A 52,354-nucleotide genomic window follows, 5' to 3' on the forward strand; every position below is an offset into this window, starting at 1 on the left:
CTGGTTTACATAGACATGGAATCAGATGAATGCCGACATAAAGTCTGAACATGAACCTGGTTTACATAGACATGGAATCAGATGAATGCCTACATAAAGTCTGAACATGAACCTGGTTTACATAGACATGGAATCAGATGAATGCCGACATAAAGTCTGAACATGAACCTGGTTTACATAGACATGGAATCAGATGAATGCCGACATAAAGTCTGAACATGAACCTGGTTTACATAGACATGGAATCAGATGAATGCCGACATAAAGTCTGAACATGAACTAGGTTTACATAGACATGGAATCAGATGAATGCCGACATAAAGTCTGAACATGAACTAGGTTTACATAGACATGGAATCAGATGAATGCCTACATAAAGTCTGAACATGAACTAGGTTTACATAGACATGGAATCAGATGAATGCCTACATAAAGTCTGAACATGAACTAGGTTTACATAGACATGGAATCAGATGAATGCCGACATAAAGTCTGAACATGAACCTGGTTTACATAGACATGGAATCAGATGAATGCCGACATAAAGTCTGAACATGAACCTGGTTTACATAGACATGGAATCAGATGAATGCCGACGTAAAGTCTGAACATGAACCTGGTTTACATAGACATGGAATCAGATGAATGCCGACATAAAGTCTGAACATGAACCTGGTTTACATAGACATGGAATCAGATGAATGCCGACGTAAAGTCTGAACATGAACCTGGTTTACATAGACATGGAATCAGATGAATGCCGACATAAAGTCTGAACATGAACCTGGTTTACATAGACATGGAATCAGATGAATTCCGACATAAAGTCTGAACATGAACCTGGTTTACATAGACATGGAATCAGATGAATTCCGACATAAAGTCTGAACATGAACCTGGTTTACATAGACATGGAATCAGATGAATTCCGACATAAAGTCTGAACATGAACCTGGTTTACATAGACATGGAATCAGATGAATTCCGACATAAAGTCTGAACATGAACTAGGTTTACATAGACATGGAATCAGATGAATGCCTACATAAAGTCTGAACATGAACTAGGTTTACATAGACATGGAATCAGATGAATGCCGACATAAAGTCTGAACATGAACTAGGTTTACATAGACATGGAATCAGATGAAGGCCGACATAAAGTCTGAACATGAACCTGGTTTACATAGACATGGAATCAGATGAATGCCGACATAAAGTCTGAACATGAACCTGGTTTACATAGACATGGAATCAGATGAATGCCGACATAAAGTCTGAACATGAACTAGGTTTACATAGACATGGAATCAGATGAATGCCGACATAAAGTCTGAACATGAACCTGGTTTACATAGACATGGAATCAGATGAATGCCGACATAAAGTCTGAACATGAACCTGGTTTACATAGACATGGAATCAGATGAATGCCGACATAAAGTCTGAACATGAACCTGGTTTACATAGACATGGAATCAGATGAATGCCTACGTAAAGTCTGAACATGAACCTGGTTTACATAGACATGGATTGGAAGAGCTTGTAAGAGTTTCCTGTTCCTGGAACCTGAACACATATAAAGAACAGCAGCATATAAAGAACAGCAGCTAGCCATGATGCTGTGTTATTTGCTGTGAAACCTGAAGGAAGGATCAACCCATCAAGACATTGTGTTGAGAGAGTGACTGATTCTGGCCCTGACTGTGCAGAGGTTCACCGTCACAAACTGACACAGCTGTTAGCTGGTGTTGAAAATGCACCCTTTCATTTGCGTTGCTTGTCAGTTCTGTCTGTGTCGGTGTGCTCAACATTTCAACATTATATAAGACAAGCAAGGAGATTTCCGTGTCCTTACTTGAATGGTCTCTGGATTAATGCCAGGGATATTAGATGAATGTTTAGTCTGTGAATGCCCTTTCGTCTGACTGTACACAGACGTACTGAATTCCTCTTAGCATACATAAGTAAAAGGTCAGATGTATGTTGCTCTGAAAACATTTCTAATCAATACATTTGTATTGTATTTATATATTTTAAACAGCACATTAACATGGACAGGATCATGTGAAAAGAGAAAGCGAGAGAGGAGAGAGAAAGAGAATTCTGACCAAGAATTCACAAAATTGGACAAACACCAAATTGAGAGACTGCATGCAGAATTCTGCAAAATAATATCCTCTGTGTACAACGTAAAATACCAAATAATGCAGATTTAATTATCAAAATCTAGAAAAATAGCTGTTAAATTCTACAACCACCTAAAAGGAAGTGATTCCCAAACCTTCCATAACAAAGCCATCACCTACAGAGAAATGAACCTGGAGAAGAGTCCCCTAAGCAAGCTGGTCCTGGGGCTCTGTTCACAAACACAAACACACCCCACAGAGCCCCACGACAGCAACACAATTAGACCCAACCAAATCATGAGAAAACAAAAATATAATTACTTGACACATTGGAAATAATTTATTTGGCCCTTAACAGAGAGTACACAGTGGCAGAATACCTGACTACTGTGACTGACCCAAACTTAAGGAAATCCAGTGAGACTCAGTGAGTATAGCCTTGCTATGTGCACACTGTCCACAAGATGAGGTGGAAACTGAACTGCACTTCCTAACCTCCTGCCAAATGAATGACAATATTAGAGACACATATTTCCTTCAAATTACACAGACCCACAAAGAATTTGAAAACAAATCCAATTTTGATAAACTTCCATATCTATTGGATGAAGTATCACAGTGTGCAATCACATCAGCAAGATGTGTAACCTGTTGCCACAAGAAAAGGGCAACCAGTGAAGAACAAACACCATTGTAAATACAAACCATATTTCTGTTTATTTATTTTCCCTTTTGTAACTATTTGCACATGATTATAACACTGTATATAGACATAATATGACATTTGAAATGTCTTTATTCTTTTGGAACTTTTGTGAGTGTAATGTTTACTGTTAATTTTGTATTGTTTATTATCTTGCTTTGGCAATGTAAACATATGTTTTCCATGCCAATAAAGCCTCTGAGAGAGAGAGAGAGAGAGAGAGAGAGAGAGAGAGAGAGAGAGAGAGAGAGAGAGAGGGAGAGAGAGAGAGAGAGAGAGACAGAGAGAGAGAGAAAAGGGAGATGATAAAAGGATGACTTATTCATTGGTTCCTAGAGGACATCATTACAATCAAACATTCCTGAGGATACCATGGTTAACTGGGTTGGATTCATTCCTGAGGATACCATGGTTAACTGGGTTGGATTCATTCCTGAGGATACCATGGTTAACTGGGTTGGATTCATTCCTGAGGATACCATGGTTAACTGGGTTGGATTCATTCCTGAGGATACCATGGTTAACTGGGTTGGATTCATTCCTGAGGATACCATGGTTAACTGGGTTGGATTCATTCCTGAGGATACCATGGTTAACTGGGTTGGATTCATTCCTGAGGATACCATGGTTAACTGGGTTGGATTCATTCCTGAGGATACCATGGTTAACTGGGTTGGATTCATTCCTGAGGATACCATGGTTAACTGGGTTAGATTCATTCCTGAGGATACCATGGTTAACTGTGTTGGATTCATTCCTGAGGATACCATGGTTAACTGGGTTGGATTCATTCCTGAGGATACCATGGTTAACTGGGTTGGATTCATTCCTGAGGATACCATGGTTAACTGGGTTGGATTCATTCCTGAGGATAGTATGGTTAACTGTGTTGGATTCATTCCTGAGGATACCATGGTTAACTGGGTTGGATTCATTCCTGAGGATACCATGGTTAACTGGGTTGGATTCATTCCTGAGGATACCATGGTTAACTGGGTTGGATTCATTCCTGAGGATAGTATGGTTAACTGGGTTGGATTCATTCCTGAGGATACCATGGTTAACTGGGTTGGATTCATTCCTGATGATACCATGGTTAACTGGGTTGGATTCATTCCTGAGGATACCATGGTTAACTGGGTTGGATTCATTCCTGAGGATACCATGGTTAACTGGGTTGGATTCAAACAACATAGTGTGACTGACCATCCATTACAAAGCTGTTGCGAAGAATCCACAGGATACATAAATGTGATGGACACTAGGACAAAGGACAGAATGACCTGTGTAATGTCAGCCAAGCCTAGTGAACCTTTTCAGTGAGGAGTCCAGCCAAGCCTAGTGAACCTTTTCAGTGAGGAGTCCAGCCAAGCCTAGTGAACCTTTTCCGTGAGGAATCCAGCCATGCCTAGTGAACCTTTTCCGTGAGGAATCCAGCCAAGCCTAGTGAACCTTTTCCGTGAGGAGTCCAGCCAAGCCTAGTGAACCTTTTCAGTGAGGAGTCCAGCCAAGTCTAGTGAACCTTTTCCGTGAGGAGTCCAGCCAAGCCTAGTGAACCTTTTCAGTGAGGAGTCCAGCCAAGCCTAGTGAACCTTTTCAGTGAGGAATCCAGCCAAGCCTAGTGAACCTTTTCATTGAGGAATCCAGCCAAGCCTAGTGAACCTTTTCCGTGAGGAGTCCAGTCAAGCCTAGTGAACCTTTTCATTGAGGAATCCAGCCAAGCCTAGTGAACCTTTTCAGAGAGGAGCCAAGCCAAGCCTAGTGAACCTTTTCAGTGAGGAATCCAGCCAAGCCTAGTGAACCTTTTCAGTGAGGAGTCCAGCCAAGCCTAGTGAACCTTTTCAGAGAGGAATCCAGCCAAGCCTAGTGAACCTTTTCAGAGAGGAATCCAGCCAAGCCTAGTGAACCTTTTCAGTGAGGAGTCCAGCCAAGCCTAGTGAACCTTTTCAGTGAGAAGTCCAGCCAAGCCTAGTGAACCTTTTCAGTGAGGAGTCCAGCCAAGCCTAGTGAACCTTTTCAGTGAGGAGTCCAGCCAAGCCTAGTGAACCTTTTCACGGAGGAGTCCAGCCAAGCCTAGTGAACCTTTTCAGTGAGGAATCCAGCCAAGCCTAGTGAACCTTTTCAGTGAGGAGTCCAGCCAAGCCTAGTGAACCTTTTCAGTGAGGAGTCCAGCCAAGCCTAGTGAACCTTTTCAGTGAGGAGTCCAGCCAAGCCTAGTGAACCTTTTCATTGAGGAGTCCAGCCAAGCCTAGTGAACCTTTTCAGTGAGGAATCTTTTCAGAAAGACCAAAAGTGAACAGGGACTCTATGGGGTATGAGTTATACATGGTATCAAGGGAAACCTCTGTCCTGCATCACGGTCTGTCCTAAACATGTTAAAAACATTACAGTCTATCAATTATGTATTAACACTTTTTAATGTTTCAACAATGTTTACATGAACTTGAGGAAATTATGTAATCTAATATGTAAATACTGTAAATTATCTTGATTTATTCTAATCATATCAACCTGTTACGACTGGATTCAGTGATGTCATATGTAGAGACAGGCTATCTAGTATTGTAGGTCCTCCCTTTAAAGCACACATCTTTACACCTGACAGCCGTGGACCCTGCGGCTGCTACTATAGCTTATCATAATACCATTTACCAGGCTTACTGTCCTAAATGATATAGCAGTGTTGTGATGTTCCATATTGGACATCAAAAGGAGGTCAGCTGTTCTGCATGGTTGAATATGTTGTCTTCTGCTGCCTACTCAAACCAACTGTCGGTCTGTCTGTCTGTCTTCTGCTGCCTACTCAAACAAACTGTCTGTCTGTCTATCTGTCTGTCTTCTGCTGCCTACTCAAACCAACTGTCGGTCTGTCTGTCTGTCTTCTGCTGCCTACTCAAACCAACTGTCGGTCTGTCTGTCTGTCTTCTGCTGCCTACTCAAACCAACTGTCGGTCTGTCTGTCTGTCTTCTGCTGCCTACTCAAACCAACTGTCGGTCTGTCTGTCTGTCTTCTGCTGCCTACTCAAACCAACTGTCTGTCTGTCTGTCTGTCTGTCTGTCTTCTGCTGACTACTCAAACAAACTGTCTGTCTGTCTGTCTGCCTGTCTGTCTGTGTCTGTCTGTCTTCTGCTGCCTACTCAAACCAACTGTCTGTCTGTCTGTCTGTCTGTCTTCTGCTGCCTACTCAAACTGTCTGTCTGTCTGTCTGTCTGTCTGTCTGTCTGTGTCTGTCTGTCTTCTGCTGCCTACTCAAACAAACTGTCTGTCTTCTGCTGCCTACTCAAACCAACTGTCTGTCTGTCTGTCTGTCTGTCTGTCTTCTGCTGCCTACTCAAACCAACTGTCTGTCTGTCTGTCTGTCTTCTGCTGCCTACTCAAACCAACTGTCTGTCTGTCTGTCTGTCTTCTGCTGCCTACTCAAACCAACTATGTCTGTCTGTCTGTCTGTCTTCTGCTGCCTACTCAAACCAACTGTCTGTATGTCTGTCTGTCTTCTGCTGACTACTCAAACAAACTGTCTATCTGTCTGTCTGTCTTCTGCTGCCTACTCAAACTGTCTGTCTGTCTGTCTGTCTGTCTGTCTTCTGCTGCCTACTCAAACAAACTGTCTGTCTGTCTGTCTTCTGCTGCCTACTCAAACCAACTGTCTGTCTGTCTGTCTGTCTTCTGCTGCCTACTCAAACAAACTGTCTGTCTGTCTGTCTGTCTGTCTTCTGCTGCCTACTCAAACAAACTGTCTGTCTGTCTTCTGCTGCCTACTCAAACCAACTGTCTGTGTGTGTTACAGTGTGCATGTCTGTCTGTCTGTCTGTCTTCTGCTGCCTACTCAAACCAACTGTCTGTCTGTCTGTCTGTCTTCTGCTGCCTACTCAAACCAACTGTCTGTCTGTCTGTCTGTCTTCTGCTGCCTACTCAAACCAACTGTATGCCTGTCTGTCTGTCTTCTGCTGCCTACTCAAACAAACTGTCTGTGTGTGTTACAGTGTGCATGTCTGTCTGTCTTCTGCTGCCTACTCAAGCAAACTGTCTGTCTGTCTGTCTGTCTGTCTGTCTGTCTTCTGCTGCCTACTCAAACAAACTGTCTGTCTGTCTGTCTGTCTTCTGCTGCCTACTCAAACAAACTGTCTGTCTGTCTGTCTGTCTTCTGCTGCCTACTCAAACAAACTGTATGTCTGTCTGTCTTCTGCTGCTTACTCAAACAAACTGTACGTCTGTCTGTCTGTCTTCTGCTGCCTACTCAAACCAACTGTCTGTCTGTCTGTCTGTTTTCTGCTGCCTACTCAAACAAACTGTCTGTGTGTGTTACAGTGTGCATGTATGTCTGTCTGTCTGTCTTCTGCTGCCTACTCAAACAAACTGCCTGTCTGTCTGTCTTCTGCTGCCTACTCAAGCAAACTGTCTGTCTGTCTGTCTGTCTTCTGCTGCCTACTCAAACAAACTGTCTGTCTGTCTGTCTTCTGCTGCCTACTCAAACAAACTGTCTGTCTGTCTGTCTTCTGCTGCCTACTCAAACAAACTGTCTGTCTGTCTGTCTGTCTGTCTGTCTGTCTGTCTGTCTGTCTGTCTGTCTGTCTGTGTGTGTGTGTGTGTGTGTGTGTCAACCTGGGTGGGCTGTGACCCTGTGATGACATTTTGTCTCATCTGTGACCTACTCTATGGTGTCTCAGAAGGCTATTCTTACTTCCCACCCTGGCCTGACATACACCGATCCCTCAGAGGCCTGTCATCAGCAGCAACACAGTGGCAGAGTCAGTCATTCTACCATCCACTCGTGTTACCTTTTCAAGTTTAACTTCCATGTGTAATGAATATATTGGAAAACTTACTCATTCACTGACTGTACAGAGAGACCATCCGCCCACTGAACTTGAAGATGACTATCTGACACAATAATTAATCTCAGTTACCCAGAAGTACTTCTGTGGGGAATGCAGTTAAAGGAGCAATATGCAGGAATCGCTCCACCATTTCCTGGTTTGTAAAGTCCTCATAGTTCTCCTGATATCAGTTTATGTGCCAAATCAAGCAGTAGTAGGTATTTAACCTAAATTATTGTATTTTCAGCTGTTTGAAGCTGGTGTACAAAACCGAAAGTAAAAGACGAGAAAATGAAACTTCAGCACGGGAAGCATAGAAATAGCGTACATCTACTGCTTCTTAGACTTGCTTTCAATGAGAATGACAGATCTATAACTAACAATTCTATGTGAATTTGTTCAGGTCGACCCAAAAAGTTACAAGTTACAGCGTCTTGTGCTGAGATGCAGTGCCTTAGACCGCTGCGCCACTCGGGAGCCCAAATGACAAAATAATAAAAGAATATGAAAGTTATGTCAATATGAAATATAACTTACAGATTGAAAGTGAAGCTTGTTTTTCAACCTCTGCCCGCATGATGTGTCAGTTACCTCCTCTTAAACTCTGCTAGTCTCCCTAGATGCCACTTCGGGGTTAAGACTGCCTTTGAGGCGCCTGCTTAGCCTGCTTAACAGGGCTGATCGCCCCTGAGCCCCCAACGGCCCGTAAAACAGACAGAAGAAAATGTTGGAATCCCTCTACGACATGAACAATTAGTGCCCTGACCTCTGGCCGCTGGAGGAATGTTAATCCAGACAGATGTAGAGATATTAACAGAACGCACATAACACAGAATAACACTATTTAGCACTGAGACATCCCATTCAGTAATAACACTACCAGGACTGTTCAGTACTGGGACAGCCCATTCAGTAATAACACTACCAGGACTGTTCAGTACTGGGACAGCCCATTCAGTAATAACACTACCAGGGCTGTTCAGCACTGGGACAGCCCATTCAGTAATAACACTACCAGGACTGTTCAGCACTGGGACAGCCCATTCAGTAATAACACTACCAGGGCTGTTCAGCACTGGGACAGCCCATTCAGTAATAACACTACCAGGGCTGTTCAGCACTGGGACAGCCCATTCAGTAATAACACTACCAGGGCTGTTCAGTACTGGGACAGCCCATTCAGTAATAACACTACCAGGGCTGTTCAGCACTGGGACAGCCCATTCAGTAATAACACTACCAGGGCTGTTCAGCACTGGGACAGCCCATTCAGTAATAACACTACCAGGGCTGTTCAGCACTGGGACAGCCCATTCAGTAATAACACTAAGAGGGCTGTTCAGTACTGGGACAGCCCATTCAGTAATAACACTACCAGGGCTGTTCAGTACTGGGACAGCCCATTCAGTAATAACACAACCAGGGCTGTTCAGCACTGGGACAGCCCATTCAGTAATAACACAACCAGGGCTGTTCAGCACTGGGACAGCCCATTCAGTAATAACACTACCAGGGCTGTTCAGTACTGGGACAGCCCATTCAGTAATAACACAACCAGGGCTGTTCAGCACTGGGACAGCCCATTCAGTAATAACACTAGCAGGGCTGTTCAGTACTGGGACAGCCCATTCAGTAATAACACTAGCAGGGCTGTTCAGTACTGGGACAGCCCATTCAGTAATAACACTAGCAGGGCTGTTCAGCACTGGGACAGCCCATTCAGTAATAACACTAGCAGGGCTGTTCAGTACTGGGACAGCCCATTCAGTAATAACACTACCAGGGCTGTTCAGCACTGGGACAGCCCATTCAGTAATAACACCCTCAGGGCTGTTCAGCACTGGGACAGCCCATTCAGTAATAACACTACCAGGACTGTTCAGCACTGGGACAGCCCATTCAGTAATAACACTACCAGGACTGTTCAGCACTGGGACAGCCCATTCAGTAATAACACTACCAGGACTGTTCAGTACTGGGACAGCCCATTCAGTAATAACACTAGCAGGGCTGTTCAGTACTGGGACAGCCCATTCAGTAATAACACTACCAGGACTGTTCAGCACTGGGACAGCCCATTCAGTAATAACACTACCAGGGCTGTTCAGCACTGGGACAGCCCATTCAGTAATAACACTACCAGGGCTGTTCAGCACTGGGACAGCCCATTCAGTAATAACACTACCAGGGCTGTTCAGCACTGGGACAGCCCATTCAGTAATAACACTACCAGGGCTGTTCAGTACTGGGACAGCCCATTCAGTAATAACACTACCAGGGCTGTTCAGCACTGGGACAGCCCATTCAGTAATAACACTACCAGGGCTGTTCAGTACTGGGACAGCCCATTCAGTAATAACACTACCAGGGCTGTTCAGCACTGGGACAGCCCATTCAGTAATAACCCTACCAGGGCTGTTCAGCACTGGGACAGCCCATTCAGTAATAACACTACCAGGGCTGTTCAGCACTGGGACAGAACATTCAGTAATAACCCTACCAGGGCTGTTCAGCACTGGGACAGCCCATTCAGTAATAACACTACCAGGGCTGTTCAGCACTGGGACAGCCCATTCAGTAATAACACTACAAGGGCTGTTCAGTACTGAGACAGCCCATTCAGTAATAACACTACCAGGGCTGTTCAGCACTGGGACAGAACCTTCAGTAATAACACTACCAGGACTGTTCAGCACTGGGACAGCCCATTCAGTAATAACCCTACCAGGGCTGTTCAGCACTGGGACAGAACATTCAGTAATAACACTACCAGGGCTGTTCAGCACTGGGACAGAACATTCAGTAATAACCCTACCAGGGCTGTTCAGCACTGGGACAGCACATTCAGTAATAACACTACCAGGGCTGTTCAGTACTGGGACAGCCCATTCAGTAATAACACTACCAGGACTGTTCAGTACTGGGACAGCACATTCAGTAATAACACTACCAGGGCTGTTCAGCACTGGGACAGCCCATTCAGTAATAACACTACCAGGGCTGTTCAGCACTGGGACAGCCCATTCAGTAATAACACTAAGAGGGCTGTTCAGCACTGGGACAGCCCATTCAGTAATAACACTACCAGGGCTGTTCAGCACTGGGACAGCCCATTCAGTAATAACACTACCAGGGCTGTTCAGTACTGGGACAGCCCATTCAGTAATAACACTACCAGGGCTGTTCAGCACTGGGACAGCCCATTCAGTAATAACACTACCAGGGCTGTTCAGCACTGGGACAGCACATTCAGTAATAACACTACCAGGGCTGTTCAGTACTGGGACAGCACATTCAGTAATAACACTACCAGGGCTGTTCAGTACTGGGACAGCCCATTCAGTAATAACACTACCAGGGCTGTTCAGCACTGGGACAGCCCATTCAGTAATAACACTACCAGGGCTGTTCAGCACTGGGACAGCCCATTCAGTAATAACACTACCAGGGCTGTTCAGCACTGGGACAGCCCATTCAGTAATAACACTACAAGGGCTGTTCAGTACTGAGACAGCCCATTCAGTAATAACACTACCAGGGCTGTTCAGCACTGGGACAGAACATTCAGTAATAACACTACCAGGACTGTTCAGCACTGGGACAGCCCATTCAGTAATAACCCTACCAGGGCTGTTCAGCACTGGGACAGAACATTCAGTAATAACACTACCAGGGCTGTTCAGCACTGGGACAGAACATTCAGTAATAACACTACCAGGGCTGTTCAGCACTGGGACAGCACATTCAGTAATAACACTACCAGGGCTGTTCAGCACTGGGACAGCCCATTCAGTAATAACACTACCAGGGCTGTTCAGCACTGGGACAGCCCATTCAGTAATAACACTAAGAGGGCTGTTCAGCACTGGGACAGCCCATTCAGTAATAACACTACCAGGGCTGTTCAGCACTGGGACAGCCCATTCAGTAATAACACTACCAGGGCTGTTCAGTACTGAGACAGCACATTCAGTAAGCAGAGAACATATTTATGAGTATGGAAGAGGATACCAGTTTCAAAAGAGCATGCTCTGCTAGATGGCCCATTCATAGTCCTACAAGCACATCAGAAAACCCCACACTAGTATTATGCTTCAGATGATACTTCTACTCAAAATCCCAGCACAAGATATATATCCAGTCATATAGACAGAGGACTGTATATGTTTCCCAAGGAGGATCAATGACACGGGCCCTTTAGTCATCCCTGAAATATCTCTGATAATCTCTCTGACATGAGAAGCACAGGGGATGGGGATGTTAACGGCTGTACTGACAGTCCCTTGTTGACGGCTGTACTGACAGTCCCATGATGACGGCTGTACTGACAGTCCCTTGTTGGCGGCTGTACTGACAGTCCCATGTTAACGGCTGTACTGACAGTCCCATGTTGGCGGCTGTACTGACAGTCCCATGTTGACGGCTGTACTGACAGTCCCATATTGACGGCTGTACTGACAGTCCCATGTTGGCGGCTGTACTGACAGTCCCTTGTTGGTGGCTGTACTGACAGTCCCATGATGATAGTGGTACTGACAGTCCCTTAAAAAATGGAGGTATTTCAGTAGTAAATGTCCAGACAGACAGGAAGGAACCGTACTAGCCCCGAGAGATGGAGATTCGTCATGTAAAGCCTTTCAACAACACCGTGCAGAACACACCCGTCAACAACACCTTGCAGAACACACCCCTGTCAACAACACCTTGCAGAACACACCCGTCAACAACACCTTGCAGAACACACCCCTGTCAACAGCACCTTGCAGAACACACCCCTGTCAACAACACCTTGCAGAACACACCCCTGTCAACAACACCTTGCAGAACATACCAGTGTCAACAACACCTTGCAGAACACACCCCTGTCAACAGCACCTTGCAGAACACACCCCTGTCAACAACACCTTGCAGAACATACCAGTGTCAACAGCACCTTGCAGAACACACCCCTGTCAACAGCACCTTGCAGAACACACCCCTGTCAACAGCACCTTGCAGAACACACCAGTGTCAACAGCACCTTGCAGAACACACCCCTGTCAACAACACCTTGCAGAACACACCCCTGTCAACAGCACCTTGCAGGACACACCAGTGTCAACAACACCTTGCAGAACACACCCCCGTCAACAGCACCTTGCAGAACACACCCCTGTCAACAGCACCTTGCAGGACACACCAGTGTCAACAACACCTTGCAGAACACACCCCCGTCAACAGCACCTTGCAGAACACACCCCTGTCAACAGCACCTTGCAGGACACACCAGTGTCAACAACACCTTGCAGAACACACCCCCGTCAACAGCACCTTGCAGAACACACCCCTGTCAACAGCACCTTGCAGGACACACCAGTGTCAACAACACCTTGCAGAACACACCCCCGTCAACAGCACCTTGCAGAACACACCCCTGGAATGAAGCAATGAAGAAACCACGGCACGTCTCTTGGGACGCCGACAGTAGACGACGATGTCTGTTTGTTTTCCAGCTGTCAAGTCTCTGGTAAGTTCTGGACATTTGGTGCAGTAGCGACGGCCTAGTCCATCTTCATTAATCCATGTCACAGCATGACACACACATTCCCTGAAGGCACTAACATCCTTCTACGGCTACAGACTTCGTCTAAACTTTAAAGGTATGTGTCATCAATTAAAGTGGGTCTCTAAATAACCCAGGACAGAAACAAGGTCTGTCATATGTCACATGTGGAACAGAGAGGTGATGTGGAAGCCGTGGCTTCATCTAATCTGTATGTGTCTGGAAGAACTCAACGCTTTGCAAGAAAGCACACAAGATGCCCAATGTTCCTTTGAATCAATGATATGACTTACTGCTCTTTAAAGCTAAGAAAATGTCCACACAGCTTCTAACTCAATCAGCCTGCAGGACTCTAGAACTCTAGAACAAAAAGATGAACGACACCTATTGCACAAGGTTGTTAAGAAGTATTTAAAGTAGTGTTTGCGGCACAGGCAATACTGACAGGAAGGGTGAACAGTTGCCCAATGTGTTGTCTGACTTATACTCAGGTTACTGAAATGCTAGGACGGGGGGTGACACAGTGCATGGGAAAGTAAACTGAAAAACACAGTCAGAGAAATCCAAACACATCCCATACATCTCTGGTTCAAAAAACAGACCCTCTGAACCAACCAAATTGGTACACAACACATTGACAACACATTGACTGATGAATGGACTGAGTCGGTTCAAAAACAATTCATACAAGAGCAGGTTTTTAGTAATACCCACACGGCAGTCATAGACACTGATTACCATGGATCTTGCATTGATGAATACACAATAAAACATGATGCATTGCTGTTGTCCACATTTAGAAAATATTGTGTTTATAAACTTGCAATCAGTTAGTCTGTTATGAACAGATCAGCCAGTTAGTCTGTTATGAACAGATCAGTCAGTTAGTCTGTTATGAACAGATCAGTCAGTTAGTAGTCTTATGAACAGATCAGTCAGTTAGTCTGTTATGAACAGATCAATCAGTTAGTCTGTTATGAACAGATCAGTCAGTTAGTCTGTTATGAACAGATCAGTTAGTTAGTTAGTCTGTTATTAACAGATCAGTCAGTTTGTCTGTTATTAACAGATCAGTCAGTTAGTCTGTTATGAACAGATCAGTCAGTTAGTCTGTTATTAACAGATCAGTCAGTTAGTCTGTTATTAACAGATCAGCCAGTTAGTCTGTTATTAACAGATCAGTCAGTTAGTCTGTTATGAACAGATCAGTCAGTTAGTAGTCTGTTATGAACAGATCAGTCAGTTAGTCTGTTATGAACAGATCAGTCAGTTAGTCTGTTATTAACAGATCAATCAGTTAGTCTGTTATGAACAGATCAGTCAGTTAGTCTGTTATGAACAGATCAGTCAGTTAGTAGTCTGTTATGAACAGATCAGTCAGTTAGTCTGTTATGAACAGATCAGTCAGTTAGTAGTCTGTTATGAACAGATCAGCCAGTTAGTCTGTTATGAACAGATCAGTCAGTTAGTAGTCTGTTATGAACAGATCAGTCAGTTAGTAGTCTGTTATGAACAGATCAGTCAGTTAGTCTGTTATGAACAGATCAGTCAGTTAGTAGTCTGTTATTAACAGATCAGTCAGTTAGTCTGTTATGAACAGATCAGTCAGTTAGTCTGTTATTAACAGATCAGTCAGTTAGTAGTCTGTTATGAACAGATCAGTCAGTTAGTCTGTTATGAACAGATCAGTCAGTTAGTAGTCTGTTATGAACAGATCAGTCAGTTAGTCTGTTATTAACAGATCAGTCAGTTAGTAGTCTGTTATGAACAGATCAGTCAGTCAGTTAGTCTGTTATGAACAGATCAGTCAGTTAGTCTGTTATGAACAGATCAGTCAGTTAGTCTGTTATGAACAGATCAGTCAGTTAGTCTGTTATTAACAGATCAGTCAGTTAGTAGTCTGTTATGAACAGATCAGTCAGTTAGTCTGTTATGAACAGATCAGTCAGTTAGTAGTCTGTTATGAACAGATCAGCCAGTTAGTCTGTTATGAACAGATCAGTCAGTTAGTAGTCTGTTATGAACAGATCAGTCAGTTAGTAGTCTGTTATGAACAGATCAGTCAGTTAGTCTGTTATGAACAGATCAGTCAGTTAGTAGTCTGTTATTAACAGATCAGTCAGTTAGTCTGTTATTAACAGATCAGCCAGTTAGTCTGTTATTAACAGATCAGTCAGTTAGTCTGTTATTAACAGATCAGTCAGTTAGTAGTCTGTTATGAACAGATCAGTCAGTTAGTCTGTTATGAACAGATCAGTCAGTTAGTAGTCTGTTATGAACAGATCAGTCAGTTAGTCTGTTATTAACAGATCAGCCAGTTAGTCTGTTATTAACAGATCAGTCAGTTAGTCTGTTATTAACAGATCAGTCAGTTAGTAGTCTGTTATGAACAGATCAGTCAGTTAGTAGTCTGTTATGAACAGATCAGTCAGTTAGTCTGTTATTAACAGATCAGCCAGTTAGTCTGTTATGAACAGATCAGTCAGTTAGTAGTCTGTTATTAACAGATCAGTCAGTTAGTAGTCTGTTATGAACAGATCAGTCAGTTAGTCTGTTATGAACAGATCAGTCAGTTAGTAGTCTGTTATTAACAGATCAGTCAGTTAGTCTGTTATTAACAGATCAGTCAGTTAGTCTGTTATTAACAGATCAGCCAGTTAGTCTGTTATTAACAGATCAGTCAGTTAGTAGTCTTATGAACAGATCAGTCAGTTAGTAGTCTTATTAACAGATCAGTCAGTTAGTAGTCTTATGAACAGATCAGTCATTCATACTCATCGCACAACACATTGGTCTATTCACACCACTGACTGTCTGTAGACCTGAACATGAACATGGGAGAGGGATTTAAATCCAGAGCTATTAGTAAATGATTCATTAAAATACAAGTAACCTGTGCAGGTGTGTCGGAGTTAGATGTTCTCTACGGACCAATGAGCGGTACAGTACAGAGCAGAGCCTGGATTCCATATGGCTACAACAGAATACAGTATTTTATTCAGTTCTGGATTTCATATGGCTACAGCAGAATACAGTGTTTTATTCAGTTCTGGATTTCATATGGCTACAACAGAATACAGTGTTTTAATCAGTTCTGGATTTCATATGGCTACAGCAGAATACAGTGTTTTAATCAGTTCTGGATTTCATATGGCTACAACAGAATGCAGTGTTTTAATCAGTTCTGGATTTCATATGGCTACAACAGAATACAGTGTTTTAATCAGTTCTGGATTTCATATGGCTACAGCAGAATACAGTGTTTTAATCAGTTCTGGATTTCATATGGCTACAACAGAATGCAGTGTTTTAATCAGTTCTGGATTTCATATGGCTACAACAGAATGCAGTGTTTTAATCAGTTCTGGATTTCATATGGCTACAACAGAATACAGTATTTTATTCAGTTCTGGATTTCATATGGCTACAGCAGAATACAGTGTTTTATTCAGTTCTGGATTTCACATGGCTACAACAGAATACAGTGTTTTATTCAGTTCTGGATTTCATATGGCTACAACAGAATACAGTATTTTATTCAGTTCTGGATTCCATATGGCTACAACAGAATACAGTGTTTTAATCAGTTCTGGATTTCATATGGCTACAACAGAATGCAGTGTTTTAATCAGTTCTGGATTTCATATGGCTACAACAGAATGCAGTGTTTTAATCAGTTCTGGATTTCATATGGCTACAGCAGAATACAGTGTTTTATTCAGTTCTGGATTTCATATGGCTACAACAGAATACAGTGTTTTATTCAGTTCTGGATTTCATATGGCTACAGCAGCATACAGTGTTTTATTCAGTTCTGGATTTCATCACTGTTGAACTTTCAGAGCATGCCATTTTTTACCTCCTCCAATGCTGAGTTGACAGAATTTTTGTGGTGAACTGCTTGTGTGGACGTGCTGTTTGTGGGAAACAACGAAGAAACTGAGGAAAATGTGACAGTTATCAACCCTCTATTGACTAAATAAGACCTGCTATGTTAGATAGCAGATGTTCCACTCCTGGACACAGCTTGACATCATTCAGTCATGTTTAATCAACCAACTAAGAGGCTTGTGTAAACTTGAGTAAAGTCTCAATAAAAACAAACAGTTTATGTTAAATATCTTTATTTATTCGCTCCGATTTAAACATTTAAAATGAATTATACACCATGCAGTTATTATTGCCATTAATCAATCATATTCCTGCTTTTATTTGGAGCCATCCATATGTTCAAAGGCAGAGTTCAAAGCAACATCTCAAAGCTAATTTGCCTTGTGGTGCTGTTCCTTCATTGAGGGAACGTCTTACAATATCCCATAGCCATACTACGGTAAGCAGCTATAGGCATGGCGGTGAAAGCTGCAAAAATGTAATCATTTACAAATGGAACACACATCTAGAACCTTATGTACATATACCCAAATCATGCTCTGAGATGATCAGATTAAAAGCATAACAGAATTATCAACACATACTTGGGGAATGGACCTCCATTCAGATTAAACATAATTCACTTCCTGATGAGATTTATTTACATGACCATACTTAAAATTAGTTTATATTAGGCAAGTCAGTCACAAAGACATGTTAATTTACAATGACGGTTTGGCAAGTGGTGAGAGGCAAGTACGGTGATAAATAACTAAAACAATTGGAGCCACAGTGTAAGTAGAAAGCTTACATTAAAACATACATTTTTACCATCTTCTCTTTCTGTGTTTTGGATATAGAGTGTATTGCACTGTTCCCCAGGATCACTGCATGAACATCTCTGATTGGCTGATCAGCATCACTGCATTAGCCTAGTATGGATACAGTGCAGTGCACTAAGCTGTCAAACACTGCCCTCTAATGGTGGATATTGAAATCTACCTCACAATTTGAGACTTGGTAAAATTGGCTGACAGCCGTGGTATATCAGACCGTATACCACGGTTATGACAAGACATTTATTTTTACTGCTCTAATTATGTTGGTAACCAGTTTATAATAGCAATAAGGCACCTCGGTGGTTTGTGGTATATGGCCAATATACTACGGCTAAGGGCTGTATCCAGTCACCCTGCACTACGTCGTGCTTTAGAACAGCCCTTAGCCGTGGTAGATTGGCCATATACCACACCCCCTCTGGCCTTATTGATTAAATAGAGCACAGCTTGTTTTGTAAGTGAATTAAAACATTACATTCAGACTTAGCTTCTTTTAAGATTAAAGTGTCTCTAAAAGCATTGGTAAACCATTAACCAATATGCTTACCAATACAATAGAGCAAAAACAATGTGCTGATCACAACTGAAGTAAATGAATATGGTGCAAAACACAGTGCAGGTGGACGATCATTCCAGTCTGACCTTTGAACTTCTTTAGGTGAACTATCATACATTCCTAATGCAGTCGGCAAAGCAAAGGATTCTTCAACAAGTCAAGATCCTGTTTACATTACTGTGACTGTCATATACTATACAATGTGGTTCTTAGTGACGGCATAACACCCTCTGTAATATACATGTCACCTTCTATCAGCACACATCTTCCCATCCAAGACAACACTACAATGAAATATATATGTACATGTACAATGGAAAAGAGAGACATACAGTATGTGAAAACTATGAAAGATGCCACAGAGTAGAGTGGAAGGGGGCAGAGTGGACTTCCTCCTAGACCCAGAGGAAGGACAAGAGGATGAGGACGGAAGGGTCTTACTCCTAGACCCAGGAAAGGACAAGAGGATGAGGACAGAGGGGTCTTACTCCTAGACCCAGAGGAAGGACAGGAGGATGAGGACAGAGGGGTCTTACTCCTAGACCCAGAGGAAGGAAAGGAGGATGAGGGCAGAGGGGTCTTACTCCTAGACCCAGGGAAGGACAGGAGGATGAGGGCAGGGGGGTCTTACTCCTAGACCCAGAGGAAGGAAAGGAGGATGAGGACAGAGGGGTCTTACTCCTAGACCCAGAGGAAGGACAGGAGGATGAGGACAGGGGGGTCTTACTCCTAGACCCAGAGGAAGGAAAGGAGGATGAGGGCAGAGGGGTCTTACTCCTAGACCCAGGGAAGGACAGGAGGATGAGGGCAGAGTGGTCTTACTTCTAGACCCAGGGAAGGACAGGAGGATGAGGGCAGGGGGGTCTTACTCCTAGACCCAGAGGAAGGAAAGGAGGATGAGGACAGAGGGGTCTTACTCCTAGACCCAGAGGGAGGACAGGAGGATGAGGGCAGAGGGGTCTTACTCCTAGACCCAGAGGAAGGACAGGAGGATGAGGGCAGAGTGGTCTTACTCCTAGACCCAGAGGAAGGACCGGAGGATGAGGACAGAGGGGTCTTACTCTTAGACCCAGAGGAAGGACAGGAGGATGAGGACAGTGGGGTCTTACTCCTAGACCCAGGGAAGGACAGGAGGATGAGGACAGAGGGGTCTTACTCTTAGACCCAGAGGAAGGACAGGAGGATGAGGACAGAGGGGTCTTACTCCTAGACCCAGAGGAAGGACAGGAGGATGAGGACAGTGGGGTCTTACTGGGAATGGGACAGTCTGTACCTACCACACATGCACTTGTGACTCAGGGTCTACATTCTACATGGTTACTTGGTGCTGTGGTTGTAGCTGTGGCTGTAGAGGCCTCCTCCTCTGACGACTGTAGGGGAAGACATGGGGTGTTGGCCTGGCCGGATAGGCTTAGCTGGAAGACAGAACATAGTGATCAATACAAACACACACTCCACCAACCCACCCTCTCCTCCCTCCCTTCCTCCCTTCCTCCCTCCCTTTCTCCATCCTTACCGATCTGAGCGGAGTTTCCTCTCCTGGCCATGTTCTTGGCCCTGACAACCTCCTTGATGCGGTCCACCTCTAGCTGGTAGCGTTTCCTGTCCCTCATAGCGTTCTCCTTGGCCTCCTTCAGGGCATTCTCCAGGGCCTTGACCCGCTCGGCCGTGGCCCGAAGACGCTTCTCCAGCTTGGGAAGCTCGCAGCGCAGGTCCGCATTGTCACGCACCAACTGGGAGGGAGGGAGGGAGGGAGAGGGGAGAGACAGGGAGGGGGGGAGGGAAAGGGGGGAGACAGGCAGGGAGGGAGGGAGGGAGGGAAAGGGGGGAGACAGGCAGGGAGGGAAACAGAGATATGAGGGCCAGCTTACGAAGCTTGCAGCACAGGTCCGCGTTATCATGCACCAACTGGATGGACACCCAGGTAAATGTCTCCCAGTAGTGCTATCTGCAGGGTTAGCTCCAGGTTAACTGGATGGACACCCAGGTAAATGTCTCCCAGTAGTGCTATCTGCAGGGTTAGCTCCAGGTTAACTGGATGGACACCCAGGTAAATGTCTCCCAGTAGTGCTATCTGCAGGGTTAGCTCCAGGTTAACTGGATGGACACCCAGGTAAATGTCTCCCAGTAGTGCTATCTGCAGGGTTAGCTCCAGGTTAACTGGATGGACACCCAGGTAAATGTCTCCCAGTAGTGCTATCTGCAGGGTTAGCTCCAGGTTAACTGGATGGACACCCAGGTAAATGTCTCCCAGTAGTGCTATCTGCAGGGTTAGCTCCAGGTTAACTGGATGGACACCCAGGTAAATGTCTCCCAGTAGTGCTATCTGCAGGGTTAGCTCCAGGTTAACTGCCAGAAGGGGGCAGGAATGTTAATAAATCAATCAAATGTATTTATCATTTTGAACAAATCAAACAATCAGACGATACACTTTCTCTACCTGCAAAGATGTCCCAGTACAGTACCTGCTTAATAATGTCCCAGTGCAGTACCTGCTTAATAATGTCCCAGTACAGTACCTGCTTAATAATGTCCCAGTACAGTACCTGCTTAATAATGTCCCAGTACAGTACCTGCTTAATAATATCCCAGTACAGTACCTGCTTAATAATGTCCCAGTACAGTACCTGCTTAATAATATCCCAGTACAGTACCTGCTTAATTATGTCCCAGTACAGTACCTGCTTAATAATGTCCCAGTACAGTACCTGCTTAATAATATCCCAGTGCAGTACCTTTAATAATGTCCCAGTACAGTACCTGCTTAATAATGTCCCAGTACAGTACCTGCTTAATTATGTCCCAGTGCAGTACCTGCTTAATAATGTCCCAATACAGTACCTGCTTAATAATGTCCCAGTGCAGTACCTGCTTAATAATGTCCCAGTACAGTACCTGCTTAATAATGTCCCAGTACAGTACCTGCTTAATAATGTCCCAGTACAGTACCTGCTTAATAATGTCCCAGTACAGTACCTGCTTAATAATGTCCCAGTACAGTACCTGCTTAATTATATCCCAGTACAGTACCTGCTTAATTATGTCCCAGTACAGTACCTGCTTAATAATATCCCAGTGCAGTACCTTTAATAATGTCCCAGTACAGTACCTGCTTAATAATGTCCCAGTACAGTACCTGCTTAATAATGTCCCAGTACAGTACCTGCTTAATAATGTCCCAGTACAGTACCTGCTTAATAATGTCCCAGTACAGTACCTGCTTAATAATGTCCCAGTACAGTACCTGCTTAATAATGTCCCAGTACAGTACCTGCTTAATAATGTCCCAGTACAGTACCTGCTTAATAATGTCCCAGTACAGTACCTGCTTAATTATATCCCAGTACAGTACCTGCTTAATTATATCCCAGTACAGTACCTGCTTAATAATGTCCCAGTACAGTACCTGCTTAATAATGTCCCAGTACAGTACCTGCTTAATTATATCCCAGTACAGTACCTGCTTAATAATATCCCAGTGCAGTACCTGCTTAATAATGCCCCAGTGCAGTACCTGCTTAATAATGTCCCAGTACAGTACCTGCTTAATAATGTCCCAGTACAGTACCTGCTTAATTATGTCCCAGTACAGTACCTGCTTAATAATGTCCCAGTGCAGTACCTGCTTAATAATGTCCCAGTGCAGTACCTGCTTAATAATGTCCCAGTGCAGTACCTGCTTAATAATGTCCCAGTGCAGTACCTGCTTAATAATGTCCCAGTGCAGTACCTGCTTAATAATGTCCCAGTGCAGTACCTGCTTAATTATGTCCCAGTACAGTACCTGCTTAATAATGTCCCAGTACAGTACCTGCTTAATAATGTCCCAGTACAGTACCTGCTTAATAATATCCCAGTGCAGTACCTGCTTAATAATGTCCCAGTACAGTACCTGCTTAATAATGTCCCAGTGCAGTACCTGCTTAATAATGTCCCAGTACAGTACCTGCTTAATAATGTCCCAGTGCAGTACCTGCTTAATAATGTCCCAGTACAGTACCTGCTTAATAATGTCCCAGTACAGTACCTGCTTAATAATGTCCCAGTACAGTACCTGCTTAATAATGTCCCAGTACAGTACCTGCTTAATAATGTCCCAGTACAGTACCTGCTTAATAATGTCCCAGTGCAGTACCTGCTTAATAATGTCCCAGTACAGTACCTGCTTAATAATGTCCCAGTGCAGTACCTGCTTAATAATGTCCCAGTACAGTACCTGCTTAATAATGTCCCAGTGCAGTACCTGCTTAATAATGTCCCAGTACAGTACCTGCTTAATAATGTCCCAGTGCAGTACCTGCTTAATAATGTCCCAGTGCAGTACCTGCTTGTGGACTTTAGTGAGTTGCTCCAGGTTGTTCTCCAGGAAGGAGATCTTCTGTTTCTGGGCGGCGCTGCCCACTCCATCCTCACAGTCCAGCTCTGCACTCTGGACACAACAGGAGAGAAGACAGACAGTCAATACAGACTACTGCCCACTCTGCACTCAACAGCAGAGGAGAGAAACATCAGTCAGTATATCAACACAGAGCGCAGACTACACACTACAGAGTGCAGACTATAGACTACAGACTACAGAGCGCAGACTACAGAGCGCAGACTACAGAGTGCAGACTACAGAGTGCAGACTACAGAGTGCAGACTACAGAGTGCAGACTACAGAGTGCAGACTACAGACTACAGAGTGCAGACTACCGAGCGCAGACTACAGAGTGCAGACTATAGACTACAGAGTGCAGACTACAGAGCGGAGACTACAGAGTGCAGACTACAGACTACAGAGTGCAGACTATAGACTACAGAGTGCAGGCTATAGACTACAGAGTGCAGACTACAGAGCGGAGACTACAGAGTGCAGACTATAGACTACAGAGTGCAGACTACAGAGCGGAGACTACAGAGTGCAGACTACACACTACAGAGCGCAGACTATAGACTACAGAGTGCAGACTACACACTACAGAGCGCAGACTACACACTACAGAGCACAGACTACAGACTACAGAGCGCAGACTACACACTACAGAGCGCAGACTACACACTACAGAGCACAGACTACAGACTACAGAGCGCAGACTACACACTACAGAGTGCAGACTACAGACAACAGACTACAGACTACAGAGTGCAGACTATAGACTACAGACTAGAGAGTGCAGACTACACACTACAGACTACAGACTACAGAGCGCAGACTACAGACTACAGACAACAGACTACAGACTACAGGCCCTCACTGAAAGACAACAGACTACAGACTACAGAGCGCAGACAACAGACAACAGACTACAGACTACAGACTACAGAGCGTAGACAACAGACTACAGACAACAGACTACAGACTACAGAGCGCAGACAACAGACAACAGACTACAGACTACAGACTACAGAGCGTAGACAACAGACTACAGACTACAGACAACAGACTACAGACTACAGAGTGCAGACAACAGACTACAGACTACAGAGTGCAGACTACAGACTACAGACTACATGTCCTCACTGAAAGACAACAGACTACAGACTACAGACTACAGAGTGCAGACTACCGATAACAGGTCCTCACTGAAAGACAACAGACAACAGACTACAGACTACAGACTACAGGTCCTCACTGAAAGACAACAGACTTCAGACTACAGACTACAGACTACAGGTCCTCACTGAAAGACAACAGACAACAGACTACAGACTACAGACAACAGACTTCAGACTACAGACTACAGGTCCTCACTGAAAGACAACAGACTACAGACTACAGACTACAGACTACAGACTACAGACTACAGACGAGTATCTCTGACATTCTGCAGACAGTTTGGTGCATTCTGATACACAGCCTCTCTTACATGGGAGAATACCTCCTTACCTTCTTGACGCGTGTTGTGAGGTCTTGAACAAAGATCCTGCGTAGGTTATGAAGAGTCTGCAGCTCTTTGGCCTTTAAAGACAAAACAGAGAGAAGACACACTTGTGCTCAGTGTGAAACGTTGAAATGGACATCTATGATGTATTGGTTTATCTGCAAGAATAGTGAAGAACTATACTCATTCATTCAGTCAGTCAGTCAGTCAGTCATTCATTCATTCATTCATTCATTCATTCATTCATTCATTCATTCATTCAGTCAGTCAGTCAGTCAGTCATAGAGCCTTGACGTACCACAGTCTCCTCCAATCCCTTCAGGTCCTGTCTGGCCTGCTCCCTCTGCTCGTTGAAGATGACCAGCTTCTGGAGCTTCATGTCCTTCTCCTGTTCCTCCACCTTCAGCTTCTCATGGTCAGACATCAGCCTCCTCTGCTCCAGCATCAGGCCCTGGTTCAGACTGGGAGAGACACGGAGGAGGAGAGGGGGGGGTAGAGGAGAGGTAGAGGAGAGGTAGAGGAGAGGTAGAGGAGAGGAGAGGTAGAGGAGAGGATAGGTAGAGGAGAGGAGAGGTAGAGGAGAGGTAGGGGAGAGGTAGAGGAGAGGTAGAGGAGAGGAGAGGTAGAGGAGAGGTAGAGGAGAGGTAGAGGATAGGTAGAGGAGAGGTAGAGGAGAGGAGAGGTAGAGGAGAGGTAGAGGAGAGGTAGAGGAGAGGTGAGGTGAGGTGAGGTAGAGGAGAGGTAGAGGAGAGGTAGAGGAGAGGTAGAGGAGAGGTAGAGGAGAGGTGAGGTGAGGTGAGGTAGAGGAGAGGTAGAGGAGAGGTAGGGGAGAGGTAGAGGAGAGGTAGGGGAGAGGTGAGGTGAGGTAGAGGAGAGGTAGAGGAGACGTAGGGGAGAGGTAGAGGAGAGGTAGGGGAGAGGTAGAGGAGAGGTAGGGGAGAGGTAGAGGAGAGGTAGAGGAGAGGTAGGGGAGAGGTAGAGGAGAGGAAAGGTAGAGGAGAGGTAGAGGAAAGGTAGGGGAGAGGTAGAGGAGAGGTGAGGTAGAGGAGAGGTAGAGGAGAGGTAGGGGAGAGGTAGAGGAAAGGTAGGGGAGAGGTAGAGGAGAGGTAGAGGAGAGGTAGAGGAGAGGAGAGGTAGAGGAGAGGTAGGGGAGAGGTAGGGGAGAGGTAGAGGAGAGGTGGGGGAGAGGTAGAGGAGAAGTAGAGGAGAGGTAGGGGAGAGGTAGAGGAGAGGTAGGGGAGAGGTAGGGGAGAGGTAGGGGAGAGGTAGAGGAGAGGTAGAGGAGAGGTAGGGGAGAGGTAGGGGAGAGGTAGAGGAGAGGTAGGGGAGAGGTAGAGGAGAGGTAGGGGAGAGGTAGAGGAGAGGTAGGGGAGAGGTAGAGGAGAGGTAGAGGAGAGGTAGGGGAGAGGTAGGGAAGTGGGTGAAAAGGAGGAGAGAAAAGACTAAGTTATAGAGGCCTATTTAGATGCTTCAGATGTATGGACTTTTATACCACCTTTCATTTAGTACTGCATTATGACAGCATGTAAAGGATTTGTGAAGCCTTTATGAATGCCCTATGAAGCCTTTATGAAAGCCTATGAAGCCTTTATGAAAGCCCTATGAAGCCTTTATGAAAGCCCTATGAAGCCTTTATGAAAGCCCTATGAAGCCTTTATGAGTTGCAGTTAGAAAAGTGTTGTCAATCAGTCGCCGGACGGTATATATAGCTGCTCACTCTGTGAGTTCATCCAGCGTCCTCTGTTTGTCATCGATCTCGTCCCTGAGTCGGGCCAGCTGCTTCTGGTGGGCCTCTCTGTGAGCCTCCATCTGCTGTTCTAGAGTCTTCTACAGGATGAACAGGAGGACGGATCAGAGGACACACACAGAGACACACACACGGGTAAAACTAATCTGTTTCTCCAACAGAATAATCATCCTAAGAGTACTCCCAGATCCACCTTGTGAAAGTCTTAATCCCGGATTTAATCACCTTAATCTCCTCTTCACCCTCCAGTCTACTGATGTGCTCCTTCTCCGTGTCCACCACTGACACCTCGTGCATTTTCTCTGAGGAACAACAACGTGAACAACGATGTGAAGCATGTTATAAAGGAAGCAGTGGTGTCGATAGAGGGGATGTGTAGAGTCTCACCCTGAGCGTGCATCTTGGCCAGCTCCTCAGTCAGAGCGTCCTGACTCTCCTCCAGCTGTCTCTTCTTCTGTTCCATGTTCTGCATGTAGTCTGTCAGGGACTTGATCTTGGCCTGGTGCTGCAGCACAACACACAAACACAGGGTCAGCGCTTCAAAACCTTCCCTGTTGTCACACCTACTGAACACAGCCCTGTTTGGCCGTTTTGTAGGACTTTATTAAAGAGTGAAAAGATATCCAGAGACTCAACGTAGGACAATGAAAGTGCATTTCTGCATCGGCCTTTAGAACGCTTCACAATTATAGGGAAACCTGGCCCCTCTGTTACCTGGGAGATGAGCAGCTGACAGGAAGCCAGCTCCTTCTCGTTGGCGGCCATCTTGCATGAGGTGTCACTCTGGGAGCTTTCCAGCTGCTTGGAGCGGTTCACCAGAGACTTGACCTCTGACCTCATCTTACTGATGAAGAGACGGGTCATGGTGAACTCTTCCTCAATCACTCCACCGTTACCGTTCCCTTCAGCCATCTAGACAGGAAACAGAAGACTGTACATAAAGCCTGGAGGATGAACAGTATGATTAGAACAGTCCAGGAGGAAGATATACTGTTAGGAAACTAAAGAGCATCAACTCTGACTCATGTTGTGGAGAGGTTTGCTAGCTACACAGGTCAACGATGTTACAACCCGTTAAGTTAACAGGACTGTTGTGAATGGGTTTGTTAGTATTTGGTTCGGTGTGCGTGTGTTCCTACTTTATGTGTGTCAATGTATATCTGCTGTGTAGGTCCCCTCACCACCTTGATGTCGCTGGTGCCCATGGTGGCTCCTATCTCACTGAGGTCTCTGAGCAGCAGGTAGAGGATCTCTGCAGCTCTCTTCTTCTGGTGTCCACTGAGCTCCTGGAGTGTGGTCAGCTCCCTCTGAACTGACAACAGGACCATCTGGGGAACACACATCAGTCACATGCCAGTTGTCCTTCACCGCATCATTAAGGACCCTCTATACGGTTCTAGTACCTCATCTATCCACAGGGGAAACTTGGGAAGATTCATTAGAACATAGGTATATGGATCACTCACACATCAGGGGATACCTCGGCAGAATAAAATGTCATTAGTGGTGCGGTAAACCCCATAATTAGCTAAGGCTGAACTGCTCTAGGCCCCTCTATCCCACCCATCATGCCCATAGACCCACAGTCCTCTGCTGCAGCTCCTCCTGCAGCTGTTGGTTGGCCTGGCTCCTGTCCTCCACCTCCTGGCTTTTCTGGTCGTAGTTCACAGCCAGCTCCTCCAACGCCTGCAGCACCTCCTTCACCTAGAACCAGAAGAACATAATGATGAACATCTAGTCAAATGGCTACCCAGAATACTCACATTCCCCCCCTCCTCTCTCCACACCACTGCCACTCTCTGTTGTCATCTATGCATAGTCACTTTAATTAACTCTGTACATACTACCTCTACTGACCGGTGCCCCCACACATTGACTCTGTACCGGCACCCCCCTGTATATATTGTTATTTTTTACTGCTCCTCTTTAATTACTTGTTACTTTTATCTCTTATTCTTAGCCGTATTTTTTGAAACTGCACTGTTGGTTAAGGGCTCATAAGTAAGCATTTCACGGTAAGGTCTACTACGCCTGTTGTATTCGGCGCATGTGACTAATACAATTTGATTTGAAGGACTCATTTAGAATTCTAGAATAACATGGATTCATCCAGAATATTGTCCTTCACCTCCTCCTTGGCAGCCTCGTTCTCTGTCTGCAGACGAGACAGATCCTCATGGATCTTCTCATAGTCCCTTCTCGTCGACGCCAGCAGCTGAGGAGAGACCCACACAGGGACACACATACACACACAGGGTCACACATACACACAGGGTCACACATACACACACAGGGTCACACATACACACACAGGGTCACACATACACACACAGACTTTTAAGAAGAACAGTGTCTCCCGGCCACACCATCATGACGAAGAAGCAAAATGCATCAGATGACTCAAAACATCCAATATCTTGACAACTTGACTGCTGACATGCAGAACATTTTGGGACTGTATCAACAGTGGACTAATGAGAAACAAAACCAAAATATAGTTTTTGAGTGACATTCCCCTTTAACACGAGAAAAGAGGGTTGTTCGTGATTGGTCACCTCATCCTGGTCGAACATCTGTTCCTTGAGTTTCTCAGCCAGCTGGCTCTGCTGGTTGATCTCATCATCCTGGGTGACACAAACAAACAAAACAAGTAGCAATTTACATTTCAGTTAGAATAGAATTGGAAACATTGATTTGACTGTAAAAAATCCAACCCCTTCCTGTTCCTGCCCATTCTAGCCAACCGTTTAATGTTGATGCATGTCTGTTATTTAAACTGTATTTTAATGTCTGTTATTCTTTATGTACGTTGAGTTTGTACCCTCCAAAATGAATTGACTCAGTTCTCTAATCTAGTCTGGTTAGATTTCCCTTGTTGACCTTGTCGTCCAGTTGTTTGTACAGATTGCTGATGTCCTCCTCGTACTTGCTCTTCTCCTCGGTGGAGACCAGGACCAGGCCGTTAGCTGGAGCCATGTTATCTATGATGGGAGTGTTGTCACACGGCTCCAGGTGCTTCTGCTCCTTAGCACTCAGCTGCTCCTCCTCAGGGACGTTCTCACCTGAAACAGGGACAAACAGATTCTCTACCCTGAACTGTGCACTCATTCACTCAATATCTACCATGGGAACACTAACTCATGTCCAACTCAGTGTGGCTCTGTCGATTTCATATGAAGGGTTTCAATCATTTCTCTCTTTCTTTGCCCTCCCTCCCCCAATCCCTCCCTCCTCAATCTCTCCCTCCCTACCCCCTCTACCTCTCTCGCCCTCCTCCCTCTCCTACCCCCTCTCCCTCCCTCTCTGTCTCACCCACTCCCTCTCTCTCATTCCCTCTCTCTCCCTCCCCCACTCTCCCCGCCATCTCCTCCTCTGCCCATCTCTCTCTCCCTCCCTCCTCATCTCCCTCCCTCCCCTCTCCCTCCCGCCCTCCCCCCTCCCTCCCCTCTCCCTCCCTCCCTCCCTCCCCATCTCCCTCCCTCACCATCTCCCTCTCTTCCCCCTCCCTCCCCATCTCCCTCCCTCCCTTCCCCCTCCCTACCCATCTCCCTCCCTACCCATCTCCCTCCCTACCCATCTCCCTCCCTCCCTTCCCCCTCCCTCCCATCTCCCTCCCTCCCCATCTCCCTCCCTCCCCATCTCCCTCCCTTCCTCCCTCACCGTTCCTCCAGCGGTTGAGCTCCATCTCCAGTCTGTGGATGACGTTCTTCAGACTCTTGTTCTTGTCTTTCTCCTTGTTGTACTTGTTCTTCCACTCCTCGGCAGTCAGCTCCAGGTTCACAGACACGGTGTTCTTGATGGTCTTGGCTCTGTGTGGAGGGTGGGACAGACACTCAGATTCCTATATCTAATCACACCCTATTCCCTATACAGCAGTGCACTACTTTGACATGGCTAATGGGCTGTAATTCATCCACTAAAGGACATTGTGGCCTCCTTTACTCATCTCCACAGTATCATTTTTTGTCAGAACAGGAACAGATGGATAAACATTGAATCAACACAACTGCAGGAGGTGATCCAATAAGAAGCAGGGAGGCAGATAGCTCCATATTTGAACTGGTCTGAGATCTATTGCAGGAGGTTGTCCCCTGTGAAAGTGACCGGGGGCTAATTAGCCCTGCTGGGTACTGGGTACTGTAGAATGATGTGTAAAGCCCAACTCCTCTCAGCCTCCTCTCACAGACAGCGGTGGTCACATGGGTGCAGACAGTGCAGTGGAGCGCACCACACCATACCGCACCACACCACACCACACCACACCGCACCACACCGCAGCACATCACTCTGTAGCCCCTACTGTTCTACCTCTATCTAGTTCCTCTCCTCAGCCTGGCAGGGTGGCAGAGACAGAATGTTCTGGAAGTCCCCTGTGTCCTCTGGCAGGGCGGCAGAGACAGAATGTTCTGGAAGTCCCCTGTGTCCTCTGGCAGGGCAGCAGAGATAGAATTATCTGGAAGTCCCCTGTGTCCTCTGGCAAGGCAGCAGAGATAGAATGTTCTGGAAGTCCCCTGTGTCCTCTGGCAAGGCAGCAGAGATAGAATGTTCTGGAAGTCCCATGTGTCCTCTGGCAAGGCAGCAGAGATAGAATGTTCTGGAAGTCCCCTGTGTTCTGTGGCAGGGCAGCAGAGATAGAATGTTCTGGAAGTCCCCTGTGTCCTCTGGCAGGGCAGCAGAGATAGAATTATCTGGAAGTCCCCTGTGTCCTCTGGCAAGGCAGCAGAGATAGAATGTTCTGGAAGTCCCCTGTGTCCTCTGGCAAGGCAGCAGAGATAGAATGTTCTGGAAGTCCCATGTGTCCTCTGGCAAGGCAGCAGAGATAGAATGTTCTGGAAGTCCCCTGTGTTCTGTGGCAGGGCAGCAGAGATAGAATGTTCTGGAAGTCCCCTGTGTCCTCTGGCAAGGCAGCAGAGATAGAATGTTCTGGAAGTCCCCTGTGTTCTGTGGCAGGGCAGCAGAGATAGAATGTGCTGGAAGTCCATTGTGTCCTCTAACACACAGAGCAGCCTAGGCTAACTCCCACTGATGCTACTGTTGCTGTCCAGCCAGGAGGCAGGATAAAGCCCTACGCATCAGGATTTAGGGGAGTGGTTGGATGGAACACTTAGCTAAAGGTCAGAGAGATGAACAATGTCTTCATCATCTGGATAAAGATTTAGAGAAGAGGCTTGTTATGCAACCACTCAGTCAGCACTGAATAGGAGGGAAGATACTGGGAATCACCAGCTCTACTCATCATCAATAGTCACTGTCCGTCTCCTGGTGGATAAAGGACGGCCCATCTGCCATGGGAAACCTTTAATTGTTCACATAAAACAGGGGAACTGGGTATGATGCAGTGGATCTCTCAGCTCACCTCGGTCCCAACAGGGTAGACTTATGTTAACAGTCTGTCACTAGACCAGGTCAACTGTAGAGAGGTGCCGACCCACCTCTGTCCCAACAGGGTAGACTTCTGTTAACAGTCTGTCACTAGACCAGGTCAACTGTAGAGAGGTGCCGACCCACCTCTGTCCCAACAGGGTAGACTTATGTTAACAGTCTGTCACTAGACCAGGTCAACTGTAGAGAGGTGCCGACCCACCTCTGTCCCAACAGGGTAGACTTCTGTTAACAGTCTGTCACTAGACCAGGTCAACTGTAGAGAGGTGCCGACCCACCTCGGTCCCAACAGGGTAGACTTCTGTTAACAGTCTGTCACTAGACCAGGTCAACTGTAGAGAAGTGCCGACCCACCTCTGTCCCAACAGGGTAGACTTATGTTAACAGTCTGTCACTAGACCAGGTCAACTGTAGAGAGGTGCTGACCCACCTCTGTCCGAACATGAGGGTAGACTTGGTCTCACACTCGTTGTAGATAGAGGGAGATGCACAGATGATGATGGTGGTCCTACAGTTCCCCCCTAGAGAGTCCTGCAGGATACGGGTCATCTTGCTGTCTCTGTACGGGACGTGGGTTTTCTGAAAACAAACACATAATTTACCCATCAGGGCCTTTCAACAGACAGTCTCATAGATAATCAGTCAGCCTTCAGGGCCTTTCAACAGACAGTCATAGATAACCAGTCAGCCATCAGGGCCTTTCAACAGACAGTCTCGTAGATAACCAGTCAGCCATCAGGGCCTTTAAACAGACAGTCTCGTAGATAATCAGTCAGCCATCAGGGCCTTTAAACAGACAGTCATAGATAACCAGTCAGCCATCAGGGCCTTTCAACAGACAGTCTCATAGATAATCAGTCAGCCTTCAGGGCCTTTCAACAGACAGTCATAGATAACCAGTCAGCCATCAGGGCCTTTCAACAGACAGTCTCGTAGATAACCAGTCAGCCATCAGGGCCTTTAAACAGACAGTCTCGTAGATAACCAGTCAGCCATCAGGGCCTTTAAACAGACAGTCTCGTAGATAACCAGTCAGCCATCAGGGCCTTTCAACAGACAGTCGTAGATAACCAGTCAGCCATCAGGGCCTTTCAACAGACAGTCTCATAGATAACCAGTCAGCCATCAGGGCCTTTCAACAGACACTCGTAGACAACAGTCAGCCATTAGGGCCTTTAAACAGACAGTCTCGTAGATAACCAGTCAGCCATCAGGGCCTTTCAACAGACAGTCGTAGATAACCAGTCAGCCATCAGGGCCTTTCAACAGACAGTCTCATAGATAACCAGTCAGCCATCAGGGCCTTTCAACAGACAGTCTCATAGATAACCAGTCAGCCATCAGGGCCTTTCAACAGACAGTCTCGTAGATAACCAGTCAGCCATCAGGGCCTTTCAACAGATAGTCTCATAGATAACCAGTCAGCCATCAGGGCCTTTCAACAGACAGTCTCATAGATAACCAGTCAGCCATCAGGGCCTTTAAACAGACAGTCTCGTAGATAATCAGTCAGCCATCAGGGCCTTTCAACAGACAGCCTCATAGATAACCAGTCAGCCATCAGGGCCTTTCAACAGACAGCCTCATAGATAACCAGTCAGCCATCAGGACCTTTCAACAGACAGCCTCATAGATAACCAGTCAGCCATCAGGGCCTTTCAACAGACAGTCTCATAGATAACCAGTCAGCCATCAGGGCCTTTAAACAGACAGTCTCATAGATAACCAGTCAGCCATCAGGGCCTTTCAACAGACAGTCTCGTAGATAACCAGTCAGCCATTAGGGCCTTTCAACAGACAGTCTCATAGATAACGAGTCAGCCATCAGGGCCTTTCAACAGACAGTCTCGTAGATAACCAGTCACCCATCAGGGCCTTTCAACAGACAGTCTCATAGATAACCAGTCAGCCATTAGGGCCTTTAAACAGACAGTCTCGTAGATAACCAGTCAGCCATCAGGGCCTTTCAACAGACAGCCTCATAGATAACCAGTCAGCCATCAGGACCTTTCAACAGACAGACTCATAGATAACCAGTCAGCCATCAGGACCTTTCAACAGACAGGCTCATAGATAACCAGTCAGCCATCAGGGCCTTTCAACAGACAGTCTCGTAGATAACCAGTCAGCCATCAGGGCCTTTCAACAGACAGCCTCATAGATAACCAGTCAGCCATCAGGACCTTTCAACAGACAGCCTCATAGATAACCAGTCAGCCATCAGGGCGTTTAAACAGACAGTCTCATAGATAACCAGTCAGCCATCAGGGCCTTTCAACAGATAGTCTCATAGATAACCAGTCAGCCATCAGGGCCTTTCAACAGACAGTCTCATAGATAACCTTTCAGCCATCAGGGCCTTTCAACAGACAGACTCATAGATAACCAGTCAGCCATCAGGGCCTTTCAACAGACAGACTCATAGATAACCAGTCAGCCATCGGGGCCTTTCAACAGACAGTCTCATAGATAACCAGTCAGCCATCAGGGCCTTCAACAGCCAGTCTCATAGATAACCAGTCAGCCATCAGGACCAGATCAGAGTCTCGTAGATAACCAGTCAGCCATCAGGACCAGATCAGAGTCTCGTAGATAACCAGTCAGCCATCAGGACCAGATCACAGTCTCATAGATAACCAGTCAGCCATCAGGGCCTTTCAACAGACAGACTCATAGATAACCAGTCAGCCATCAGGGCCTTTCAACAGACAGTCTCATAGATAACCAGTCAGCCATCAGGGCCTTTCAACAGCCAGTCTCATAGATAACCAGTCAGCCATCAGGACCAGATCAGAGGAAAAACATGACCTCACTGCTGATGCATAACTTTTTTCAGCAAAAGCACATTTTGGTTTATTGTTTTTACACAATTTTAATGTCACATATGCAAAGTATTCAGTAATCCCTGCTGATGTCACTATATGAAAGAGAGAAAGGTGAGATATATAGAGAGAACTCACTGTTCCCTCAGCCAGAGCAGAGATGACATTCCCCAGAGCAGAGAGGGACTTATTGATATTTTTAGCTTCGTCCAACACGGCTCCTTCAGCACCTGTTTTACTGACCTTAAAGAGACAAACAGAGAGAGAAAAGACTGTAAGCAGGGGAGAGGCCACACAATGCAGCAGCATCTTCTATCTGACAGGCCTGGACTTATAACACATTATAAAACAGTTATAACAGTCATAACACAATTAGTTTGTTGGGAGTCTGTCTTCATGAGTCAGCAGGTGGGAGAGGACATATGATGCTTCAGCATCTTACGCCTGAGTGACAAGCTGGGAGTTATAACAGCTTATAACACAATCATAGCACAGTTATAATACAGTTATAACACAGGTATGCATTTCTACAAGTAATGGCGGTTCATTGGCGTCTTCATCAGACAAGCCTAGAGTTATAACACAGTTATGACAAGTTATAAACAGCTTAACACAAGTTCTGGTGGTTTGTTGGAGTCTGTCTTTACCATCCTACTGATTTACCTTCTCACTACCAGCCAGATCTACCAGGTATAACTTCCCTGACAGTTTCTTCTCTGTTTCCACATTCTCTTGTTTGATGTTGATCAGGAAGATGCTGTGGCTTCTGGAACTGTGCTCATTCATGTCTATGAACAGGACAAAATACGTATATATTATAGAAGAAGTATATATTATTGAAGAAGTATATATAATAAAATAGGTATATCTTATAGAAGAAGTATATCTTATTGAAGAAGTATATATTATAGAAGTATATCTTATCAAATAAGTATATGTAATTGAAGTATATATTATAGAAAAAGTATATCTTATAGAAGAAGTATATCTTACAGAAGAAGTATATATTATAGAAGAAGTATATCTTATAGAATAAGTATATCTTACAGAAGAAGTATATATTATTGAAGAAGTATATATTATAGAAGTAATATATCTTATATTGGCAATGATACACCCTTCTAAGGAGTGTTTCCTGGCCTCTGTGCGTCTGCTTGCAGGCCGGGATACTGTTAAACACTCTTAGACAACTGTTGATCTAAGAAGGGCTTCATTAATAAATGTGATTGATTGATAGAAGAGACACAACATACTTGTCACAGCCACGTGCCGGTTGGCCTTTCCCTCATCGATGACATCCATGACTTCCTCTGGACTGGACACAAAGCGCTCTGTACAACCCTGGGACAGGATCACATCACAGCTTTAACAGGTTGGTGCCTTTTATGATTTCCACAACATTTTTTTTATTTGAACAATTAACTAGGCAAGTCAGTTAAGAACATATTATTATTTAAAATGGCAGCCTACCCCGGCCAGACCCTCCCCTAACCCGGACGACGCTGGGCCAATTGAGCGCCGCCCTAGGGGACTCCCGATCACGGCCGGTTGTGATACAGACCGGGATCAAACCCGAGTCTGTAGTGACGCCTCTAGCACTGCGATGCAGTGCCTTAGACCGCTGCGCCACTCGGGAGGCAGCCTTATAATAAGACATTATATAGGCTGATACATGCTTATGACAAGTAATAAAGCATTATACACCTGCAGAATGTGTTACCTAACCATCTGTACTGCTCACCTTGACATAGGGAACTCTGTTCTTGTCCTCATGCACAGCCAGGTTGGTCTTTGACACTGGAAAAGAGGGAAACGAGTCATTAGGAAAGGAAAGGGGGATAGCTAGTCAGTTGTACAGCTGAATGCATTCACCTGAAATGTGTCTGAATTAGAGAGGTGCGGGGGGCTGCCTTAATCGACATCCATGTCAACGCCACCTGCAGAGCAGTTGCTGTCGGGGGTTAACTGCCTTGTTCAAGAGGAGAACGACAGATTTTTCCACCTTGCCGCCTCGGGGATTTGAACCAGCGACCTTTCGGTTACTGGCTCAACGCTTTTAACCGCGAGGCTACCCCATTATGATCTGTCTTAAAACGATCTCGGTTCATCTTCAAAAGACTTCTCTTTTTGAAGTCCATCCAATACGAGTTCTTCTTACCATCTAGTAAGTCTCGGATCTTGTCCAGGTAGATTTCAAAATACGAGACCTGCACAAGAAAAGAGGAATCAATACAGGGTACATTTTGATGACCGTAGAAATGGTAGGAGGTCGTCTGCGCTCCTTAAAGGTCCTTGATACCAAATATTGTCTGTTCCAGGTGTGTAGGTATCAACATGAGAATACTGGAAGGGATGGAGACAGACACACTGTTTAACCTCTGGATTGATTCATCTTTTTAAAAAGATTTGATGACCAGACATCTTGTTGATATTGATTTGATACTTGTAGAATGACCTTGTCTTTCTTATTGGCCCTTGAAGGGATAAATAAAGTTGAATTGAACAACTTAATACCTTGATGTGGAACTCGAGGTTCTCGTCCATGGAGTAGATGTGATCGAAGATGTCGTGAGCGATGCGTGGGATGATGCCCATCAGCTGGGGGTCGTGGAGCTTGCCCTGCGACGAGGAACAGTACATTACATCACACTCAATACTGATTATTATCACTAAATAGTCTGGGGTCTGGGGAACATCCCTTATAGCCAGCTGTTCTATATACACTGAATATCTACAGCGGTTCTATATAATATACATCTATACCCCCAAGAAGCAGCTGTTCTATATGCTGTTCTGTATCTACTGCTGGCTTTAGCTGATCCTTGCTGTTCTATATGCTGTTCTGTATCTACTGCAGGCTTTAGCTGATCCTTGCTGTTCTATATGCTGTTCTCTATCTACTGCAGGCTTTAGCTGATCCTTGCTGTTCTATATGCTGTTCTCTATCTACTGCATGCTTTAGCTGATCCTTGCTGTTCTCAGTGAAGAAGAAACAACTGACACTTTAAAAAGCCATTAACTGCTCGAGGACAAATGCAACCTATAGTGTTGGTGGTCCAGTTGTGTAAATCACCCACACTACAGTACCATAATCTCATCCTAAATCAATTCAGTCTCAGAGAGTAATGAAAGTACGCAATGTATGTCTGCCCCACTAACTGATCTGATGTGTTTTACTGCTCTTACAAAGGCTGGACTGAGTTCCAGTGAAATATCCTGTCAGAAGGTGCTCTGCTGAACTGTCTGAGAATAATCCGTTCAGTCGTCTTGGTACCGTGTTCTCAGGGCGTACTATACCTACAACATATCGGTTGCTTTTAGATCATATATTTCATGTCTCTTTTCCTTTAGGCAGGTGCCATTACTACAGAGAATCAGGCTGACCTCCATGGTGTGGGTCTTCCCCGAGGAGGTCTGTCCATAGGCAAAGATGGTTCCATTGTATCCTCCAAGGACGTCTGTGTGAATACAATACAATACAGTTCAACTTTATTTGTCCAGAAATGTGTATTTTTGCTGTCTTGTGTTTTTTTACCGACCCGCCGGACACCACACATACACAAGGACTGTGGATCAGTCATAATAACACTTATTCTACAAGGAGAAGGACTCACCAGCTGGGGTTAGCCTACCTTCAACAACCTGTCTGGGCTTAGTCTACCTTCAACAACCTGTCTGGGGTTAGTCTACCTTCAACAACCTGTCTGGGCTTAGCCTACCTTCAACAACCTGTCTGGGGTTAGCCTACCTTCAACACTCTGTCTGGGGTTAGCCTACCTTCAACAATCTGTCTGGGGTTAGCCTACCTTCAACAACCTGTCTGGGGTTAGTCTACCTTCAACAATCTGTCTGGGGTTAGCCTACCTTCAACAACCTGTCTGGGGTTAGCCTACCTTCAACAATCTGTCTGGGGTTAGCCTACCTTCAACAACCTGTCTGGGGATAGCCTATTTTCAACACTCTGTCTGGGGTTAGCCTACCTTCAACAACCTGTCTGGGGTTAGCCTACCTTCAACAACCTGTCTGGGGTTAGCCTACCTTCAACAATCTGTCTGGGGTTAGCCTACCTTCAACAATCTGTCTGGGGTTAGCCTACCTTCAACAACCTGTCTGGGGTTAGCCTACCTTCAACAACCTGTCTGGGGTTAGTCTACCTTCAACAACCTGTCTGGGGTTAGCCTACCTTCAACAATCTGTCTGGGGTTAGCCTACCTTCAACAACCTGTCTGGGGTTAGCCTACCTTCAACAACCTGTCTGGGGTTAGTCTACCTTCAACAACCTGTCTGGGGTTAGCCTACCTTCAACAACCTGTCTGGGGTTAGCCTACCTTCAACAATCTGTCTGGGGTTAGCCTACCTTCAACAATCTGTCTGGGGTTAGCCTACCTTCAACAACCTGTCTGGGGTTAGTATACCTTCAACAACCTGTCTGGGGTGTATGCTACCTTCAACAACCTGTCTGGGGTTAGCCTACCTTCAATAACCTGTCTGGGGTTAGCCTACCTTCAACAACCTGTCTGGGGTTAGTCTACCTTCAACAATCTGTCTGGGGTTAGCCTACCTTCAACAACCTGTCTGGGGTTAGTCTACCTTCAACAACCTGTCTGGGGTTAGCCTACCTTCAACAATCTGTCTGGGGTTAGCCTACCTTCAACAACCTGTCTGGGGTTAGCCTACCTTCAACAACCTGTCTGGGGTTAGTCTACCTTCAACAACCTGTCTGGGGTTAGCCTACCTTCAACAATCTGTCTGGGGTTAGCCTACCTTCAACAACCTGTCTGGGGTTAGTATACCTTCAACAACCTGTCTGGGGTGTATGCTACCTTCAACAACCTGTCTGGGGTTAGCCTACCTTCAATAACCTGTCTGGGGTTAGCCTACCTTCAACAACCTGTCTGGGGTTAGTCTACCTTCAACAACCTGTCTGGGGTTAGCCTACCTTCAACAATCTGTCTGGGGTTAGCCTACCTTCAACAACCTGTCTGGGGTTAGCCTACCTTCAACAACCTGTCTGGGGTTAGTCTACCTTCAACAACCTGTCTGGGGTTAGCCTACCTTCAACAACCTGTCTGGGGTTAGCCTACCTTCAACAATCTGTCTGGGGTTAGCCTACCTTCAACAACCTGTCTGGGGTTAGTATACCTTCAACAACCTGTCTGGGGTGTATGCTACCTTCAACAACCTGTCTGGGGTTAGCCTACCTTCAATAACCTGTCTGGGGTTAGCCTACCTTCAACAACCTGTCTGGGGTTAGCCTACCTTCAACAATCTGTCTGGGGTTAGCCTACCTTCAACAATCTGTCTGGGGTTAGCCTACCTTCAACAACCTGTCTGGGGTTAGCCTACCTTCAACAACCTGTCTGGGGTTAGTCTACCTTCAACAACCTGTCTGGGGTTAGCCTACCTTCAACAATCTGTCTGGGGTTAGCCTACCTTCAACAACCTGTCTGGGGTTAGCCTACCTTCAACAACCTGTCTGGGGTTAGTCTACCTTCAACAACCTGTCTGGGGTTAGCCTACCTTCAACAACCTGTCTGGGGTTAGCCTACCTTCAACAATCTGTCTGGGGTTAGCCTACCTTCAACAACCTGTCTGGGGTTAGTATACCTTCAACAACCTGTCTGGGGTGTATGCTACCTTCAACAACCTGTCTGGGGTTAGCCTACCTTCAATAACCTGTCTGGGGTTAGCCTACCTTCAACAACCTGTCTGGGGTTAGTCTACCTTCAACAATCTGTCTGGGGTTAGCCTACCTTCAACAACCTGTCTGGGGTTAGCCTACCTTCAACAATCTGTCTGGGGTTAGCCTACCTTCAACAACCTGTCTGGGGTTAGCCTACCTTCAACAACCTGTCTGGGGTTAGTCTACCTTCAACAACCTGTCTGGGGTTAGTCTACCTTCAACAATCTGTCTGGGGTTAGCCTACCTTCAACAACCTGTCTGGGGTTAGTATACCTTCAACAACCTGTCTGGGGTGTATGCTACCTTCAACAACCTGTCTGGGGTTAGCCTACCTTCAATAACCTGTCTGGGGTTAGCCTACCTTCAACAACCTGTCTGGGGTTAGTCTACCTTCAACAACCTGTCTGGGGTTAGCCTACCTTCAACAATCTGTCTGGGGTTAGCCTACCTTCAACAACCTGTCTGGGGTTAGCCTACCTTCAACAACCTGTCTGGGGTTAGTCTACCTTCAACAACCTGTCTGGGGTTAGCCTACCTTCAACAACCTGTCTGGGGTTAGCCTACCTTCAACAATCTGTCTGGGGTTAGCCTACCTTCAACAACCTGTCTGGGGTTAGTATACCTTCAACAACCTGTCTGGGGTGTATGCTACCTTCAACAACCTGTCTGGGGTTATCCTACCTTCAATAACCTGTCTGGGGTTAGCCTACCTTCAACAACCTGTCTGGGGTTAGCCTACCTTCAACAACCTGTCTGGGGTTAGCCTATCTTCAACAACCTGTCTGGGGTTAGCCTACCTTCAACAACTTGTCTGGGGTTAGTCTACCTTCAACAACCTGTCTGGGGTTAGCCTACCTTCAACAACCTGTCTGGGGTTAGCCTACCTTCAACAACCTGTCTGGGGTTAGCCTACCTTCAACAACCTGTCTGGGGTTAGCCTACCTTCAACAACCTGTCTGGGGTTAGCCTACCTTCAACAACCTGTCTTGGGTTAGCCTACCTTCAACAATCTGTCTGGGGTTAGCCTACCTTCAACAACCTGTCTGGGGTTAGTCTACCTTCAACAACCTGTCTGGGGTTAGCCTACCTTCAACAACCTGTCTGGGGTTAGTCTACCTTCAACAACCTGTCTGGGGTTAGCCTACCTTCAACAACCTGTCTGGGGATAGCCTACCTTCAACAACCTGTCTGGGGTTAGTCTACCTTCAACAATCTGTCTGGGGTTAGCCTACCTTCAACAACCTGTCTGGGGTTAGTCTACCTTCAACAACCTGTCTGGGGTTAGCCTACCTTCAACAACCTGTCTGGGGTTAGCCTACCTTCAACAACCTGTCTGTGGTTAGCCTACCTTCAACAACCTGTCTGGGGTTAGCCTACCTTCAACAACCTGTCTGGGCTTAGGCTACCTTCAACAACCTGTCTGGGGTTAGCCTACCTTCAATAACCTGTCTGGGGTTAGCCTATCTTCAACAACCTGTCTGGGGTTAGCCTACCTTCAACAACCTGTCTTGGGTTAGCCTAACTTCAACAACCTGTCTGGGGTTAGCCTACCTTCAACAACTTGTCTGGGGTTAGTCTACCTTCAACAACCTGTCTGGGGTTAGCCTACCTTCAACAACCTGTCTGGGGTTAGTCTACCTTCAACAACCGTTCTGGGGTTAGCCTACCTTCAACAACCTGTCTGGGGATAGCCTACCTTCAACAACCTGTCTGGGGTTAGTCTACCTTCAACAATCTGTCTGTGGTTAGCCTACCTTCAACAACCTGTCTGGGGTTAGCCTATCTTCAACAATCTGTCTGGGGTTAGCCTACCTTCAACAATCTGTCTGGGGTTAGCCTACCTTCAACAACCTGTCTGGGGTTAGCCTACTTTCAACAACCTGTCTGGGGTTAGTCTACCTTCAACAATCTGTCTGGGGTTAGTCTACCTTCAACAACCTGTCTGGGGTTAGCCTACCTTCAACAACCTGTCTGGGGTTAGCCTACCTTCAACAACCTGTCTGGGGTTAGCCTACCTTCAACAACCTGTCTGGGGTTAGCCTACCTTCAACAACCTGTCTGGGGTTAGTCTACCTTCAACAACCTGTCTGGGGTTAGCCTACCTTTAACAACCTGTCTGGAGTTAGCCTGCCTTCAACGATATGTCTGGGCTTAGCCTACCTTCAACAACCTGTCTGGGGTTAGTCTACCTTCAACAACCTGTCTGGGGTTAGCCTACCTTCAACAATCTGTCTGGAGTTAGTCTACCTTCAACAACCTGTCTGGGGTTAGCCTACCTTCAACAACCTGTCTGGGGTTAGCCTACCTTCAACAACCTGTCTGGGGTTAGTCTACCTTCAACAACCTGTCTGGGGTTAGCCTACCTTCAACAACCTGTCTGGGGTTAGCCTACCTTCAACAACCTGTCTGGGGTTAGCCTACTTTCAACAACCTGTCTGGGTTTAGCCTACCTTCAACAATCTGTCTGGGCTTAGCCTACCTTCAACAATCTGTCTGGGGTTAGCCTACCTTCAACAACCTGTCTGGGGTTAGCTTACCTTCAACAATCTGTCTGGGCTTAGCCTACCTTCAACAACCTGTCTAGGGTTAGCCTACCTACAACAACCTGTCTGGGGTTAGCCTACCTTCAACAACCTGTCTGGGGTTAGCCTACCTTCAACAATCTGTCTGGGGTTAGCCTATCTTCAACAACCTGTCTGGGGTTAGCCTATCTTCAACAACCTGTCTGGGCTTAGCCTACCTTCAAAAACCTGTCTAGTGTTAGCCTACCTTCAACAACTTGTCTGGGCTTAGCCTACCTTCAAAAACCTGTCTAGTGTTAGCCTACCTTCAACAATCTGTCTGGGGTTAGCGTACCTTTAACAAACTGTTTGAGGTTAGCTTACCTTTAACAATCTGTCTGGGGTTAGCCTACCTTTAACAACTTGTCTGGGCTTAGCCTACCTTCAACAATCTGTCTGGGGTTAGCCTACCTTCAACAACCTGTTTGAGGTTAGCTTACCTTTAACAATCTGTTTGGCACAGGCATCGTAGACCTGCTCCTGGGCTGTGTTGGGAGGCAGGACGCGGTCAAAGACATATGGTTTACCCTGTCCAGAACAGACAAAATGCACAGTGATTACAGAGCTCTATGGGAAAGTGGTCATGGGTAAATGGGAGCTCAATACCACCTCATACTGCATTCTCTCTAACAACACTATGTGAATGGTAATCAATAATCAATAGCAGAGCTTGTGAATGGTAATCGGTAATCAATAGCAGAGCTTGTGAATGATAATTAATAATCAATAGCAGAGCTTGTGAATGGTAATCGGTAATAAATAGCAGAACTTGTGAATGATAATTAATAATCAATAGCAGAGCTTGTGAGACAATTACAATAGAGCTACAAGCAGCTGGTTTGATCAACACTATCCAGCCTGGTCTATGGGGACGGACACAACACAGGACTCCCTCATTTGACAACAAGCCTGTCAGCAGCTGAGCTGTCTGCAGCCTACAGGAGAATGAGGAGACGTCTGTACCAGCTGAGCTGTCTGCAGCCTACAGGAGAATGAGGAGACGTCTGTACCAGCTGAGCTGTCTGCAGCCTACAGGAGAATGAGGAGACGTCTGTACCAGCTGAGCTGTCTGCAGGCTACAGGAGAACGAGGAGATGCCTGTACCAGCTGAGCTGTCTGCAGGCTACAGGAGAACGAGGAGAGGTCTGTACCAGCTGAGCTGTCTGCCTGCTACAGGAGAACGAGGAGATGTCTGTACCAGCTGAGCTGTCTGCAGGCTACAGGAGAACGAGGAGATGTCTGTACCAGCTGAGCTGTCTGCAGGCTACAGGAGAACGAGGAGATGTCTGTACCAGCTGAGCTGTCTGCAGGCTACAGGAGAACGAGGAGACGTCTGTACCAGCTGAGCTGTCTGCAGGCTACAGGAGAACGAGGAGATGTCTGTACCAGCTGAGCTGTCTGCAGGCTACAGGAGAACGAGGAGATGTCTGTACCAGCTGAGCTGTCTGCAGGCTACAGGAGAACGAGGAGAGGTCTGTACCAGCTGAGCTGTCTGCAGGCTACAGGAGAACGAGGAGATGTCTGTACCAGCTGAGCTGTCTGCAGGCTACAGGAGAACGAGGAGATGTCTGTACCAGCTGAGCTGTCTGCAGGCTACAGGAGAACGAGGAGATGTCTGTACCAGCTGAGCTGTCTGCAGGCTACAGGAGAACGAGGAGATGTCTGTACCAGCTGAGCTGTCTGCAGGCTACAGGAGAACGAGGAGAGGTCTGTACCAGCTGAGCTGTCTGCAGGCTACAGGAGAACGAGGAGAGGTCTGTACCAGCTGAGCTGTCTACAGGCTACAGGAGAACGAGGAGACGTCTGTACCAGCTGAGCTGTCTGCAGGCTACAGGAGAACGAGGAGATGTCTGTACCAGCTGAGCTGTCTGCAGGCTACAGGAGAATGCATTGATGTCTGTAACAGCTAACAGGCCTACTGCTTTAAACAGAGGCTTCTGTTCTTTCTCTGGAACTAAAGTGATTCATGTGAGATCTCATAGGCCTTCATAATACACAACTGTATTAGGCCTCAATTTCATATTATATTCGGTAAATATGTGGTATACAGTGTACTTCCTTAACACACACACTGACACAATGTTTCATTATGATGGCAGGCAGGCAACCTTATGCATAATACATGAACACTGAACGGGTGTTGAGCATAATGACGAGATACTGTTACCAGACAGACAAGCTATTGTAATGAGAGCTCTGTAGGCCTTCTGTACAGAAGACATTTTAATAAAATGCTGCACTTGAGCATGCAAAATAAGACCTTTAGTTCTTATGTAGATGTTTTGTGAGAATCTATGTCGATACTTGCTTGTCGAACGTCTTATTCCAAATTCATGGGCATTAATATGGAATTGGTCCCCCCCTTTTGCTGCTGTAACAGCCTCTCCCCTAGATGTTGGAGCATTGCGGCGGGGATTTGCTTTTATTCAGCCACAAGAGCATTAGGGAGGTCGGGTACTGATGTCGGGTGAATAGGCCTGGCTCGCAGTCAGCGTTTCAATTCATCCCAAAGGTGTTTGACGGCGTTGAGGTCAGGGCACTGTGCAAGCCAGTCAAGTTCTTCCACACCATCTCACAAACCATTTCTGTATCGACCTTGCTTTGTGCACGGTGGCATTGTCTTGCTGAAACAGGAAAGGGCTTTTCCCAAACTGTTGCCACAAAGTTGGAAGCAAAGGATAATCTAGAATGTCATTGTATGCTGTAGCGTTAAGATTTTCCTTCAATGGAACTAAGGGGCCTAGTCCGATGCATGAAAAACAGCCCCAGACCATAATTCCTCCTCCACCAAACTTTACAGTTGGCACTATGCATTCGGGCAGGTAGTGTTCTCCTGGCATCCGCCAAACCCAGATTCGTCAGTCGTGCTGCCAGATGGTGAAGCGTAATTCATCACCCCAGAGAACGCATTTCCACTGCTCCAGAGTCCAATGGCGGCGAGCTATACGCCACTCCAGCCGAGGCATGGTATTGCAGATGTTGATCTTAGGCTTGTGTGCGGCTGCTCGGCCATGGAAACCCATTTCATGAAGCTCCCAACAAACAGTTCTTGTGCTGCCGTTGCTTCCAGAAGCAGTATGGAACTCAGTAGTGTGTGTTGTAACCGAGGACAGACAGTTTTTTAAGCGCTACTCGCTTCAGAGGTTCTGTTCTGATAGCTTGTGTGGCCTACCACTTTACGGCTGAGCTGCTGTTGCTCACAGATGATTCCACTTCACAATAAAAGCACTTACAGTTGACCGGGGCAGCTCTATTAGGGAAGAAATTTGACCAACTGACTTGTTGGGAAGGTGGCATCCTATGACAGTGTCACTAAGCTCTTCAGTAAGGCCATACTACTGCCAATGTTTGTCTATGGAGATTGCACGGCTACGTGTTCGATTTTACACACCTGTCAGCAACAGGTGCGGCTGAAATAGCTGAATCCATTCATTTGAAGGGATGTCCACATACTTTTGTATATATAGTGTATATTGATTAGGCAGGTGATGGGCACACAGAGCGTAAGGCTGGAGAAGTGCATGACTCCCTTGCCACTAGCTGATAACCTGAACTTGAAGAATCATTCAAGCCAAGCCAGTCATCCAACTACTGTACTGTAATCCCTAGACATCAATTTAACAGGCTTGCCACTTTTAAATGAGTAACATTAAATAAATCCTATTAGATCCAATCCAATCAATACATTCAAAGGTATAGGCTGCGTGTGCTTTATGTTAGTAGAATGAGAGGAAATGCCTTATGTGGTTTATTTTCCTATGATGAGTGCTTCCATTCACCACAGGTGACAGAGAAGAACAGTATGTTAGCCACCTGGAATCTGCCATCTCAGCAGAGTGAATACCGCATAACAGCAGTGTCAAAGCACAATCTGCCTCTCTGGCAACAGCCCCGGGTCCCTGTCTCTCTCTGGCAATGGCCCAGGCCCTGTCTGACAACAATTCCCAATGCTCCATCTCAGGCCATCAACTGCCGCTGGAGATAGCTACAGCGCAACACAATCAAAACATGTAGGCTACCAACAAATGCTCTGCAGAGGCTCACAAGCATTTTTTGGGTTGTTTGTGGAAGTTGGCACATATATATTTTTTTTTTACAAAAATCTATAGGCTACAATCCAATGTGCTGCGTGTAAAGATTGTCAATACATTGGGCGCTCTATTGGAATTGCTCACTGCATTGCACATTTCCTCTGCGCGTTTTGCTGGTGTTTCAGTAGTCTAGTCGTGGCAACAATAAACCTACCTACACAAGCAACGTTATATTCAGCAGATAAATTAACTATTAGATGCGGAACTTACAGTTATAACCACGGTGTCGTCTTCTTTAAATTTGGGGATGTATTTGTCTCCTCTTGTTATTTCGGATTCATTTAGTGGCCTGAATCGGCACATTACTTTCACGCCGTATTCGGCTGCAGCATCCGCCATGGTTGCGATCTATCCAGGCAAGCAGATATCCAGATCAACTTTGGTCCGCGGAAGGTTTTAATCTGTTGAATGATTGTAAGTAAACCAACGCGTCCTTCACTCAAAGTGCCTCTATTTCGCTACGCCGTGGGTATTCAGTTGAGACAAGTGAAATCAACTGCAGTCGTCTTTTCCGATCAGAATGCAAAATATTGGTCCGGAGACAGTCTTGGATGAAAAAAAATATCAAAATCCTACAAAAATATAATTTACAAGGGGATAGGTAAAGCCTATCCTTCAGAAGAGACGAGTGGCGCGGAGTTGAGAAACCCCCGCATCGTCCTGCACGTTGCTCTGCGCTCTTCTCTTCCACACTGCATCAGCATCAGTACCACTCCCCTTCCCCCTCCTCCCCCCGGGCTGGGGCCCAGCATCTCGCTGCTCTATCCTCGAAATAACAGCTAGAGGTCAGTATTTAACCCTAAAAGGAAATGTATTGGTTTCAAATTTGAAATTTTATTGCCCATCAATGGAAAAAACTACAACCTGCAATTAATTCCAATATATTTAAATTCTGTTTGATAGCATGTGATGATTGGATCAACTTTAAAAACAGTATCATGTGTATCAGTACATAAAAGTTAAATAAGAAGAGTGCACTTAAATGCCAAATAATTCAAGTAGGAGTGACCAGTTTTTAATATCTTAAACATCTGTGCAACATTGTTGAAATGTTACATCACTGTATGACCTGTAATGTTTACAATATTTACAAAATAAAAAACGGCTGCTTACATGAAATAATAGAAAACGCCAAACAATGAGAAAATATGGGACTTCACACTATTTGTCCTAGCACCCACAATGCAACAAATGACATCAAGTGCACAACATACTTTACAAAGTAGTCTACTTTTGTAAAGTATACACACACACACACACACACGTGAGAAAACTTAGTTACATGTGGAAAAACCAACACTGACAACAGCAACATGTTAATAACACACAAATAAAGATTCTAAGAGCAAGCAAGGGTAAGAAAAACAGCGCACACACACACACAGCTCCAAAAATAAAACACACACGTGTGAAGAAATTGGGCTGCACTGACCATTTGACCGACAACAGAAAGGTAAAAGTGAAAAGACATTATACAACATGGGGTTTGAACATGAGACTGACTGGGTCTCTAGGTCATTGCACAAGGGCAGAATGAACTTTACCCGAAATAGTTAGTGTTCTCTTGACTGCTCTCAAGAGTTTTTGTGATAAGCTTCATTAAAAGCATGAATACTTTTCTAGTAGACTGAAATACTTCTGTCTGGAGTGAATTACAGTTGATCCATCTAGACATGGTTTGTAACATGAACAGTTACACAGTTTTTAAAAGATTGACATTCTGAAGTTGATTTAGTGATTTATGATGTAACTTACTTGTATTGCACACAACACGCTGTAGTGAATATAACAAGTCTGTTTTCAATGGGGCCATAAAAAGCATCCAAATCTCATCAGCACAAAACGTAGTGAAGCAGTTGTATGTGTGATGACAGTCTCCAATTAACACACTTCTATTTTAAATTCTATTCAGTAGTGATTTCTCCACCAATGTAAACAACTCCACGACAGCACTGACAGGGCTCGGCCTGAAGGGCCAAATGATCACTTCTTTCCATACCAAGATAACATACTGCATATTATCCATTTTAAACATTTCTTCTATCCTTTAAACTATTATTGTACTATCTGCGCTGATTTGAATGAATCATTTTGGTTGTTTAAAAGTTGATTCAGGATTTTATTTTAAAGACAGAAGGCTGTCTAAATATATAGTGAAGCCTTTTCAGACCTAAGCATGGTCCCCAGAGACTGTGGAGATACACAACCTTAACTTTCTGGAAGGAGGCAGTCAATGACCTCTTCAGGACATGTCGACATGATCTACTGTAACAAACACTACAGTAGAAATAGCTAGCAGAAGGGAAAAACACAGTAGTACACAACGGCAAGGGATCCAAAAAGAACACATTTTAAATCAAACTGGAAAACAGTCAGGTTAATGGCTAAACTGAATACAGCATATAGGCTATTCCTGTGTAAAAGAAACACGTAAGGCTTTGAGTTTTTAACTCTCGGTTGTATTATTGCCATCTAGAATATTGTAAAGCTTAAAATAAATATGAAATACTGTACATAAATAATTTATAACAAATAAACTACACATAAGGCCCCTAAATTGTAGGATGAACTCTTTTCCACCATTTTACCTCAGGCAGTTAGTGTTATTTTCACACTCCACTCTTACGTCAGAATAATATACGGCATCTATGCTTTTCAAGGTTGGTTACGCGATCTAAAGCTATAGCTCTGTGATAAAATGATGACACTATTTGAAAATGATAAAGAAAAATAAATCACATCAAAAAGAAAATTTAATTGCGCAAAAACAGCTGACTAGTATTTGACAACTTAGTCTGTGGTTTTAGTAGGTTGAGATCCTGGAATTAGAAGGATGCTTCATTCCAATCATCCTGTTTCTATGGTACCGTAGAATCAGAATGCCTTTCAGCTGGTAAAGGGCACTCTGTTTTTAAAACACATAAATGAACAAACACTTAGTGGTGTTGAAGTAATGCCTGTTTCTCCTGGCTCTGTATTCATAAAGCGTCTCAGAGTTGGGAGTGCTGAACTAGGATCAGTCTAGCCCTTTTTTAGATCCTAATCAATAAGATGATGTGGACAAGGGGGGGGGGGGGGGGCTGATCGTAGTGATGAGCCAGTGATGATCTAGTAGCAGGCCCCTCTCTGTATATGTAATCGTATTCATTATAATATAAAAAAAGGTTCAACTGATCCTAGATCAGCTCTCCTACTCCTCGAATGCTTTCTGAATACAGACCCTGCTTTTCAATACAATAAACAGCATGTCTACAACATAACCATATAAAAGCTTTAGGCTGTATCTTGTCTTTATTTGTCCCTTGCATACAGTCATAATGACTGTGTATGTATTGAATAAAAACCAAGACATTGGTGCACTTCTTCTGCTGCTGCTTTGTACAATACAAGTTCAAATGTGCATTAAGTATGTTGTACATTACCATTGTACAATATTTACATACGTTTCTTAATATTCATGAAATCTTCCGTATTACCTATATACATATTGAAAATGTATCAGAAATATTTGGACTGTCTATTTTCTTTAAAATGTACTATTTTTCTTCTATTTATCAGTTTTTTAAATATGTTATTCTAGAAAAAAATACTTCTCATTCAGCTAGCTGTAGACAAATTACAACCGTTGTTTTTTACAGTTGAAATTCAAAACTGTAATATTTTTGTTTGGCTTTTCCAGTACTTTCAATGTCAGTCAGCTAGAGAGGTCGTGGGACGATAATGTACCACTACTATCCATATTGTAGCACCTGGTTGGAGTTCAAAGGTCGCGGCGGGGCGGTCTGAACCGTTGTTCCAAGGCTGGGTACTGGCTAGATACTGGACTGTCATTAGCTGACCAAACACATTCAATGTTATCTGGAGATCTTTCTCCTCTTGGGCTTCACCTGTCTGTCTCTGGAAGGGATCTGATGAACCTGAGGACAGGGAAGACATAATACATTAATGCATAACCAGGGCTCTAATTTAACTGGCTGGTTACAGCCCTGAATGCTGATTGGCCGAAAGTCATGGTATAATCAAACGGGAAATACCACAGGTATGACATTACTTTTTACTGCTTGAATTAAGTTGGTAACCAGTTTATAATAGCAATAAGGCACCTCGGGGGTTTGTGATATATGGCCAATATACCACGGCTAAGGGCTGTGTCCAGTCTCTCCGAGTTGCGTCGTGCATAAGAACAGCCCTTAGGCGGTGTATCCTGGCCACATACCACACCCCCTGGGGCCTTGTTGCTTAAATGTAACCCTAACATTTAAATAACATTTAACTTTTAGCCTTAACCCGAACCCTAACTTTTAACCTTAACATTTAACCCTAAGCTAAGGACAGAGAAGACAATAGAAGACCTATTAATACCAACCAAACACCACAGTCTCTGTTGGCTTGTGCGGCTAGTAGCGTACATTCTACAGTGTTTAATAGCACCTGAGTTCAGAGAACTCCACAGACATCCTAATCTGACTAAGCTGTCCTCTTTTCCACTCAAAGTGTCTGGTTTCATATTTAGCCTGTCTGAATTCAGAGGAAAGGCAGCAAGATGCATTGTTAACAGCACAGTGACTTTTCAAATTGAAATGTGGTGCTGGTTGAGGGGTTGTTGCAGCTTGTTTATGTAATCCTCTGACTGGGGGGTGTGTGTTTGTGGTGTCTCCCGGCTGACACAGAGACAGCCCTTTGATCAACAGTGGCTGTAGTCTTAACTCTGCTCAGCGTAGCCTGGGGGACAGTCTAGAGAGGGAGGGAGGGAGAGAGGAGGGGAGAGGTAGAGGGGCAGAGGGAGAGAGGAGGAGGGGAGAGGTAGAGGGGCAGAGGGAGAGAGGAGGAGGGGAGAGGTAGAGGGGCAGAGGGAGAGAGGAGGAGGGGAGAGGTAGAGGGGCAGAGGGAGAGAGGAGGAGGGGAGAGGTAGAGGGGCAGAGGGAGAGAGGAGGAGGGGAGAGGTAGAGGGGCAGAGGGAGAGAGGAGGAGGGGAGAGGTAGAGGGGCAGAGGGAGAGAGGAGGAGGGGAGAGGTAGAGGGGCAGAGGGAGAGAGGAGGAGGGGAGAGGTAGAGGGGCAGAGGGAGAGAGGAGGAGGGGAGAGGTAGAGGGGCAGAGGGAGAGAGAAGGAGGGGAGAGGTAGAGGGGCAGAGGGAGAGAGAAGGAGGGGAGAGGTAGAGGGGCAGAGGGAGAGACGAGAGGTAGAGGGGCAGAGGGAGAGACGAGAGGTAGAGGGGCAGAGGGAGAGACGAGAGGTAGAGGGGCAGAGGGAGAGACGAGAGGTAGAGGGGCAGAGGGAGAGACGAGAGGTAGAGGGGCAGAGGGAGAGACAAGGAAGGGAGAGGTAGAGGGGCAGAGGGAGAGACAAGGAGGGGAGAGGTAGAGGGGCAGAGGGAGAGAGAAGGAGGGGAGAGGTAGAGGGGGAGAGGTAGAGGGGCAGAGGGAGAGGGGCAGATGGAGAGGGGCAGATGGAGAGGGGCAGAGGGAGAGGGGCAGAGGGAGAGAGGAGGAGGGGAGAGGTAGATGGGCAGAGGGAGAGAGGAGGGGAGAGGTAGAGGGGCAGAGGGAGAGAGGAGGTGGGGAGAGGTAGAGGGGCAGAGGGAGAGAGGAGAGGTAGAGGGGCAGAGGGAGAGACAAGGAAGGGAGAGGTAGAGGGGCAGAGGGAGAGAGAAGGAGAGGAGAGGTAGAGGGGGAGAGGTAGAGGGGCAGAGGGAAAGAGGAGGGGAGAGGTAGATGGGCAGGGGGAGAGAGAAGGAGGGGAGAGGTAGA

At 45.7% G+C, this 52,354-nt stretch overlaps 1 protein-coding gene across 1 annotated transcript; it reads right to left on the reverse strand.

The window, feature by feature from the left end:
• Window positions 1–17,298: 17,298 nt before the first annotated feature.
• LOC129847355 (kinesin heavy chain-like) lies at window positions 17,299–47,287 on the reverse strand. The gene is made up of 25 exons (XM_055915122.1): window positions 46,817–47,287; window positions 42,956–43,043; window positions 37,656–37,729; window positions 36,786–36,890; window positions 36,430–36,478; window positions 36,013–36,068; window positions 35,525–35,612; window positions 34,935–35,059; window positions 34,410–34,514; window positions 31,880–32,028; window positions 29,728–29,876; window positions 28,948–29,129; window positions 28,623–28,691; window positions 28,196–28,282; window positions 27,652–27,771; window positions 27,249–27,395; window positions 26,782–26,979; window positions 26,455–26,572; window positions 26,293–26,369; window positions 26,038–26,147; window positions 24,619–24,781; window positions 24,326–24,397; window positions 22,781–22,885; window positions 19,973–20,189; window positions 17,299–19,871 (listed from the first exon to the last, which is right to left on the reverse strand). The coding sequence occupies exons 1-25, from the start codon at window positions 46,943–46,945 to the stop codon at window positions 19,774–19,776; spliced, it is 2,880 nt and encodes a 959-aa protein (XP_055771097.1). The 5' UTR covers window positions 46,946–47,287; the 3' UTR covers window positions 17,299–19,773.
• Window positions 47,288–52,354: the final 5,067 nt, after the last annotated feature.

Source organism: Salvelinus fontinalis, unplaced genomic scaffold (assembly GCF_029448725.1).
Source record: "Salvelinus fontinalis isolate EN_2023a unplaced genomic scaffold, ASM2944872v1 scaffold_0794, whole genome shotgun sequence".
In the NCBI taxonomy this organism is placed as follows: domain Eukaryota; kingdom Metazoa; phylum Chordata; class Actinopteri; order Salmoniformes; family Salmonidae; genus Salvelinus; species Salvelinus fontinalis.

Excerpts from the sequence above, each read along its gene's own strand:
- LOC129847355 (XM_055915122.1), bottom strand. The coding sequence starts at position 46,945 with ATGGCGGATGCTGCAGCCGAATACGGCGTGAAAGTAATGTGCCGATTC. Across the intron at positions 34,515-34,934 it reads ATCTGGCTGGTAGTGAGAAG|GTCAGTAAAACAGGTGCTGA; the intron begins GTAAATCAGTAG and ends TGTCTCTTTAAG. Across the intron at positions 26,370-26,454 it reads GGCCAAGATGCACGCTCAGG|AGAAAATGCACGAGGTGTCA; the intron begins GTGAGACTCTAC and ends GTTGTTCCTCAG.